Source organism: Malania oleifera, chromosome 11 (assembly GCF_029873635.1).
Source record: "Malania oleifera isolate guangnan ecotype guangnan chromosome 11, ASM2987363v1, whole genome shotgun sequence".
Taxonomy (NCBI): domain Eukaryota; kingdom Viridiplantae; phylum Streptophyta; class Magnoliopsida; order Santalales; family Ximeniaceae; genus Malania; species Malania oleifera.
Genome location: NC_080427.1, coordinates 9,550,939 through 9,623,027, shown reverse-complemented (window position 1 = coordinate 9,623,027; position 72,089 = coordinate 9,550,939). Strand labels below are relative to the sequence as shown.

Here is a 72,089-nt window from a genome sequence, read left to right as displayed (position 1 = left end):
GATTTCGGTCTAACTGTTATTTTTTTCGCTTCTGGTTGTTGCGTGTAGGATCCACAAATGGGACAAAATCTTGGGATAGGCCGTAAGGTTGGACGACTCTTTGAGCTCGTTAATCTTCACATTCCACCTAGTTTCTCCTCATCAGTTCAAACGGCAGCTCCAATATCATCCACACCATCCATCAATCTTTGGCATTCTCACCTTGGTCATGCGTCTGTTGGTCACCTCCAAACTTTAGTGTCTAGTGAAAATATAGGACTTGTTAACAAAGAACAATTTCATTGTCTTCTTTGTCAACTTTCAAAACAATCGGCATTGCCATTTTACAAAAGTGACTCTTTTTCTTCATTCAACTTAATTCACTCTAATATTTGGGGCCCATCTCCTACTACTACTACTGTGGGAGGCTCTCGATATTTTGTCATTTATTGATGATTACTCCCGTTACACCTGGATATTTCTTATGCATAACTGATCTGAATTACCCCAGTTATACATTGATTTTGCAACCATGATCAAAACACAATTTTCTTGCAATATCAAAGTATTTCGTGCAGACAATGCGATTGAATACACAGATTCTCAAGTCCTTAATTTTCTTCGCCAACATGGCTCTCTTTCTCAGTGTTCATGTCCCAGCACCTCTCAACAAAATGGGTGTGTTAAGCGCAAACACTGAGACATTCTCAATACCATTCATGCTCTTCCCATATCTAGTCCGTAACCTGAACATTTTTTGGGTGAAGCTGCTCTTATAGCAGTTTACACCAAGAACCATGTGCCTTCTCTTATCATTGGGAATCAATCACCCTTTGAATGTCTTTATGGTCACCCTCTAGACTATAACCCTCTTAAGGTATTTGGTTGTGCATGTTTTGTTCTCCTCCAACCTCATGAGCGTACCAAATTGGAACCTAGATCCCGCTTATGTTGTTTCTTAGGATACGATGTTGAACACAAAGGCTACATATGTTGGGATCCTCACTCCAAACGTCTTAGAGTGTCACGTTATGTTGTTTTCTGGGAACACCAGATGTTTGCCTCCATATCCAAATTTTAATTGTCACACGATAACAACTCTTCACCGATCTCTCCACAGATCTTTTTCTCAATACTCCTGAGACAAGCTCTTCATCCGAGTCAACTTCCCCAGCAATAGATCCACCTAACATGTCTTCAGATACTCCACCTGAGTCATCCACCTTGCCTACTTCTGAGCAACATGTCTCTACATATGGATCCACCCTAATAGCTCCTGATCTCCCTCCTCGACGATGTAACCGAGTAAAAACTCCTTATGTTCATCTTTGTGGCTTTGTTTTGTCCACTACTTTTACTAAGCATGAACCTCAGTCTTATCGTGAAGCTAGTTCTAACCCTCTTTGGCATAAAGCAAAGGATGAGGAACTACAGGCACTCGAAAGCACTTACACTTGGGATCTCGTGGACCTGCCAATTAGCAAACATGCTTTGGGATGCAAGTGGGTTTACAAAATCAAAATTCACTCTTATGGGTCCATTGAGTGGTACAAAGCTCGCTTGGTGGCAAAAGGGTTTACCTAGAATCATGGGATTAACTATGAGGAGATCTTTGCTCCAATTTCTCGTCTCACTTCAGTTTGCAGCTTAATTGCAGTTTCCGCCATTCATCATTGGGATTTATTTCAGATGGATGTGAATAATGCCTTTCTTCATCGTGAACTCAATGAAGAAGTGTATATGTTTCCACCTCCTGGTTTTCATCATCTTCTGCATCAAGTCTGCAAACTTTGTCGAGCTCTATATGGTCTCAAGCAAGCTTCTCAAGCTTGGTTTGCCAAGTTTAGTACCATTGTTGGGGATTTTGGATTCACTTCCAGCCCGCATGACTCTGCCCTTTTCATCAGCAAATTAGACCAGGGGTGTAAGAACTCGAACCGTGACATATGGGTTTAAATAAATAAGAGAGGGAAAATTTTGGGAATTTAGAAGGATTCGTCGATGAAGCCAAAGTTCATCGACGAAGTCCATGTAAGTCTCGTCGACGAAGTTCAGAGGCTCGTCGACGAGGAGAAGCTGAGAGATTTCAGGAAACCAGTGATACCAGGATTCGTCGATGAATCCACCATCTCATCGACGAGCTATCTATATGACCTCGTCGATGAGGACACCATTTCATCGACGAGGATGCCCAAGTCAAAGGGCTATAAATAGAAGTTCTCTTTACTCCCAGGCTAAGAAATCTAAAAAAATCTTCTCTCTCTCTCTCTAGAACTCTCCCTACACTTCCTCTCTCTAGATTTCTTTGTCGTTCATCATTTTAATCGTTAATCTGAAGTTACCATGAGGATCGTGGAAGGATTCTCTACAAAACCTACGAATTGGAATCTTGTTTCGGAGATTTTTGGGTTTTGGCGTAAAATCAAGGTAAGGCTCAGTTTTTAATTCTAATTTGGTTGTTTTGTAGAGAACAGTATTGTGAGTATCTTTTGTACTGTGATTTGTAGGTTTTGAAACTTGGTTCACTGTTTAGGAGCCTTAGATTTTGGGATTTACCATTTGGGGAAAAGGTAAGGGGAATTGTGTTTATATCGGTTATTTTTGAAATCGGACTTGGTGGAACAGTGGTCCATGGTCTTGTGTGTGTTTTGACTATTCATTTGGGGAGATCTAATGGGAAAACTATGGGATTTTTCATGATTACAGTTTTGGGAAGAGGGGCGATGGGCTGCATCCTTGGTTTTGTTGAAAACCGTGTGTATATGATGATTTATACTGTGATATAAGGATGGTCGTGCCTTGACTTGTTTTAAACTGTATTTGTTTGAAAAACCATGATTTTAGATTACCAAATGAGTGTGGTTTGTTTGGTTATATGAGCATGCATGTGTGTGTGATTGGTTGAAATGCTAGTAGGAACGCGATTCCCAATTGTTCCAGGTACTAAGAGTGTCCGGCTCTATATCCGAGGGTGTATGAAATCGCTAGCCATAGATTGACAGAGTGTCCGGCTCTATATCCGAGGGCATGAGCCTATTTTGGCAGATCAGGCCGAAGGGTGTGGATCCACCATTTTAGCGCCGATATGATGCCATAGGAGTCGAGGACTAGCAATGTTCTGGTGGCGCCATGTTATACGGGTTATCTACAGGCCAACGCCATATGTCACGAGCTGGCTTCGGGCCAATGGGTGTGATGACATCGAGATTGCTGATCATGTGTGTGTGTATGTGTATACACTATGGTGAAATTAGTACTAGAACTGCATTTAACTGTGTGTATGTTGCATCATGATAACACTCAAATGCCACACACCAATATAACTTGTATTCTTCCTTATTGAGAGGTGTCTCACCCCTACTGTACGTACATTTTTATAGGTCCTTTGAGTAATCGAAACTAGCGTCATTGGGTCCAAAGTGTAGTGGCCGGTGTATTGCGGATAGCGCTTGGGTAAGTGCTAGGACTTATATTTTTATGGGTTGCCATTTTGAGACGTGTTGGGCACCTGGTTGTACGTATTTGTTGGAACCTTGATTCTGTTCTTGTATAGACTCTGGTATGATACTGTATGTATATAGTATGACCTTTTTCTGCTGCGTATATTATGTTATGTTGGATGTGTATAGCATGCCTGGGAACCCCACGGGGTCGGACCCTCATCCTTTACTCTGTATCTTGGATGTTTTGTATGATACAGGGACTAGTTGGTTTAGTTTTTCACCCTTGGGTCCCATTTCAAGGTTTGGGGCGTTATAGCTTGCTGTCAGAGCTAACCAGGTTGTTAGGTCTTACAGACTTGGTTAGGCTTAGCAATGAGTACATACCAGAGTATAGGATGTTGGATGTGGGTAGTGTTGGTTGAGGGTCGTTCTGTTGCTAGACGGGGATTTGTCGGCGGTATTTCGTGTTTTTCCTGGGATGACGATTCCAGTAAAGGTAGGGCAGACCATTGATGACTTTCGTGTTAGTGTGGTAGGATGGGCCTAGACCTGGCAGGGAGTAGTTAACACGATTAGTTATAGGTCATTGTGTTAACTATATGTGTTGTAGGGATACTGATAGATTCCTATTGTGTTTCAAAATGGAGCCCAAGGATAATGACCTGGGAAGTGGCTCCGAGGAGACTGCAAGTAATGAATCTCCTTCTGTGCCTCAAGGTTTGACGAGGCAGGTGTTACGGGAGATCGGGCTGAGTGTAAGGATACGCGAGACTACTGCGGGGTGCACCATTGAGAGGTCCACACGCATGCATCCTCCGACGTTCTTTGGAGGACCTAACCTGATTATAGCAGAGGATTGGGTAGAGAAGACTGAGACAATCTTGGAGGGCCTGCACTGTACGGATAGGCAACGAGTCCTCTATGCTACTTCCAGCTATTTGGGGATGCGGGTCGATGGTGGACTGCAGTGAATCTGCTGGAGAAGCAGAGGGGCGGTCCTGAGGAAATGTCATGGAGCCGTTTCAAGGAGGTGTTCTTCAACAGATACTTCCCGGCTTCTGTACGTGATGCGAAGGCAGATGAGTTTTCTACCCTGACTCAAGGGAGTATGACGGTGCAGGGGTATGTGGCTCGGTATATAGAGATGTCCCGATTTACACTGTGTTTGATCTTGAACGAGTAGGAGAAGACTCGAAGGTTTGAGAAGGGCCTGTTGAAGGATATCCATAGATTGGTGGGTATGCTCCAGATCCGCGAGTTTTCAGTGTTGGTGGATAAAGCCACGGTGATTGAGATCGGTATCCGAGAGGACGAGGTGGATCAGGAATCAAGGAAGAGGACAGTACCTCCTTGCTCTCAAATAGGATCTTGTCAAGAATCATGGAAGAAGAGGAACAAGGGCTCGGGTTACCGTTAGAATAACGAGCGCCAGGATTCTCAGATGAGCCAGACTAGTGGACGTTGTACTAGATACCACAGATGGCACAAGGGTGAGTGCTAGTCATTTGGGGGTAACTGTTACAACTATGGCTAGTCAAGTCACATATTTCGTGATTGTCATGCACCGAAGCGAGACGTGCCTACATCCAGTATGAATCGAGAGAGCAACCAGATACCTCGGGGAATCGTTCATATGAATACAGCTCCAGCCAGAGTATACTCTCTTACTCCGGCAGACGCTGAGCATATAGGGAATGTAGTGACAGGTACCTTATTATTTCTTTCAAATAAGGCTTCTGTTTTTCTTGATTCGGGTGCAACTCATTCTTTTGTATCTGTGAATTTTTTGGGACGGTGTGGGGTTGAGACCCGAGACATGAACAAGGTGTTATCGGTTACTACGCCATCTGGGAGTGTATCTTTCTATGGGAAGATGTTGGTAGATTGCCCAGTAGTAATTTGGGGGAAGCTGCTATTGGCGAATCTTATTGTATACGACATGTCGAGGTTCAATGTTATTCTGGGGATGGATTGGTTATTCTCCAGTTATGCTATGATCGACTGTCGTAGGAAGGTAGTAGTTTTCAGACCTCTTGGGGAGCAGGAGTACGAATTCCTGGGATCGTGTGTGCGTCCAACCCCACAGATTCTGTCGGCACTATAGGCGAGGTGGTTACTCTTGGATGGGTGTCAAGGGTACCTAGCTTTTGTGAAAGAACCACCGTGAGATGAGTTGAGGCTCAAGGACATTCGAGTAGTCAGCGAGTTCCCAGATGTGTTTCGAGATGATTTACCCAGTTTACCTCCAGATCGTGAGGTGGAGTTTGTGATAGAGTTGCTGCCTGGCAAGGCACCGATCTCTAAAGCTTCATACCAGATGGCTCCAGTGGAACTTCGAGAGTTGAAGGAGCAATTGCAGGAATTACTGGACAAGGGATTCATTTGACCTAGTGTTTCGCCCTGGGGTGCTCCAGTATTGTTTGTGAAGAAGAAGGACGGGTCGATGCAGATGTGCATTGATTACCGCGAGATTAATAAGGTAACTGTGAAGAATCGCTATCCTTTACCTCATATAGATGATCTCTTTGACCAATTGCAAGGGACGCAGGTCTTTTCAAAGTTTGACTTGCGGTCAAGATATTATCAGGTGAGGGTCAGATCGGAGGATGTAGCGAAGACGGCTTTTCGAACCAGATATGACCACTACAAGTTTTTGGTCATGCCTTTTGGGTTAACGAATGCTCCGGCGGTGTTCATGGATCTGATGAATAGGGTTTTCCATGAGTACCTGGATCGGTTCATGGTGGTATTTATTGACGATATTCTCGTATACTCGAGGAGTTCAGAAAAGCACGATAACCATCTGAGGTTAGTATTACAAATTCTACGGGAGAAAAAGTTGTATGCTAAACTGAAGAAGTGTGAATTCTAGTTGAGTCAGATTGCATTCTTAGGCCATGTGGTGACTGGTGATGGTATATCAGTTGATCCTAGCAAGATTGAAGTTGTGGTCAACTGGGTGAGGCCGAAGAATGTGCAGGAGGTTCAGAGTTTTCTGGGACTGGTGGGTTATTATCGTCGGTTCGTGGAAGGGTTCTCTAAACTATCTGGACCTCTTACACGATTGACTAAGAAGAGGGTGAAGTTTGACTGGACTAATGATTGCGAGCTGTGCTTTCTCGAGTTGAAGCACCGACTGGTTACTGCTCCAGTATTGACCATTCCTTCGGGGTATGGGGCTTTTGTGATCTATAACGATACGTCCCTAAAGGGTTTGGGATGTATGCTTATGCAACAGGGTAAGGTGGTAGCTTATGCTTCTCGACATCTTGAGAAGTATGAAAAGAATTACCCTACGCATGATATGGAATTGGCCACTGTAGTTTATTCATTGAAGATCTGGAGACACTATCTATATGGTGTGCAGTGTGAGATCTTCACCAACCATAAGAGTCTCAGATACTTTTTCACACAGAAGGAGTTGAATATGAGGCAGAGACGGTGGCTTGAATTGATTAAAGACTACGATTGCACCGTTAGTTATCATCCGGGGAAAGCTAATATGGTGGCTAATGCGTTAAGTCGAAAATCAGAACCTGCAGCTGTATCTGCAGTTGTAGCTCAGTATCACATCAAACAGGATCTGGAGAGCTCAAGTGTGGAGTTGGTGCGTGGTGATCATCAGGCTTTCGTTACTAGCTTGGTAATCTAGCCGACCCTGTTTGAACGTATTAAAGCCGCACACGCTAGTGATACAGAGTTGGCAAATGTTGTGGAAAAGGTGCGGCAGGGACTAGCTACAAAATTTAACATCTCTGAGGGAGGTGTGCTGAGGTTTGGGACCAGGTTATATGTTCCGAACGATGATGAGATCAGAAAGACGATTCTGGAGGAAGTGCATCGTTCTTTGTATATTGTACATCCTAGTAGTACGAAGATGTATCGGGACTTGCGCGAGACCTTCTGGTGGTCTGGTATGAAGAAGCGGATTGCTTAGTTCGTGGAGCAGTCTAACGTGTCAGCAGGTGAAAGTTGAACATCAGAGGCCGGCAAGGCCGTTGCAGCCTTTGCCTATTCCGGTGTGGAAATAAGAGCATATTTCCATGGATTTTATGACCAGATTGCGGCCAGAACTTCACGAGAAAAATGCTATTTGGGTGATCGTGAATAAATTGATGAAATCTGCTCATTTCATAGCGTTGAAGGTTGGTTATCCTTTAAGTAAGCTAGCTGATATGTACGTGCATGAGGTTGTGAGAATGCACGGAATACCGGTGTCCATTGTATCAGATCAAGACCCTAGATTTACTTCTTGATTCTGGAGGAGCTTGCAGGAGGCATTGGGGACGAAACTTACATTCAGTACAGCATTCCACCCCCAGACGGATGGATAGTCGGAGAGGACGATACAGATCTTGTGTGTTAAATTTCGGTGGTAACTAGATACAGTTTATGCCACTAGTAGAGTTCGCTTGTAATAATAGCTTCCAGACTAGTATCGGAATGGCACCGTTCGAGGCTTTGTACGGTCAGAGTTGTCAATCTCCTTTGTGTTGTGATGAGGTTGGTGAATGTCAGGTGTTAGGACTTGAACTCGTGCAGCAGGCGTCTGAGAAGGTGGGTGAGATCTGGGAGAGGATTAGATCGGCTCAGAGTCGGCAGAAGCGTTACACAGATGTTCGCCACCGTGATTTAGAGTTCAAGGTGGGAGGTAAAGTATTTCTACATATTACTTTGATGAAAGAGGTAATGAGATTTGGGAGGAATGGCAAGCTGAGCCCGAGATATATCGGACCATTCGAGGTACTTGAGCGAGTGGGTCCGATAGCCTATAGGATTGCACTACCCCCAGCACTCTCGAGGGTCCACGATGTATTTTACGTATCCATGTTGAGAATGTACGTGCTTGACCCATCACATGTTATTAGCTATGATGAGTTAGAAATTGGGATACTTTAGCGTATGAGGAGATACATGTTCAGATTCTGGACCGTAAAGTTCAGAAGCTTCGTACTAAAGAAATACACCATTGGTAAAGGTATTGTGGAGAAACCACGAGGTTGAGGAAGCTTCTTGGGAACTGGAAATGGAAATACGCCGGAAGTATCCATAGTTGTTTTAAGTATTTGTACGTTATCCTACTTTAGGTTGGGATAGGTGGTTAGTCGTCGGGAGTGTGTATATTGTGAACTCCTGAGATGTTGTATATGTAACTACGGTATTCCTTCGCCATAAGTGAGGGTGTGTATGTATGTGTATGAAGAGGCTACACTGAAGTAGTCACCAGTTTCTCTAGAGTTGCATGTATGTGTTCAGTAGTATATACGAGTTTATGAATGAGAGATGGCAAATTTCGAGGATGAAATTCTTGTAAGGGGGGGAGACTGTAAGAACCTGAACTGTGATATATGAGTTTAAATAAATAAGAGAGGGGCAAATTTGGGAATTTAGTAGGATTCGTCGACGAAGTCCATATAAGTCTCGTTAACGAAGTTCAGAGGCTCGTCGACGAGGAGAAGCTGAGAGATTTTGGGAACCCGGTGATATCAGGATTCATCGACGAATCCACCATCTCGTTGACGAGCTGTCTATATGACCTCGCTGACGAGGACACCATTTTGTCGACGAGGATGCCCGAGTCCAAGGGCTATAAATAGAAGTTCTCTTTACTTCCAAGCTAAGAAATCTAAAAAAATCTTCTCTCCCTCACTCTATAGAACTCTCCCTACACTTCCTCTCTCTAGATTTCTTCGTCGTTCGTCACGTTAATCGTTAATCTGAAGTTACCACAAGGATCGTGGAAGGATTCTCTACAAAACCTACAGATTGGAATCCTGTTTCGGAGATTTTCGGGTTTTGGCGTAAAATCGAGGTAAGGCTTGATTTTTAGTTTTGATTTGGTAGTTTTGTAGAGAACAGTCTTGTGAGTATCTTTTGTACTATGATTTGTAGGTTTTGGAACTCAGTTCACTATTTAGGAGCCTTAGAGTTCGGGATTTACCATTTGGGGAAAAGGTAAGGGGAATTGTGTTTATATCGGTTATTTTGAAATCGGACTCAATGGAATTGTGGTCCATGGTCCTGTGTGTGTTTTGACTACTCATTTGGGGGGATCTAATGGGAAAACTATGGGTTTTTTCATGATTATAGTTTTGGGAAAAGGGGGCGACGGGTTGTATCCTTGGTTTTGTTGAAAACTATGTGTATATGATGATTTATACTGTGATATAAGGATGGTCGTGCCTTGACTTGTTTTAAACTATATATGTTTGAAAAACCATGATTTTAAATTACCAAATGGGTGTGGTTTGTTTGGTTATATGAGCATGCATGTGTGTGTGATTGGTTGAAATGCTAGTAGGAATGCGGTTCCGAGTTTTTCCAGGTACTGAGAGTGTCCAGCTCTATAACCGAGAGCATATGAAATCGCTGGCCATAGATTGGCAGAGTGTCCGGCTCTATAATCGAGGGCGTGAGCCTATTCCGACAGATCAGGTCGAAGGGTGTGGATCCACCAATTTAGTGCCAGTATGATGCCATGGGAGTCGGGGACTAGCCATATGTCAGTGGCGCCGTGTTACGCGGGTTGGCTACAGGCCAACGTCGTATGTCACGGGCCGGCTTCGGACCAATGGGCGTGACAACATCGAGATTGCTGATCATGTGTGTGTGTGTGTGCATGTATGCACTGTGATGAAATTAGTATTGGAACTGCATTTAACTGCGTGTATGTTGCATCATGATAACACTTAAATGTCACACACTGATATAACATGTATTCTTCCTTACTGAGAGGTGTCTCACCCCTACTGTACGTACATTTTTAGAGGTCCTTCGAGTAACCAGAACTAGCGTCCTTGGGTCGGGAGCATAATGGCCAGTGTATTGTGGGTAGGGCTTGGGTAAGTGCTAGGACTTGTGTTTTTGTGGGTTGTCGTTTTGAGATGTGTTGGGCACCCGGTTGTACGTATTTGTTGGAACCGTGATTATGTTCTTGTATAGACTCGGGTATGGTACCATATGTATATAGTATGACCTTTTTTTGCTACATATATTCTATTATGTTGGATGTGTATAGGATGCCTGGGAACCCCACGGGGTCGGACCCTCATCCTTTGCTCTGTATCTTGGATGTTTTGTATGATACAGGGACTAGTTGGTTTACTTTTTCACCCCTGGGTCCCATTTCCGGGTTCAGGGCATGACAAGGGACTATACTTCTTCTCCTTTATGTCGATGATATGATCATCACTCGAGATGACGCATCCAAAATTTTGGCTCTCAATACCCATCTCAACCAACATGTCGAGATGAAAGATCTTGGGAAGCTCAGTTACTTTTTGGGACTAGAGATCACTTCTAACTCTAAAGGATATTATCTTTCTCAAGCCAAGTATGCTTCAGATCTTCTTACTCTCGCAGGACTCACAAATAGTAAGACATGCACCACTCCTCTCGAGTTCAACTCAAAACTCACTCCTATGGATGGTACACCTTTAGATGACCCCACCCTCGCCAATTGGTTCGGAGTCTTGTTTATCTTACAATGAATCGCCTGGACATCTCTCATGTCACCCACATTGTCAATCAATTTCTCTCTACTCCTCGCACACCCCACCATGCTCCAGTACTTCACATTCTCTGGTACATCAAGGGGACCCTATTTCATAGTCTCCATTTCTCTACCCACTCTTCACTTAAGCTTCATGCCTACTCAAATGCAGATTGGGCAGGTGACCCCACTAATCGTAGGTCAATCACTGCCTATTACATCTTCTTTGGTGACTCTCTTATTTCTTGGCGCAGCAAGAAGCAAACAATCGTCGCCCGTTCAATCACAAAAGCTGAGTATCGTGCTCTTGCTGATACAATTCAGGAACTTCTTTGACTTTGTTGGTTACTTGAAGACATGGGCGTGTCATTCTACGGCTACTATCATCAGCTAGGATAATCAAAGTGCTATCCAGATTGCTCACAACGATGTATTCCATGAATGCACAAAACACATTGAGATTAATTGTCATTCTGTTCGTCATCATCTCACCCGTGGCACCATTGGACTATTATCAGTTTCTTCTACCAGTCAAACTGCAGATATCTTCACTAAGACGCATCCTCCTGGATGCCTTCAGAATTTAGTTTCCAAACTCAAATTGGTCTTCATTTTGCCACCTTGAGTCTAAGGGGGGTTGTTAATGTATATAACATATCGCACTTGTCCCGCATCGAAATGATTAACAAACTTTTCCCTTAGAATAGATTATAAATAGGATACCCCTCTTGTATACAAATCACACCATTCAATACAATTCTCTTCTCTTGTATTGTCTCACACTCTCTCTCTCTCTGGATAGATTTTATTTTAGAAACATATTTTTAAAATTTTTTCAAATTGTGTTTTAATAAGTTATCATTCTTAAAAATTTTTAGTAATTTTTAATCTTTCTTGGACAACCCCACCGCGGGATGATGTTGACAATTAGAACCTCTCAGTAACCTCCCAAGAGAGTCTAGAAAAGGAACCCCCAGGGTGTGGTTCAAGTGGTAGTGCGAGTTGCGAGAGTGCCTCTCACGAGGTCAGGTGTTCAAACCCTCCTAAGTTCGTTTCCGCCTCTGGATTCCTGACATTTACCTCCATTTGGAGTTGTGGGGTCGGCTTCAAAGGGCGTGGGATTAGTCACATGGACCGTAAAACGGACACGTGGAAACCTGGTGCATAATCCAAAAAAAAAAAAAAAAGTCTAGAAAAGGAGATTTAGTGGAGTAGGGAGCGGAGGGAAAGAGAAAGAAGGTGATTGGGTGGATATGAGCAATCACAACTCCCTATAATAATAATAATAATAATAATAATAATAATAATAATTTTTTTTTATTATTATTATTATTATTCCGTGAAGGCCTCCTATGTTGCTGTGGACACGGCGCGTGAAATTAGTCTGACGCATAAGCCCAGAAAACTTGGCATATCTAATAATAATAATAATAATAACCCGAAGGCATCAACTCACTCACAAACATCACAAAATTTTCCAAACTCCGGTATTTCCAACTGTTCTACAATAGTTGACTGGAAGGTTAAGCAATGGGCATCTTGCAGGAGGCGACAGCAGAGACTGTTTTAGCACTAACAAAACAAAATTTCTAATCCAAATACAACCTTACCAAATTATGGAAATGAAATTATAATACAAAATTTAAAGAGCCATCTCAAAAATCTATAAACATTTAAAAAAAAGAAAAAACAGAAATTATAATTAATTACAGGGCGAAAGACACTCAGAAGTTTGTCAAAAATATAAAGATCAGATTCAAAAATGTCACAAACCTTCCTCCAGATTTCAAAAATATCAAAGGGCTCCTATGAGATTTGTCAAAAAGACATTACCTAACATAAAAATATATATATATATATATGTTTTACAAAATACAATGAAAGGTATATATTTTTTGATAAACTTCGGACAAGTTTCTTGAAATTCTTGAAATCTCAAATTAAGTCTTTAAAAGTCTTTAAATCTCAAGGAGATTGTTGCCTTTTTATCAAACCTCAATGAAGATTAGTTTCTTCCCTAAATTATAATTACATATTAACACAAAAATGGAATAAAATCAAACAAAATAAAATCAAATTATCACTTATTTTTGTTAATTCTTTTCAATTAAACCTTCTTATCCCAATTTCTTTTGCAAGTCAAATGTAACGGACAGTTGGAACAATATATTTTATCCAGCAGAACCATCTAGATTGAGTTCAGCTGGCAAATCTTAATCGTCCAAGGCTCCAAGCCCTGGGCCGAGATATAAATTGAAATGTTTATATCTGCTTTATAGACGAATAATGTGCATCTGCTTTGTAGATCCATTAAAGCAATGGATCAATATCTGCTGATTCGCCTATCAATGAACATAGCCCATGCAAAATACAAAATGTTATTTTGCTCTACTTTTTTAAATGTCAAAAATAAGATCATAGGGCTTTCAACAATCCAAATTCCAAAATATGTTCCTACCCATGTCTTTAGAATACTAAAAAGCTAATTTATTTTCTAAAAGCCAAATAGAAACAAGGAGAAAAATAAAAAACCTGCGCTCCGCAATTCATTAGAATAAAACAAATTTAGTTTAGATCTAACAAATTCAACTCTCCCGCATCAAGAAAATGTCTGAAGATAAAAATTTACAAGTACACATCCCGCTTCGATGAGTATCAACACTAAACCACTATGCTTTACTACAATAATTATTAATTGATACGACGACCTCAAGACTTCCAGGAGGAAAAGCATGAAAATTGGACAGGAGGTAAAGAATTGTTACGACAAGCCAGAAAATATGCTATCAAACAGATTATACAGTGTAAAAACAAAAATGAAATCCGGAGGGGTAGTTCTCTAGGAAGAAACTGCTTTGTGTTTGTCCTATTCCTTGAAATTGTCACGAAGATCTAAAGCAGACCAGCTTCTTTCAAGGCGGCCTCAAAATCCTCATCACTTCTGAAGGAAGGGACCTACATCCATGCCGACGGCCACACATCAAGAGAACAATTAGATTCAAGTTATTTCATGTTCCATATGATTTCCAAGTCCCAACTGAGAATGAAACCTGGAAACTTAAAAACTAACAGCCTATTCTGCTACTTTCTTTCCGAATCTTAGGCTATCAAAAGCAGCACAAACGAAAAATAATAAATAAATAAATATGCCCATAACGGATGTAGCATTAAGACTACCTCTGCTATATGGCTCCCAAAATGCTTCTCAATCTTTGACATAAGCATATGGTCCCTATCATCACATAGTAAATTGAACACAGCCCCTGTAGAATAAAGTTGTGGAAAAGCATTAGAAAACAATAGTAAACATCACAATATAAGTTAATATAACCACCATTATCTAGAAAATTTAGCAGTCACTCGCTTGATAATCTTGTCAACTCCCTAAACATACCCCTAGAGATATGGACAGTGGATAGAACAAGACTGACCAAATATCGTAAAAGTTTTTTTCCTAAAGTCTCTTAAATTGTATAGAGTACACAGACGCCAGAGAAGTTATGAATAGAATCAATGAAGGGCATACACAAAGACAGCATAGAAAAGATACAAACAGAAATCAATGGCAGCAGCCAAGTTAATGAGACCTCAAAAGCACTTTGAAAGACAATAGTATTTCAAAGCCAAGAAAACTTGCACCAGTCCCTCTCCCCTTTCCTTCTTCTTTCTCCTCTTTTTCAAAGGGGGGCAGGATCACTCTTCCATGAAATTTGTGAAAACCACGCAGGCTCATAAATCAAATGCTTATCACATAGATCCACTCTCCCAGTTGAGCAGATTAGATATCCCTAGCCTCTTACTAGTACATTGCATGCTGTAGCCAATTCTTATCACTGCAAAAGGATACAGTCCAAATTCCAAATAATATGATAGCACATTCATTTGGCTATTATTTTGTCTCTTAAAGGAAGCAACTAGGGAAATTCTTAATTTTTCTCAAGTCAATGCAGAGATTTTTGCAAACAATACATTGTTTGCCTTGTTTCTTTCTGTGCCTTGTGTACGAAAGTATTCAAGGGTATCCATAAATAGCCTAGACAGCTGTTTGTTTGAGCCTCTAAACATTGGTTTTCTCTTCTACATGATTATCTGTATTTGTATGGACTTTAATCCACAATTTAGCTTCCTCGATGGAGAGAAAAATAAAATCACAATCCACCTTATCTCTCACAGGAGTTCACACCAGTAAAAATAATAAAATAAAATAGGGTAGTAGCAGCACTATGACAGCATAGACATAGCACAAGCACTCCAGTAACGGCTTTAGAAAGACCAACTCTACTAAACAATCATTGTAATGAAAAAAATTCAAAAATTTATTTCATACTAATACTAAAATTTCCATGCACCCTTCTCTCAAACTATCCATAAGCCACAATTGGATCTCACAAAAGATACTCTTAGGTATTGAACTATTAAAGAAGTCAATTAACAGAGGGCATCCTTCCACAGTTCTTTGCTTTGAGTATTCCATAGTCAATTGCATTCAAAACCAAGGACAATTAAGCAAATAAAATTTACATATATATATTTATGCAAAACAAATATTTATGGATATTAACGAGTAATGTTACTTGATAACTGATAGTAAAAAAAAAAAAAAAGGCCATACCCAGTGCACAAGGGCTCCCACTTTGAGTGGGGTCTGGGAGAAGTGGATGTCGGCAAGCCTTACCCCCATTTTTGGAGAGGCCACTCCCAAGTCTAGAACCCGAGACCACCCGTATCGAGGCGGAGGCACTTGCCATCGCACCAAGGCACGGCCTCTGATAGTAATATACTAAAAATGTATTTTTAAAAATTTTAGATAACATTTAATTTTTCATTGCGTAACACCTTACTCTGTGAGAATGTACAGGTTATCTAACACCAGAATGTTTTTTTTCCTTTTAAAGAAAGAACATGCATTAGAATGAGAAAAAGAAGATACAGGCAAAGGGGACAAGAAATTTGCCCCTTAAAAAAAATCACATTACTAAAAACCATAAAATTAATCAAAAACAATATTGTTTCTCAGGCTTTAATATTATTTCATCTCATATAAATAAATAAACGAGTATATATATAAGCCTTCTTCAAGTGACTCATCAATCACAACGCATTGAAGGTAAATAACAAAATATGTAACTTAAAAAAATTTATGTACTACGAAAAACTGTATTTCATTTGAAGAAAAAAACCATTAAATTATATAACATAAGTTAGTAGCAATAGAATCATGAAATCAGAAAGTTACCCTTCCGGCCAAAACGTCCTGCCCTACCAATCCTATGCAGGTAAACCTCATAGTCAGGCTCTGATTGAAAATCATGCTTCACTGGAAGATCATAATTGATAACCAAATTAACCTTCAGAAAGAAAGGAGAAGGGGGAAAAAAAAACATGTCAGTATGTACACATTTTGACAAATGATTTCTTAAGGGGTGTTTGGGCCGGCTTTCGGGAGGTGCAGAGGAGAAATTAAGAGCTCAATACCTGTGATTGATCAAAACCTCGGGCAAGAAGATCAGTTGATATAAGAACTTTCGTTAATCCATCCTTGAATTCCTTGACTATCTTGTCCCTGTCGTCTTGCCTAAGAGCACCTTGAATAGTAGTGACTTGATAACCATATTCTGTTAGTGCTTTGTGCAACATGCTTGCACTATTTCTTGTGCGAACAAATATAATTGTCTGCCCCAACTTCTCTCCTAGTTCAAAAATCCTGTCCTTGATCACTAAAATCTTGGAAAGTTCATCAGGACAATTCACCTTGTACTGCTTCACTGCTTCCAAAGATAGCTCTTCTTTCTTAACAAACATTTGATTGTAATCCTTGACTATCTTAGAAACAAAATTCTTGACGATTTCATTGAATGTAGCAGAAAATAGAAGCACCTGACAGCAATTACAACAGAGAGGAAGAAGTGAGCCGCATTGTCCAACTTTGGACATTAAACCAAGTTCTTGGTCACCAAAATTAAGATCCAAGTAATCATTTAAGATGTATGAACCTGCATTGGTAATTTGGTGTGCAACTATAAAACATAACTACAATATATTTTGTACATATGCAAACATTCATGACCTAACAGTTCATATTTTCTAAAATGATCTTTAAAGTTATTGCAAATGTTACTTTAAAGAACATGAGTCACACATATATATACAAACCTAAAATCCATTGGAACTAAAACTTTTCTCAAACTAATGGCAACTAAAGAATGTCGAAACCCATGGTTTTAGGAAGCCAGTGAAATGCATGTCCATGGCAATGAAAATTCCTAGGTGACCATCATTCTGCTCTCAAACAGCCTGTGAAATATTATTCTCATTAACAGCATGTCCCTCATCATTTTTCATTTCATTTGACAAGACTATCAAATGTCAAGGAAGATGTCACAACACACACACAAGATAGTATTCAGTTGCTTCGCATCACTTGCCACACAATTAAACAAAGACAACAGGGGACATTTTTAACCAAAAATTAGAACATTGAAAAAAAGATCGTACATTACTTTCTGCTGCTGCAATGAATAATTTTTTGGATCCACCACCACATTGTATCAAATATAAGTATGACAAGAAGCACAACAAACCTGGCAGTGACTGCTACTTCGTTCAATATCCCTCATTATCCTCAAGGAATCATCCTTAAAGCCATCCTGCACTAATATAATGTTAGAAACCTGCATACAATTATATAATAGAATGTGTTTAAGACAACAATCCAACTGTAACAAGATATTGCATAGATAATTACTTAAATTTTAAACTAAATTGTTGCATTTCATCGACATAATACATAACAAATTCGGAAAAAAAATTGCTAGTAGCAGGACTATTGTGTTATCTCAAATTTTCACCCCAAAAAAAAATTGACCAAGAAAATTCAACCAGTTGCCATGTGCGCACACATATTCTGTTACTGGTCCCTTGCCTAGATTGTTCCAGGATTCTATAAAGTGGATGATAATGAACGTAAACCCAAAGAGCATCCCCAACAGAAAAAAGGTAAAACAAAAATGGATTAATGATTGTATCTCACCGGCAAGGAAGAAATGAAAAGGGTTGGATGGAGTGGTATACCAACTAAGAACTACAACTGGAACTTGATTGCAGAATAATCCTAAAGTGACTCAAAATTTCACTAAAAAATGGAACTCTCCACCACTCTTTTTCTGTTTGAATCTAAGCGTATCTTACACACCAGCAATCCCGAGATTCCTGACTTTCTGAACCCATGCCTGCAGGAACTTTCTTCCCCGACTTTGGCGATCTAAAAATTCCATTTTCCAAATGTCACATAGAAACCAAAAGAAAAGAGGAAATCCTAATGTCTTCTTCACTTTGAAGCATTAGAAGCAATGGCCAAATTCCATGGCCTAGGAATTCTAAACTTGACCATACTTCCAGATCACGCATAGCATATCAGGCCCAATCCTTCAGCTCTTGTAAAAACAGAAAAATGTGAAAAAACTGATTTAAGACAGAAAGCTGAAAATTGATTTGAAATTTTGGGGGGTTGATTCCCAAAAAAGAAGGCCAAGGGTTTGCTCACTTAGATTTAACTGATCAATTGATTACGTAATATTCATGTAAAGTTATCGCATGGTTTTTATTTTAATTAGTAATGGTTTGGTCTGTAATAACTTGCCTGTTAATCAGGCAGGTTATTTGTAATTGAGTTAATCAGGCAGGTTACTCATAATTGAGTTGAAGATGTATTCACGACAGGTTTCCTATGGTTTTTATTTTAATTAGTAATGAATAACTTGCCTGTTAACTTAGTTATTTAAGACCTCTCTCTCTCTCACACACACACACATTTTAGCCTTGGACAAATTCACTTCCATAAGGAAAAGCAAAGAAAAAACAGTAGCATGTCATCCAACAGAGAGTTGACAAATTAGTAGAGGAACAGTCAATGTCAGAATGAATAGACTCCTGCCTGAAAACGAAAAAAGAAGAAAAGAAAAAAGAAACCATCTACAAATAAACTCCCACCCTGGATCAGTGTTTTAAACACCCCAACCATAATGTAAATGCATTGCACAATGGCATTAACAGAATTTTGGGGTCACAATATCCCTACACAGCTGTAATAGAGAATCAAATTCAGCTGCATCCCAACAGCTACAAACTGCGGATGTTGCTGCTGTATAGCTGCTATAAGGCCTCTACAGCTGCTACAAGACTGATATAACACCAAAAAAGTTCTTTTTTTTATTTTCATGCTTTTTCTTCTCATTTTTTTCTCATTTCCTTTTCGAACATCTATCTGAATCACTGTTCTAAAACAAGGAACCCAGACTGGCCCATCAAACCAAGTCAAACGACTCCAACCAAATCCAGTAACTAGGGTGGAGTTCAGATTTGCATGAAAACATGGTACCTTGTTCAAGCAACCAACAATTTGTCTTCCAAAAGGTTTTAACCCTCCTTGCCTGGGGAAACTTGAACCACCTTACTTTTCTACCACCATGTAATTTAAATGTAGAAAAAAAAAATCTGTGCACGCTATTTACGTGTTTATGGAAAAATATATATTTTAAATATGTTTATCCAAACATAACCAAAAAATTCTACATATAATATAATTATAATATAATATTATACAAGCTAGTCTATCACGTAATAATAAAATATATACTATACCATATTATATAGTATGATATGATATAATGAATAAATGCAGTAAACTTTTAAATTATTATCTTGCAGTAAAAGTTTTTGTTAGTGCTTGACATACAGTATCAGCCACAACTTAACAACTTAGGCTTTCATGTAAAATGATTGAACATGGTGTGAGAGCCATGATTTTCAGGAAATGGTCTTGAGTCTATTCTCATTGACTGCATTGATCATGTGATTGCTAAAATTTATCTCATTTCCTGCAATGACATTATCCATCGTATTTTTCTATCTGCATGTGGGCTGCTCATGTAAATATAAAGAAAGAAGCGAGAAGAAATTAAAAAAAGACTATTAATGAAACTAAACATAGAGCTTATAATACGTCATATAATAAACTAGATACAAAAAAAGGAGAAAAAGACATTTAAAAACTTGCTAGGGCAAGCGAAAGAAAATGTAAAGATTTAGGTGATGTAAAATTTATAAAGAACGAGAATAATAATGTCTTAATTAGAGAAGAAGACATAAACGAGGGGTGGCAAAGATAATTTGATAAGTTGTTTAATGAAAACCAAAACGAAAGATTGTTCTTGGAAGTGTCAAATGAGGAGAAGACTAAAATTATTCACAAAATTAGAGTCCTTGGAGTTAAGATGGCATTAAAAAAATGAAAAGTGGGAAATCTATTGGACCAAATAAAATACCAATTGAAGTTTGGAAATGTTTTGAGGATAAAGGAAATAAGTGGTTAACTAATCTATTCAATATTATTATTATTTGGTTGACTAATTTATTCATACTATTATTAAAACCAAGAAAATGCAAGAAGAATGGAGGAAAAGTATGTTAGTAAAAACAAAGACGATATTCAAAATTGTAATAACTATCGTGGAAGTAAGATTGAGTCATACGATGAAATTATGGGAAAGGATAATTGAAGATAGAATAACACTAGAAACGAAGATTTTAAAAAATCAATTTGGTCTTTTGCCTAGGAGATCAACAGCAAAAGCTATTTATCTTTTAAGAAGCTTAATGAAAAAGTTTTGGAAAAAGAAGAGGGACTTGCATATGGTTTTTATTGACCTAGAGAAAGCATATAATGATTACCTAAGGAAATTCTTTGGTGGGTCTTAGAGGAGAAAGGGGTTTGCAGTAGATATACTGAGCTCATTAAGGATATGTATGATAGAGCAGCAACTAGCATAAAGATTATAGAAGGGAAATCTAGAGATTTTCCTACCACAATATGAGTACATCAAGGTTCTACTTTGAGTCCTTATCTTTTTACTTCAGTAATTGATAAACTTACTAGGAATATCCAAAATGAAATCTCTTGGTGTAGTTTGTAGATGATATTGTGTTGATTGATGATAGTAGAAGCGGAGCTAGAACTTTGAAGAGTCACATTAAAGTCTAAAAGGTTTAGGATAAGTAGGAAAACGACAGAATATACAAAATGTAATTTCGATAATGTAAGAAGTAGCAATGGAGAGAAGATTAAACTTGATAATCAAGATATGAATAGCACTAATTTAAATATCTTGGATCTATTAAACAAAATTGAAGAAGATGCAGTACATAGAATTAAAACAGGCTGGATAAAATGAGGGAGTGCATTAGGTGTGTTGTGTGATCATAGAATACTCTTAAAATTAAAAGGAAAGTTCTATAAGATGGCTATAAGGTCGGTTATGCTTTATGGTTCAGAATGTTGGACAACTAAGAAACATGTACAAAAAGTAAAAGTTGCTTCAATGCGAATGTTAAAGTAGATGAGTGGTTTTACAGAAAAGATAACGTAAGAAACAAGCATATACGCAATTATTTAGGCATAGCACCAATTGAAAACAAGATAAGAGAGGGGCAGCTTAGATGGTTTGGGCATTTGAAACGCAGGCCTAACAGATAAACTATAAGGAGTGAGTGAATTGTTGTCCCTGGCATGAAAAGTGGTAGGGGTACGCCTAAAATAACTTGGAATGAGATAGTGAGGAAGGATTTAATAGCCCTTAATCTAATAGAGGAAAATGCTCTTGATTGGGTGCATTGGCGAAAAAAGGATTCATGCAACTGACCCCACCTAGTGGGACTTAAGGCTTGTTGTTATTGTTTTGTTGTATGTGGGCTGCTCATACAGACAACTATTCCGGCTTGTTAGTGCAAAATATAACAGCTCAAGAGCATTTTGTTGACATGATTATCTAACAGTATTCATTAAGAACCAAAAATAATAACAATTTAATCTTCATAATATCTTCAAACAAAACTAAAACTTTGTAATAATATAGATAAAACAATAAAAATACTGATTAAAGTACCCCAAAAAAATTTCAAATTAAAATTTCTCAATAAAGATATATTTTATAAATTATATTTATTTTATATTTTAAATATTTATATACTATATATAACATCATACGAATATCATGTTGATATGAAGGGAATCAGCATAATGTTAAATACTGAATCAATCGCTTATTTTACATTAAATATAGATTAAAGGTTAAAAAAATTATAATAAATCATAAGATATCATATATTAATTTTTTTTCTATAAAGAATATAAAATATAAATGAATATCTTCATAATCTAAAAAAATATTTAAATGTATAAATATATAAATATTAACTGAGCAGTTGGACCAACCAGTACCCTCCTGAAATCAAAATGATAAACAATGATCCCATTTGGCAATATAAAAAGGAGGGGAGGACAATATCAAAATATAACAAGGATGACAACAACATATATTATTTACTTATCTTGATGCTTATTAGATACATCAATTTTTTTTTTTATTTCACTACCATAAACAAATTTATTCTGTTTTTTTTAAATATTAGTAATCTGGTATTTGTGATCTATTTTATTCAACTTCAACTTCTTTTACCTTTTCCAGTTTTTCCAGTTATTAGTAATTTATTTGGGGTTTGGTCATCATTTTTCCTATTTTCTTTTGGGGGCTGATAAATTCCATAATAAGTTTTTATAATCAAAATACCCTAACTACAGGATTGGATTATATCATGTACTTATGCAAATTAATGACAAGTTTGATGCACATTTATAAACTTTTAAGGCCATAATGGATACAATAATAGAATTTGTATGATTCACCGTATGTACATAATAGATTAACAGTACACATCACATTACAAGCCTAATCTATTTTTGTTTCATTAGTTCTTTTTTATCTCATCCTGCTCATCTCATCATTTTATGTGAATGGTGATCTACTCATCAACTTACCTTAAATGCTTAATCAACAATCTGTTTATTTTTATTTTTTTAGTTGATAAAACAACTTTATTAAAACAAAGGAGATAATAACAGAAATATATATATATATATATATATATATATATATATATATATAAAATTTCCCCTGCCAAGAGCATTTTAAAACCAATATATAACTTACTACCTTTCTAAACAGTGTCATAGTAGGCTAAACTAAGGAATCCAAAATACTTCAAATATCTTTTTAAAAGCTACAGCATTAAAACAATATAGACAATCACTCAAGAAAATTCACTTATCGCACCACTTTCCGCTGCATATCATCCTCTCCCGCTTTTTGCTACATTCATTACTACTATGCTTCCCATTCTATAAAACCATGCTCAGGATAACCATCTCCTAACAAGAACCCTACTCTTATACCTTTAATTGCAGTAAGCAGGCAAGAAGCATGAAAGGAGACTAGACAGATGTGAGTAAGAGTCATCTACTAGGCTGGAAGAAGAATGTACATCTCGTTGATGCTGATGGGATGAAAAGGAGTAAGTTTCAGATTATCAAGAGAGGCCAAGGCTATCACCACCAGATATCATTGATTGAGAAACCCTTCCATGAATCTTCATTGCGCACAAATAATTGCAAAGCAGAAATTCAATGTTGGGGTAAAGAATCTTCATATTGTTGTAAACATATACAAAGAAAATATGCAACACCAAAGAACAGCTGGAGAACTCTAGAGAAGGTGTTTTAAGGATAGTGATAGAAGGGAATGATATTCTCCTCTTAGATAAGCGTAATCCCTTCATAGAAGTAGCACCGAGAGTAGTATGGCCCAAAAGAATCTTTGAGAATCAGAAAATCCTTTGAAACAATTCTAATAAGTGCTTCATAGGGCTCAGTTTATTATAGGAAGTGTGTTGTTGCACACATTTGTTGGAGGAAATAGAGTTTCGATGAGGGGGGAAGCGGAGGGGTATGCAAACGGATCCTTGGAGGTGCCATCAGGAGTGAGGGTGCTAGAGTTGACCAACAATCATTTCCTTTTCAAAATGCCATCAAATGAAGCTACTGAGGTGGTCTTTGGGAAAGGAATAGACAAAGAAAGATGGGAAGAGCTTTTTCTAGACTGATAGCACCCAGCAGAAGCAAGTTGCAATTATGAGGAGCAGGGGCCCGAGGCAGTTTGGGTCGGAGCAATAGGATTCTGGAACATTTATGGGATCAGGAAACTCACAGAGCAGTTGGAGATGCTTGCCGGAGTTGACTGAAGATAGATGAAGATACCAGATAATGAGTGAACTTGCAGATGATGAGTACTTAAAGAGGGCAAGAATATTAGTCAAAGCCAATGAGAGGACAAACCAGTAATTGTGAGGATGGAAGTGAGGATGTGTTTATTTGAACCTATGTGAAGATGAAATCCGTATGGGGAGCCATGGTGGAGGAGATAAGGAAAGAGCATGGGATTTACACACTTGATATAGGAGTAAGGGAGGAGGATGTACATTGTTGGCTCACAACCTAACTGCTTAAGCTCTTAGGTAAAGTGGTATTCTAACAAGGTATCTAAGCCAGGTTGCCAAGAGGTCCTGGGTTCTAGTCTTGCTACCCACATTTAATGTTTGTTTGTTAAGAATTATCTCATTCCCAATAATTGGTGTTGTTCACCGTTTATTTCTCTCTCCACATACTGTCGGGCTGCACATGCAGGGGAGTGTTAAGGCTTGATATACATTGTTGGCCCACAACTTAACAGCTTAAGCTTTTAAGGAAGTGGCATTATAATAGAGGAAAATGTGGAAGGTTGGCAAGTGGCTCAATTCAAATATCAAATACAAACAGATAAGATCTCATGTGAAGGAGGCAAATGCTAGCAAGCTCAAAAAGATGACATTTTAGCAAAGAGTTGGTCCTCCACCCAATGCTGAGAACCAAAAAATATTTAAACATTTTAGGTGCACTGGGAAAGAAGTTAAAAAAATATTTAATCATTTTGGACATGGGCGGGAAGGCAGGCTCAAAAAGACAGCATTTTAGGAAAGAGTTGGTCCTCCGCCCAATGCTAAGAACCAAAAATTATTTAAACATTTTAGGCGCACTGAGAAAGAAGTTCAAAAATTATTTAATCATTCTGGACGTGGGCAGGTAAAGAAGTTAGTTCAGAAAACTAGGATTAGATTAGCAACTTGGAATATAAGGACACTTATGGGTAAAAGCATGGAAATTGTGGACACAATGATTAGAAGAAGAATTAATATAATTTGTTTTCAAGAAACTAAGTGGGTGGGGGAGAAAGCCAGAGAAATTGATAATTCAGGATTTATGCTTTGGTATACTGGAAAAGAAAAACATAAGAGTGGAGTAAGAATTATTGTAGACAAAAACTTAAAAGATAGCGTTGTTGATGTAAACAGAGTAGGGGATAGAATTATAAAAATCAAGATGGTATTAGGCCAAGAGATAATAAATATCATTAGTGTTTATGCTCCTCAAGTACGCTTAGCATAAAATCTCAAGAGATAATTATGGGAAGATATGAGTAGTATTATACAAGCCATGTCGGGGACTGAGAAAATATTTATAGGAGGAGATCTAAATGGACACACTGGAAGGGATAATAAAAGCTATGAGAAAATACATAGAGGATATGGATATGGAGACAAAAATGAGCGTAGGGAGATGATCTTAGACTTCGTAATATCATATGATTTTAGTATAATGAATACTTACTTTAAGAAGAGAGAAGAATACTTAATAACCTTTAAAAGTAGACAAAATAGAAGTCAAATAGATTTTTTTTTTTAACTAGAAGGGTAGATCGTTTACCATGCAAGGATTGTAAAGTTATTTCATGTGAAAGTCTAACCACACAACATAGAGTCTTAGTGTTAGATATATGAATTAAAAAATGGAAAAAAATGGATAAAATAAACCAGTGTATGAGAACTAGGTAATGGAACCTAAAGGGAGAAAATATAATAAAATTTAAAGACAAAATGATCAAAGATGGGGATTGGACTATAGAAGATGGAATAGATACAAATACTCTTTGGAGTAGATTAACTAGCTCTATTAAAAAATATCAAGAGAGATTTTAGGTGAATCAAGGAGATGATTCTCGAATAACAAAGAAAGTTTGTGGTAGGATAAAGATGTCCATAAAGCCATAAAGACAAAAAAATAATTAGGTATAAAACGTGGCAAAAATGTAGAAACATGGATAACTTTGAAAAGTATAAGAAGGCGAGAAAAGATGCAAAAAAGGTAGTAAGTGAAGCTAAAAACAGATCATTTAATAATTTGTATGATAGATTAGACACAAAATAACGGGAAAGAGATATATTTAAACTTGCTAAAGTTAGAGAAAGGAAGAGTAAGGACTTAGAAAATGTGAAATGTATAAAAGGTGAGGATGATATTGTCTTGGTTAAGGACAAAGACATTAAAAAAAGATGGCGAAGTTACTTTAATAAATTGTTTAATGAAAACCAAATAGAAGGCTTAAACTTAGATTTGACAAATGAGGAAAAGACTAAAAATATAAAATTTATTTCCAAAAATAGTGTTAACGAAGTTAAGTTTGCACTAAAAAATATGAAAAATAGGAAATCTATAGGACCAGATAACATCCCAATTGTAGTTTGGAAATGCATAAGCGATAACGGAATTATATGGTTAACAGAATTACGCGGGAACTTTGTGCACCGGGCTGCCCTTTTTTTTTTAATAAAAAGCTAAAAACTAAGAAAATGCTAGATGAACGGAAGAAAAGCATTTTAATACCTATAAACAAAAATAAAAGAGATATTCCAAATTGTAATAACTATCGTGGAATAAAACTTATGAGTCATACGATAAAACTATGAGAAATGATAGTTTAACAAAGATTAAAGTTAGAAACCAAGGTCTCATAAAATCAATTTGCTTTTATGCTTGGAAGGTCTACCACAGAAGCAATATATCTTTTAAAAAAATTAATGGAAAAGTTTAGAATTTTAAAAAGATTAATGGAAAAGTTTAGGGAAAAGAAGAGGAACTTGCATATGATATTTATTGACCTAGAGAAAGCATATGATGATAGAATACCTCGGGAAGTTTTATGGTAGGTTTTAGAAAAAAAGGGTGTATGTAGTAGGTATACTAATGTCATTAAGGATATGTACGATGGAGTAATGACTAGTGTAAGGACTATAGAAGGAGAAACTAGAGAATTTTCAATCATCATAGGTGTACATCAAGGATCTGCTTTGAACACTTGTCTTTTTGCTTTAGTGATGGACCAACTGACTAGGAGTATTCAAAATGAGGTTTCATGGTGTATGTTGTTTGCAGATGATATTGTAAATGAAATTAGGGGCAGAGTAGAGGTTAAATTAGAATTATGAAGAGAAACTTTGGAATCTAGAGGCCTTAGGATAAGTAAAAATAAGACAGAATATATGAAATGTAATTTCAGTAATAATAGGAGGAATATTGGAGACAAAATTAAACTTGATGATGAAGAAATAAATAACACTTGGAGATTTCGACACCTTGGATCTATTATGCAAGCTAAAGGAGAAATTGAAGATGATGTAATGAATAGAGTTAAAGTAAGTTGGATAAAATAGAGAAGTTCTTCAAGTGTGCTTTGTAATCATAGAATACCCTTAAAATTAACAGGGAAGTTTTATAGGACAGCTATAAGACCAGTTATACTATATGGACCAGAATGTTGAGCAACGAAGAAACACAACATCCAAAAAGTAAAAGTTGTCGAGATGAGAATGCTTAAATGGATGAGTGGTATAACACTGAAAGATAAATAAGAAATGAACATATTCGCGGTAAGCTAGGTGTAGCTCCTATAGAAGATAAGATAAGAGAGGGACAACTCAGATGATATGGACACTTGCAACGTAGGCCATATAGTGCGCCAGTGAGGAAGAGTTAGTAACTGTGGGGGACAGTAGAAGAGGTAGGGGTAGACCTAAAATAACTTGGAATGAGACACTGAGTAAGGAATTAATAGCCCAAAATCTGTCAAAAGAAATGGTCCATGATCGCATAAATTGGCGAAAAAAATTCATATAGCCGACCCCACCTAGTGGGACGTAAGGCTTGGTTTTTTTGTTGTTGTTGTTGTTGTTGTTGTTGTTGTTTAGGTGCACTGGCAAAAGCTGAAGAGGTCCAGATCAAAGGTTGTGAAGCATAAAGAATAGACAATGGCACCAACAAATGGAGGGTTTCTGGAAGGAGAATATAGCTTGAGAAAAGAGGATCAAACCGCAGAGGGGGTGATCCAGATGACAAGGGATGGGGAAGTGAATCAGTAGCGAGGGATCACTATGAAGACTTCAGATAATTGCTAGATTCTGAACCTCTAAATGGTCCATGATCGCATAAATTGGCGAAAAAAAGATTCATATAGCCGACCCCACCTAGTGGGACGTAAGGCTTGGTTTTTTTTGTTGTTGTTTAGGCGCATAGGCAGAAGCTGAAGAGGTCCAGATCAACGGTTGTGAAGCCGAAAGAACAGACAATGGTACCAACAAATGGAGGGTTCTGGCAAGAAGAATATAGCTTGAGAAAAGAGGATCATAGAGCAGCGGGGGTGATCCAGATAACGAGGGATGGGGAAGTGGATCAATAGCGAGGGATCACTATGAAGACTTCAGATAATTGCCAGATTCTAAACCTCTAAAGAAACTAGAGGGCAGATTTCTCTAAATAAGTAATAAACAGCATAAAAGGAGAATCGAGTTCATTGGGAGGTGTTGACCTTGAGCCCCATCAGCAATGGGGGCATAGCTAAGGATTCATTTTTGTACCAACTTGACCAATATCGTGGGAGAGAGAGGACTTAGGTGATGTTCAAGGTGACTTCAGATGAAGATCCTCACATCTGCAGGGCAGCAATAGTTGGCCTTTTTAGGAATTTGAATGAAGAGGAAAAGATGAGGGCATTATGAAGAGACATGTAAATGGGTCAAAAATAAAATGAAGAGTTCGATAGATATTGGGAGACTCTACATCAGGTCAGGGCTTGCGAGAAGGAAACTATGGATATATTGATGTCAATTGAAAAAATAGGGTGGAAGAACACTTAAGAAAGAAGCAAGAGCTAAAGCCCACAACACAACAGAAAAGGGAAATCAAAAGGCTGCAGCAATCGGTTAACTATGAAGGTAAGGGAGGCCAAAGAGGAGCCAGTGTTGACAGCAGAGAAAGAGTAAACAAAATTAAGAATAACCACGTGCAAGATTATTGCTTTGGGAAATAGGAAGTCTCAACAACCCACACAAAGAAAAGAGATTAAAGGATGTTTTAAAAAGATGCAGACAGGGGTAGTTTGCCTTTGGGAAACAAAGCTGAAAGAGATCACCATGCTGCCAATCAGATCTATATGGATGACAGAAGAGATGAGGGGCACTGCAGGTCTGCAGGTTTTGTGCAAGTCAATAAACTCAACCAGTCAAGTAGGGGGTCACTCTGCATCCTGTTTATTGGAATTTGAAGATGACAAAACCGAATGGATGTTTATAGGGGTTTAAGGGTCCACAGATGATGATGTTATCAGGTAGAGTTTGTCAACTGACTTGAAAGAGATAAGAACCAAACAAGGTTAACCCTGAGGCATTGGAAGCACTTCAATGTAGTGAGATATGACAAGTGGAAAGACGAATCAACTAGGATAAATAAATATATATATAATATATAAAAGAGATTATAATGTTTTCATTTATAATTTGAAGATGATTGATCCTCTATTGCAAGGGGAAAACCTTGCATGATCAAATAATTAAGAGGTCTTGGAAATATCCAGGAATGATAGATTCTTAGCGTCTGCAGATTGGTAAGAACCAGACATCCTGCAAACCTGTCCGCCAAGGCCCAAGACATACCATGTCCCATTTCAATCACAGGGTGGTGGCTAAAAGGAAGTTCCCTTTCATGTTTGAGAACATGGCCAAAGGAGGAAATTTTTATGGAGCAGGTAAGGCAGTGGTGGAACAGTTCTCTCATTTCTTTTGGATTGGGAGGGGGCTGTTGTCCATTGTCCCACTTTCTGATTGGCAAATAAGTTAAAATTGTTTAATGGAAACCCGAGAATATGGAATCAGAAAAACATTTCTGACAGCGGATTTAGAAATTGAAAAACTTGTAGGAGAAACTAAGGAGCTAGACAGGAAGGAACAAGGAAGACAACTAATTGAACAGGTTAGCATAAATAGCATAATCTATGGTGAATAGGAATGGATTATTGAGGAGATAGTGAATTTTTACAAGAAGTTTTATACAGAAACAGCAACGTAGAGACCTCATATGGATGGTTTTGGCTTTGATTTTATTCTATTCAAGAAGAGGAGAGAAGATTGGACGGCACTTTTACAGAAGAGGTGGTGATAACTTCTGCATACAAGACCTCTTGGCTGATGGAATGTCCATGTGTTTCTTAAACATTGGTAGTGCATGCTTAAAGCTAAGGATGATACTATGTCTACATCGGTTAATTTTATGAGAGTGGCAGGTTTGAAAGAAGTTTAGTGTTGTTTATCATTTAAGAGTTTCCCAAATAACTGATTCCTATAGGAGAAGGAAGGTATTTCTCCTTTAATCACTGTCTCGCGACCTCCCATTGAAAAATAGGGAGTCTCCCTTGGTGCTCGATGTTCTCTTGTAAGCATTTCGCTAATATTTCTTGTTGTGATATGGATCGAATAATTAAGAACAACAATAAGATTTACGTGATTTGGCAAAGCCTACATCCACAAAAGCAATGGCACAAGAATTTCATTAAGGAAATCACAAAGTACACAATACACTTCTCAAATGATCACACACCCTCAATACATGCCCAGAATGACATATATAACAATGTTTCGGAGGTTTCCCTCCAATTACCCAACTTGGGGTTCAAATTCAAAATTCAAAAAACTGCTCGTAGCCCAGAATTTCTCGTCGACGAGAACAAGGGATTCTTCAATGAGATCAAGATGAACACTCGTCAACGAATCATTCCACTTGTCGACAATCTCATTTCTCTGCTCTCGGTATCTCAAAAACTCTGAACTTTTGGGCCTCTCGGGATCTTCTCGTCGACGAGTGCGTCGACGAGCACAAGACACTCGTCGACGAGTCCTTGCTGTCTCCTCGTCAACGATCACAGGGCACTCGTCGACAAACCCCAACTGTGCTACCCCTTCATGTTTTTCTTTCTTCTTTGTTTATAAAATCCAAAGTATAAGAGTCACACGACAAACAACAACAATCTCCACCTTGGCGATTATACGCCCCTTAGGAGAATCTTGAAAAACATGTCTAACTGCTCTACCTTGAACTTGAAACACTTGGATGGGTATGTCTCACTTCTGTGATTCTATCACTTGGAGACATGGAGTAAGTCAAAGTAATGCTTGAACTTCTCATAAGTAATTGATTTCGTCAGAATATCCGCTGCATTTTCAGACGTGTGAACTTTCTCCAACACAAGCTCACCTGAAGCAATCAATTTCCAAACTCTATGGAAATCTCAAATCAATGTGTTTGGTTCTCGCATGGTATATCTAATTCTTCGTCAAGTAAATGACACTTTGACTATCACAATGGAACACCACTCCATCTTGCTGTAACCCTAACTCTCAGACACCGGTAAGCCATAAGGCTTCCTTTGCAGCTTCGGCAACTGCCTTATATTCCGCCTCAGTCGTGGATAATGCTACCAGAGACTGTATCATTCTCTAACATACCGGTCCTCCTACAAGAGTAAACACATATCCCGTTGTAGACCTTGTGTCATCCATATCTCCAGCATAATCAACATCAACAAACCCCATAACTAAAAGACAACCCTGTTGCTTGCCGAACATGATGTCATATCCTGACGTACCCCGTAAGTATCGGAATATCCATTTGACGGCTTCCCAATGCTATCTTCCTGGATTAGAGAGAAACTTTCTTACCACGCTCACCGCATGAGCTAAATCTGGCCTCGTACACACCATGGCATACATTAAACTTCCCACAGCACTAGCATAGGGGACCTTTGACATGTCCCAAATTTCCTCATCCGTATTTGGGCAACCTACAGTAGACAACTTAAAATGATTCGCTAAAGGTGTACATACCGGTCTTGCATCAGCCATGCTAAACCTCTTTAACACCTTCTGTACATAACCAACTTGAGATAGTCATGATCTCTCTGCAATTCTGTCACGGCGAATCTCCATCCCAAGTATTTTCTTGGCCGAGTCAAGATCCTTCATGACAAATTCCTTATAGAATAGGTCCATTAACTACTTCACCTCAATTAAATCTTTTGCAGCTATCAACATATCACCAACGTACAATAACAAGAAAATAAAAGAACCATCTTCAAGCTTGTTCACATATATGCAACAGTTATACTCACACCTCTTGTAACCAATCTTAATCATGTAAGAATCAAACCATTTATATCATTGCCTTGGAGACTGTTTCAGCCCATAAAGCGATTTCTTCAACCTGCAAACAAAATTTTCTTTTCCCGGTTCAATGAATCCCTCTGGCTATACCATGTAGATTTGTTCCTCCAAGTCACCATGAAAAAACGCTGTTTTCACGACCATTTGTTCCAAATGAAGATAATAATGGGCTACCAACCCCAACACAATTCTGATAGAAGTATGTCGGACCACTGGAAAAAAATCTCATCATAATCTATCCCCTTTTCTGTAAGTATCCTTTTGCCACCAACCGTGCCTTGAATTTCTCTCCTTTTTTTTTCTAAAATTGTCTCCTTCTTCTTATATACCCATTTGCAACCTATCAGTCTCTTCCCATCTGGAAGCTCCACCAAATCTCAAGTTTGATTCTTATGTAGTGATTCCATCTCCTGAATCATCACGTCCATCCATCTATCTTTCTCCTGGCCATGCATTGCCTCTTGACATGTAGTTGGATCGTTGTAACTAGTAAGGAAAGCATAAGATACTAACTCTTCAAATCCATACCTTGGTGGAGGTCTGATAGTGCGTCTAGATCTCCGTATAGGAATATCGTCGACTTGCTGGTTTCTTGAGCTAGAGCTCCCTACAACCATAGGACCATGATCATTGTTGTTGCCCTGAGCTTCCAACTCCACCTACACAATATGTTCATCACTGCCCCAGCTTTCTGGCTCCTGTTTTTGTTCATCACATTCTTGAGTATGCTTCACCATAGCCTTCTCATCAAAGACTACATCCCTACTGATCACCACCTTGTTTGTCATTGGGTCCCATAGCTTATACCCCTTTACACCCTCTGGATATCCCAAAAAAATGCACCAACGAGACTTTGGGTCAAGCTTAGACCTCTCCTCACAAGATATGTGAACATAGGATGGACATCCGAATACCTTCAATCCAGAGTAGTCTACTACATTTCCCATCCAAACCTTCTTCTGCCACTCTACCCTCTAGTGACGCCCTTGGTGATTGACTTATTAGAAAACAAGTCATACTCACTACCTCGGCCCAGAAGTTCTTCGGTAGCCCTGCATTTAATCTGAGACACCAAGCTCTTTCAGAACGAGTTCGGTTTATACGTTCTGCCACACCATTTTGCTAAGGTGTCCGGCGAACTGTAAAATGTCTCTTAACGCCCCTGCTCCGCACAAAACTCCATAAACTGAGAATCAACGTACTCAGTCCCACTATCCGACCTTAAGTATTTAATTTTCTTCCCTATCAGGTTTTCCACTTCAACCTTCCAAATCTTAACCTTGGCAAACATATTTGATTTGTGACGCATGAAGTAAACTCATACCTTTCGTGAGTAATCATTAATGAAACTCACATAATACACATGTCCACCCTTTGATGCAACTCTAACTGGGCCCCAAACATCTGAATGCACATAATCAAGAATATCCTTTGTCTTGTGTATAGTTGATCTAAACCTTACCCTGTTTTGTTTTCCAAGAACACAAATCCTGCAAAATTCCAACTAGCATGATTTCAAGCCCTTCAACAATTTTCTCTTGTGTAGTTCTTTCATGTCGTGTTCCCCCATATGCCCAAGGCGCATATGCCACAAGACAGTCTCATTTGATTCAGCATCTATGGTTACAACTCCACCTACAACGGTAGTTCCTTGCAATGTGTAGATATTCTCATCCAGTTTCTGCCCTTTCATTACAGTCAGATTACCTTTCCATACTGTCAGAATTCCACCTTTGGACTAGTAATTTAAACCATTACAATCCAAAGTACCGAGTGATATCAAACTCGTCCTCAACTTTGGTATATGTCTTACATTACACAACGTTCTTACAACACCATCAAATATTTTTATCTTTACATTTCCTATGCCAATGATCTTGCAAGTAGCATCATTACCCATAAGAATTGATCCAGAATTCACTAACCTATAAGTGCTGAACCACTCCTTGTTCAGAGTCATGTGATAAGAACATGCCGAGTCACGTATCCAAGAGTCCGTTAGAATATCCGACCCCACTGAAACTGATAGAACTTCACCATCACTACACGTTGAACCTCCTTCTTGAACAACATTCACAGATTTTGAAGTACCCTCATGTTTTTTAGAATTTCCCCTTTTCCAATCCGGACACTCCGGTTTCACATACCCTTTTTTACCACATTTATAACACCAGATTTCTTTCTTCTTCTTGGATTGATTTCGAGATTTCTGACTCGATCCATGTTTGGATTTTCCCTTGCCTCACTCGTTATTACCCTTTACCACAAGTCCTTCTCTTTCGTCACATATTTCAATCTTTGATGAAAATTTAGCAAAGCACTTGCTACCTCTTCTAGATCAAGAATTTATTTTCCTCACATAAGAGTGGTCACAAGATTTTCATAAGTATGAGTCGAGGGCAAAGAGTTTAACAACATCAAAGATTTGTCATCCTCATCAAACTTAACATCAACTCTCATCAAATCACTAATAATTTGATTGAAAGCATTAATATGTTGATCTAAGTTTGATCTTTCAATCATCTTAAGCCAATACAAATGTTACTTAAAAAAAAGTTTATTATTGAGAGATTTGGACATATACCGGCTCTCTAACTTTCATCATATAGCCGCTGGAGAATTCTCCTCCATCACCCGATAGAGTACTTCGTCGGCCAAACATAAGTGTATTGTAGAAGCGGCCTTTGCTCGCAAATCTCCCCATGTTGCCTCATCCATTCCATCTAGTTGAACACCAAGTAATGCCATTCCCATTCCTTGTTGTACAACAATGTATTTCCCTCTCCTCTGCCATAAACCGAAGTTTCCAGTTCCATTAAATTTGACGATGTCAAATCTTACAGAAGACGATCCCGATGCCATAACAACAATCGCTCTGATACCAATTTGTTTTGATATGGATCAAATAATTAAGATGCACAGCAGAATAAATACAACAAGTAAATGAAACACAACTAGAAAGTGATAAACAAAAAAAACAACAAGATTTACGTGGTTTGGCAAAGCCTACATCCACGAAAGCAATGGCACAAGAATTTCACTAAGGAAATCAAAAGGTACACAATACACTTCTCAAATGATCACACACACTCAATACATGCCCAGAATGACATACATAACAGTGTTTCAGAGGTTTCCCTCCAATTACCCAACCACCCCAACATTCAAATTCAAAATTCAAAAAACTGTTCGCAGCCCAGAACTTCTCGTCGACGAGAACGAGGGGATTCGTCGATGAGACCAAGAAGAACACTCATCGACGATCCCATTTTTCTGCTCTCGATATCTCAGAAACTCTAAACTTTTGGGCCTCTCGAGATCTTCTCGTCGACGAGCACAGAAAACTTGTCGACGAGTCCTTGCTGTCTCCTAGTCGACGATCACAAGGCACTCGTCGACGAACCCCTACTGTGTTGTCCCTTCATGTTTTTCTTTCTTCTTTGTTTATGAAATCCAAAGTATAAGAGCCACACCACAAACAACATTTCTTGGAGGGTCAAAGTGTTTAACTAGCTTTATTATGGCAATTCTTTCTTCTCACCTCTCATTCAGTCACACTCAATCCACCATCTCCTTTACCCAATCAAAGAAGGTACTAGGATCTAATTTCCATCACATGTGCAACATCAGCCTTTAACCTCTCAGTGGTATCTCCCAAATCCTTCTAGTCATGTCAATGTGAGTGTGGAAGATGCCTAGGATTATGTTCGTAGTCCACTTGATCAAGCTCATCAAAACTACTCTTTTCAAAGCTATTCTCTTGATTCACTTCAGGTGGGCTAGGCTAAACATTTGTTGGATGGTACGCCATTCATTCTTTTAGGAGGTACAAGAACTCTGGGAGTCAAACCTCGGTCTCACCCAAAAAAGCATGTATAGGTTGCCTAATCGACTGAACTCAGTTTTCCACTGTAGGATGCTTACCAATAACTTTAGGCCTTCTGGAGTGTGTCTAAACAGAAACAAAGTTTGAGCATCAAATTGTTCAGGTTCCATGGGGATGAATTCATTGGCCTTGTTAGCCATTGTTTGGTACATCATAAAAAATAATTACTTTTACAAAAAAGTACTTCTGTCAATAAGTAGTGTTTGGTTTATACTTAAATAAGCACTAATTTTGAAAAGTACTTTTCCAAATTATCTTTTTTTTTTTTTAAAGGAAAATCGGTATTTTCTAAAAAAGTGCATTTTTTTAAGTAGTTATTTGAAAAAGTGCTAATAATTGATAATCTCAGACTACTTTTAGATAAGTACTTTTTCAAATAAGTACTTTTACAGAAAAGAACTTTTCTGTGAGTGGTTCCAAATGATCCCTTAGTGACCATGGAAAAGTGCAACAAGGTGTAGTTGAATGAGGGATGCTAGTAATTCACACCCAACAGCTAATGAACTTAATGTACATGATTTGGCATACCGTCCAACATCATGCAAAAAACAAGTGAATAATGGCATGAAAAAGATGCAGCCAATCAAACAAAGGTACTCTTATAAAAAAGGGGCAGCAGCTTTTTCATGTTATCCGTTCTCTTTCCTAACCAAAGCTAGAAATTTTGAACTAAGAAATTTTACTGGCATTTCCTAATCATGTAGACATTAATTAATTTCAATGGGAGAGTTGGTTAGCTTAACAACTAGCCTAAACACGATCTAGCAACCAATCTCAGTTGTTCCTGTAACTACTCAGGCTTTGCTCCCAAATTCTTGCAGAAAATTTAAATTACTGCAAACATTCTCAATTTCTCACAGTATTTTCTGATATCTCAGAAATTCCACCAATTTCTCCCAAATAACCCTCAAAATACTGGAATTAAATCTGAACCTTAGCACTGACAGAATTATTTCTGTGCTCCAAAATGTACACCAAATTTTAACCGCCATATTTCTCTTGGGCAGATCAAAATCGAAGAAAAGCTAAAATAATGTGACTGGCATGAATTTCTTCAGGTATTAAATATTTTTCAAGTTCTAGGGTCTACCACATGCCATCACTGGGGCATGCGAGCCACTGGCAATGACATATTGAAGAACAGCAAGAAGAAATTTGGATGGCACTTGAGGACATATTGGCCCTTGCACGGTGACCAAACTTTTGATAGTTGGGGTGTTCCAATTATAATGGAAGTGGTGATATCACAAAATAATGGTATATTCGAGTGGAGTCAAGTCAAATCAACATAGTAAAATACTCAAACTCGACTCAACTCAAAAATGTTAAGTTCAAAACTTGACTCGAACTCCATCAATTTGAAAATGGTTAAACTCAAACTTGACTTAGATACAAGTTCTTAAAACCCAAGGTCAGCTCAATTATAAATTAATATTAATTACATGTCTGCTCCCCACACTCTTCTCCACTCAAAGATTCACCTTCTCTTACAACCCCTTTCCTTTCCCAGGTAAGTCCTCAGTAAAATCCCATTTATTTCCTACATAAGCCTACCTCAAGTCAATGACTTGCTTGACGTTTTCACCATTTGAAATAGTTGGTAGCAACCACGTCAAAATAAGCAACCATTCTACCCCAACCGAAGCAACCAACATAACAAAGCAATGTTTTAAAAGGTGAAGCAGCCAGCCTTTTTAACCATTATTATGTGAGGTGTAAGCCTTAAGGTGTTGGTCTGTAAGCCATTTTAGAATTTTACCTTTCATATAAAAAAAAATTACCCGATCTTTAAAAAAATATACATAAATAAATTACATGTATCTTTAAAAAATCTATACTATATACAGCAGCAGCAGCAGCAACAACAGGCCTTAAGTCCCACTAGGTGGGGTCGGCTACATGAATCCTTTTCCGCCAATTCACCCGATCCAGAGCATTTTCCTCTATTAGATTAAAGGCTATTAAATCCTTCCTCATTACCTCATTCCAAGTAATTTTAGGCCTACCCCTACACCTTTTCATGTCAGAAACCATAACTAACTCACTCCTCCTCACAGGTGCTCTACTAGGCCTGCGTTTTAAATAGTATAAAAAAATATATACTATATATGGAAGTACAAATAGTGTAAATCATTTTGTGCACAAAATATCCTTATTTTTAGAAAGTAAGTCCCAAAACAAGTAAATTTGTATACCTTACAAAGAAGTATAAATAGTTTTTACCTATATAAGTAGAAATAGTGTTGATTAATTTATGGTTATTTTTAAAAGTAAGACCAAATGTTCCTAAACAAGTAAACTTCTATACTATGTAGAGAAGTATAAATAGTAAACTTCTATAATATGTAGAGAAGTATAAATAGTTTGAATTATTTTGTGGACAACAATATCCTTATCTTTTAAAAATAAGACCAGGTATTCCTAAAATAAGTAAATTTATGTATATCAAAGATAAATTCAACTAAAATTAGATAAAATTACATTTAGAATATCTTATAAGTAAATGTTTCAACCTAAAAGAAAAACTTCTGGTTAAAGAACTAAAAAACTGACAGCATATACATATCTATATCCATTTAAACTATAGCTAAAAGTACGAATAGGATAATTATTTTGTGGCAAAAATATCCATATATTTTAAAAGCAAAAACATTCCTAAAAGAAAGTAAATATAAAAAAAATAAGATAAAATTACATTTATAAATTACATTTTAAATAAATATTTGAACCTAACGAAAGAAACTTTATTTGGCTAATAAAATGAAATAAACTAGTATGTGTCTCTCATATATTAATGTATGAATAGTGTAAATTATTTTATAGAAAAAATATTATTATTTTTTAAAAGCAAGACAAAGCATTCAAAAAAAAACTAAATTCAATAAAGATTAAATAAATTTACATTTAAAATTTTATTTTAAATAGGCTAAATTTTGAACATAAAAAATTCTATTTCAATAGAAAATAAAATAAATTTCATAGTATTATAAATGCTAAATAAAAAGTATATCCCAAAATAAAAAATTTCTCTGACGCCTTCTAAAGTTATTGTGAAATGTCTAACATGATTTAGAAAAATAATAATATAACTTCTAAAAGATAAATTATAGATAGAAAATTATAGACCTAGAAGTACCTCCAAATCATAATTTTTAAATTATTTTAAATTTAAATAACTCATTAATTGATCATTAAGTAAACCAAAAAAAACAATTATAAATATTTTGAGGTAGCGAATCATAATTTAGAAATTGTAATACATTTATTAATATTTTCATTGGAAGAAGTCCTATGTTGAGACTTTTTTACAAAATAAAAATAAATTAAAATGTACATGCATTTATCAAATTTTATATCAACAATGATATATAAATAGTAAAACTTAATATTTAGCATAATTTTAGTTAAAGTATCCACGTCATATCATATCCTATATTTTTTAGATTTTTCATTTCCTTGTATCTACATGGCATTATAATAATATCTCATAACTATATTTGTATTTTATAGTATGTTATAGTTTTACACAAATTATAAAATGTTAATAGTACTACTTTACCAAAAAGCTTAAGTTGTTAGGCCATGAGCCAACATTGCATATCAAGGTTTAACACTCCGCTGCACGTGCAATCCAATAGCACATAGAGAGATAAACACATGATAGATAACACCCATTACAAGGAATGCAATATTTATTTATTTTTTTAAACACCACACAACTAACATAGGCAACGAGACTAGAACCCAGGACCTCCTACTAACCAGCTCGGATATCATGTTGGATTACCACTTTACCTAAAAGCTTAAGTTGTTAGGTTGTAAGCCAACAATGTGTATCAAGCTTTAACTTAAATTTTTATGCATTTAACCTCACCAAAGCAGGAAAAACAAGTTGTTCAACAAAAACCACACCAGCCCACAATAAAAGAATAGATGACAATTAGTCTCTTTTTCCTCACGACACATCACGCACGCATTTGCCCTAAGAGCCTTAAGAGGCCTCCTAGTTTAAAGCAAATAATTCGTACCCTATTGAGAACCAAAGTCAAAATGAAAGCTCGAATCACAAAAGAGGCTTTTGCCTTCCACACAGCCTTTTCCAAATGGAAAGGGCTAGGATTTAGGGATTTCGTAAAATAGAATGAAAAAATACTATAAGAGAAGGATGCTAAAGAATCCCTAATCCAAAGCCTAGCATCCCCTCTCATATTAGGATTAAAAGAATTCAACACACTCAATAAGCAAGTGAGCTCATCAACCAACTCCTAAAAAAATTGAAAATTCCACGAAACAAAGCCCCCTCTCACAAGAATAGAAAATTGGAATTGGTGTGTTACGAATGGAAGAGCATCTACAAAAACATGGCACCAATAATTCCAATGAAATTTCACCCACCCAAACATCCTCCCAAAATAGAACCCGTGCACCACCACCCACTGTGAAACAATGAAGAGAAATAAATAACAGGATACCTGAGTCCAAGGACACGCACGGGTAACAATGCCACTCCCCTTGTATCCCACCCATTCCTAAGAATACCATGCTCTTAGTTACCATATGCCATAAAAAGTTAGACTCTAAGGGGAACCTTCATAACAATACGCCTATTAATGAGATGTTCTTAAAAACCACATTTCCAAGCCCTACCCCCCCCCCCCCCTCCTCATATTTAGGTCTCCTAGCCACCTCCCTGCAAACAAGGTGATTTCTCTTATCTTCCCCAAAACTAGACCATAAAAAATCTCCCATTAACTTCTCCAAATTCAAAGCCACTTTCATAGAGATTTAATAAATAAAAAAAGAGAGAAAATAAATATATGAGAATATTAGAGAGAGAAGCACTAATGAAAGTAATCCTACCCCCAAAAAAGGAGAGAGAAACCTTCTTCCACCACTCATCTTTTCCCTACCCTTTCAATCATTTAGTCCCAGAAAGTAGCTGACAAAAACCAAGCCAAAGCATTTGACCCCAGTAGAGATCTAAGGCCCCCTAACTCCTATCACCCAAATTAATTGCTTCTAAACCACTCATTATGTACTTATCTTTAATTCCAAAATCTTCCGAAAAACTAAGCAAAGTAAGAACCTTAAGAAATTTCTCAACACTAATCTCAACAAGAAAGCGGATAACCTAAACCAAGACCTAGAAACCAATCCCTTTATCTTAGCCCCAGGAAAACTAAACTAAACCCTAATCCAGCCATTAACAACTACCAACATATTATAGCTGATCTTAACCTCTAATCCACCTACACCACAAAGGCCCAAAAACCTTCTTAACCAACACCTTTATTAAGGAGACCCCAATTGACCACGTCATAGGCTTTTTCAAAATCACACCCTTTTTACTTTGAATATTCATACCTCAATACTTGTAAACTAAATTAGGACAAAATTTATTAATTTGTTTCTAAAAATATATATATAACTCATTAAGAATTATTAAAACATTTTACATAATATATTATTCACATGCAACACGTGTGACATATTTATTAGTAAAATATAAATATTGCAGGAATTTAAAAATAAAATTAAAAAGAAAAAAATATAATTTATGAATATTTTCAAATATAATTCACAAAGTACCTCTTGACCATTCTAAGAAGACACGCTTAAATTCATTAAGTGAATCATGCCAAGAGATAACTATAACAATACAAAGTTCAAACTGCTTTCGTAATCTAACAAGCAACTTCCACTTGCGTTGAAACGGTTTATGTTCATGCTTTGTAGAGAAGAGATTGAAACAAATTAGCTATTAAATGATGACTTTAGTTGGTGGAAACATCAAGATACTGTTTTAGTTCCATAGAAACAAAATGTTTTCCTCAAATTAGAGGCTTCCTTTCATATAAACAGCTAGTTAATTTTTTCTAGCTAGATCTAACTTACAATTAACCCATACTTGGAACAAGCAAGGCTCAACCAAAAAGGTGTAAACGGAAGCCCTACTGTATAAATGGGTAAACATCACTGTATAATGTGTTTGTCCTTCCAGAGTTTAGGTATTTTAGAATATGCCTCAATACATTTTGGACATACCTTGTCCTCAGGCAACCCTTGGTTGATCTTTTTAAACATTGTTAAATAAAGTCCAACGGAACTTTGGCTGGAGACTTGGAGTAATCTTGACTGGCAGGAGGATTCAGTGAAGCTACACATTGAAGGGTTCTCAGTTTACTCACCATCATATTTGAGCAATTGAAACAATGAACATGTAAAAATTAATGGCCTAGATTCAAGAAGAAACTCACAAAGTAGCAATATGTTCCAAATGTTACCAAAATGTATATATTATCTCAGCATAATAAGTAGGATAAGGGGAGTTAAATTGTTTCAACATAACCACTACAGCAGGCTAGCAGCAAAATGCGCCCCCCCCCCCCCCCCCCTCCCACAACCAAAAAAATAAATCAAAAGGACAACTGTAAAGATAACCCTAATTCTCAATTTTAACATAAGAATATCATAAATGCACCAAGATTACCTCAGCTAACATGTGATCAGCCTCATCAAAAACAAGAATCTTCACATAACTTGTACCCAGTTTCCTGGCTGACATCCATTTCTTTATAGTACCAGGGGTGCCGATCACAACTTGGGCCGTCACTGGTGGCCGCTTTGCAAAGGGTATATAATTAGTACTGTCCATTGGCACAGCACATTCCGAACTTATACCTGTATACTTTCCCATCTTTCGAAGAACTTCCAAATTCTGCAGCATTGAACTAGCATGATCAGACTAGAAAACTGAAAACAATAACTTTGTGTTTCTTTGTACACTTTGTATTTCTTTGTACACGAATCAGGAATGCTGAAAACATGGATCAAATGAAACTTCAGATCCAAAACATAAATATGCAGTTCAAAAAAGCCAAATAGTTATATTGAGGGTTATTACAAAGAAGATTTTTAGCTTTTTCTAGATTAAAATAATAAAAATTCCTAAGGTGGGTTGGAAAAGGCTTCAAATATGCATTTTCAGCATGTCCATGTCAAACCCTTCAGACCCCATTTGGAGCTTAGAAAATATTGGAGAAAGGAAAGAAAAATATGGAGAAATTCAACAAAATTTTTATTTTACACATCATTAACATTTAAAGGGGCATCCCCGGGCCATAAGGCTCCCCACTTTGCCAGGGCAAGGAGAGGGTCATCACAGTGTATGCAGCCTTACCCCTACTTTTAGTTAAAGAGGCTGTTTCCTTGGACTTGAACCCATGACCAACCAGTGACAAAGGAGCAACTTTACCATTGATCCAAGGCCCGCTCTCGCATCATTAACATTTGATATTTCTTTTCTTTTTTTAAATAACAAAAGAGGATTTCATTAATAGATAAAGAATTTGCAAGGGGGAGAATGAGATATCTCCCGAGACAAACTGGAACAACCCAGAAATAGACAATAAAAATAACCAAGAGATAAGAAATTATCAAGTCAGTGTGTCCCTCCAATCTCTTTTGAAACTCCTGGAAGCTTGCCTCTCTGAAAAATCCATAACCAACACACCACAGTGAGGCCAAGAACAACATCCGAGTATTGCATTTCATCCATATTCCCTATAAGACCGCGAAAAAACCACACTTCCATTCAGCTGCCCTATCTTTCCTTCTACCAAAGCCCGAAAGATATGAATTTTAATCATATTAAAATAAATTTTCATTTTTAATAGTGTTTTATATAAATAGAAAATGCAATGGAAAATGAACTTCCTTCTTATTATCCTTGATTTTCCTTTCCAAAAACAAAATCCATGATCCAAATGACTATCAAGAACTCACATGGATGGAAGTGGTGAAATTTTGAGGGAAAAATTTACATAATATAAATTTTATGCTAGCTCATCGTTCTCACAGAAGATTTGGGCATCAAACTGCAAAGAATAAATTTCTACGTGTCAGGCTGTTCCAGAAGATGATATTGACAAACATCTTAACAAAATGCACTCAAAATCATAGCCAAAAATCCAAAAAACCTAAAACTCAAATAGCCTCAGCAACCAAATAAATATTAAATTTTCTTTTGCAACTCCTCCAAATGCTTTTTAAAAGAAAAAGAAAAAAAAGAATTAAAAATATATAAAGAAAACCCTCAGAGACTACGCACTCATCCTCTTGGGATTCAATATCTAAATTTCTCTCATTCTCCTACAACTAAGCAGAACAAAAAAATATCCTGTGCAACCAAGCAAGAACTTAGACAAAACTAAAATTGAAATTTGACTGGAAAATAAAAAGGCAGACCTGAATAGCCAACTCTCTTGTAGGGCAAATGCAGAGCGCCTGAGGAGCATTGAGTTTCGGATCCACACGACTCAACATGCCAAGGACAAAGCAAGTTGTCTTCCCAGAACCATTATGTGCTTGTGCAATCAAATTTTTGTACGGAGGAGTCAGAATCATAGGCAAACTAACAGCCTGAATCTTACTAGGCCTTTCAAATCTCATTTCCACGTACAAACCCTTCAACAACTCCTCAGACAAGTTCAAGTCTTCAAATTTTTTTGCCGAGGTATATGGTGTATCATCCGATGTAACCTACATCAAACCAAGAACCCAAATTCATTAAAACAAACGGAAGCAGCCATTTGATAATCAAGAAAATGACGGGAGAAGAGTATTATCGAGTAAAAGAAAATTTCTCCGTTCAAACAATAATGAAAAGATGCTCATCTCCTCTGACGCTAAACAACCAAAACCATAACATACAACTCTTTTCTTTCACTACTTCTCGCTTTTATCAGCAATTGAATGATAAAATCATCCGAAAGAGATCGTATTGGCCATTACAACAAAGAGATCGTATTGGCCATTACAACTAACATCGCACAAAACCACAAAACTACCAAAAACAAAACCCTACCCCTCTATTTGCTTGCCCAGAAAACGAAGGTAAACCGAAACAAATATTTACTCAAGTCATGATTCTTCTTGTCCTGCTTCCTTAAGCCCAACTTAATGAAACTTTTACAAATGAAAATTTTAATTTGGTTTAGTTCACATATGTCTTCCGTTGTCCACCCCAAAAAAAAAAAAAAATTTGAACTTCGATTATGGAAATTTTTCACTTCTCCCACAATTTCCCAGAAGACAATCAAATACTAAAATCACACCAAGAGGATTCAAAGGAAAGATCCCATACAGCTGTGATGTTCGACTCCTCGGGCTCATCAAGAAACTCGCTACTTTTCTTGGTCTTATCAATCGACAAAGCATCGACGTTGAGCTCCGAAACAGCCTTGTCGGCCGACGAAGTTGAAGGAGCATCGGGTTCCCCCGGAAGATCGTCCACTTCGTCGCCCCAGGACCGTTTAACTTCGGACGGCAGGTTCTGAGGAGCGGTGGCCGTCGGGACGGCGGTGGTCGTGGTCGATGCGGGGTCAGCCATTGGAATTGTATCGAGCTGCAGGAACAGTGAACGCCGAAGAAGCGACGGAGGACTAACCAGCGGCGGAGCTAATATATAAAGGCCAAGCTAAGCTCTCCGTTTGACACCGCGACTTCAGTTACGGCGACTTGGATTCCCCGCTGCGTTGGAATCAACCGTTCAGCGGCCAGCTCTTTTAGCTTAGGGCCGACGCAACGTCTATGCTTCTATGCTCCCACGAGGTAATTTTCAAAAACCTACTGCGAACTATGCTGTTAGTGACACTGTCAAGCATATTTTTAAAAATATTAAATAGTAATTTTATTCTTTAATATTTATTTTCTAAGATTTCATTTTTATTTTTTACCATATTTGCCTGTGAAAAATAATTTTAGTTTTTATTCTTTATTTTTTAAATAATAACAAAATTTGCACCTTATTTTTTACTTCTTTAAATTTGTATAGAAAAAGTGGAAAGATAATTTTCATTATTTTCCAATTTTTTTATTTTTATATAATTTTTGAAAATTAAAAAAAAAGTGTTACTTGGAAAATCTACAAATGAAAAGTGAAAAAAAAAAAATTAACTAAATAAACCTTTTTATTTCCTACCTTATTAATACAAATCTTAACAAACTAAAAAGATAAGTTTATATTTCTATACATTTTGAGAAAAAAATTAAATAAAAAATAAAAAATATTGTCCACCAATAACTATTTTTTATTGTATTTTCTCTTTCAATCAAATCCTATTAGAAATGAAATTTTATTTAAATATAATTAAAAATTAAAAATTACAGGTGTTAATTATGTATAAAATCGATTTTTTCATTAATTTAATATTTATTATGTTTTCTTTCTCAATCTACTTATAAGTAAACATGAAAAAGTAGATGCCTTTGAATTTTTCTTCTTTTTTTCTAATAATTTTTGAGTTCCAAACAAAGTTTAAGTGAAAAGACAAAAAACGAGGACAAATATTTATTGAGAGAATTGAAGACTAAATTTATCATTTATAAGATGAAAAATAAATGTAGAGTGTTGATTATATGTTTTGAGTGTCTATAGCGTCACTCATTATTTATATATATATATATATGGTTATATACAAACATAGATTTTATATAACAAATTATATAAATTCAATTATGGTTTTTAAATTGAATTATAAATTTTGATGCCTAAATGTTTTAAAAAAAATTTATTTTAACTTCATCTCTCAAATTGTGATATATGATATTATTTGTTGGTGTCGAGTGTACAGTGAAATCCTCACACAAACTCGAAACAAGCAATATAAGCACTCAATGACGAATAATACGGAACAAGCAATCACTCACAAAGAGAATCAACGAAAGCAATAATCAAATACACAATATTTACGTGATTCAACAATGTAACTACGTCTATGCGAGCAGCAACTGAATTTTTTCACTATCACTATGTCAAGTTTACAAATAGGGTTACAAAATATGATTATATATGAACCATAAGCGTACAAGAACCTTAGAACCTCTAAATCATCCCTGTACCAATCCCCGTAGGAAAATCCTTCAATCCCCCCAATCTACTAATCTCCAAAATAAAAAGTTGTAACCTGCGCTAAATGAAATCGTTGACGATTTTAACCAAACCATCGACGGTTTGAAGCCGAGAGCAATTTCCTATAGTCTATCTAAAATCGATGACAGTTATCCCTCAATGCTGAAATCGTCACCCAAACTGGTGATGGTTTCTTCCTACAAACTTCTCCCTTTGTTCTTTGCTTTACAATGCTTTCCTGGTGCTTGTGTTCCACTCAAAATATGAGCCACAAACCCAACAATCTCCACCTTGGCGAATATTCACCACTTGCGAGAAAAATGAAAGCATAACCGCTGCCCCACCTAGGATAGTAGATCGGGATCGTCTCCCATCTAGCACCTAGAGACATTGATCAAGTCCAAGCCATGCTTGAACTTGTCCGTTGTAACCAACTTTGTCAGCATATCAGCTGCGTTTTTAGACATGTGAACATTCTTATGTAGAAGTTCACCTAAAGCTATCAATTCCCTGATCCTGTGAAACCACACATCAATGTGTTTTGTCCTTGCATGATACACCTAATTTTTTGTCAAATAGATGGCACTCTAACTATCACGTTGCAGTGGAACTCTACCTTACTAGACACCCTGCTCCCTGACCAATCCCGTGAGCCACAACGCTTCCTTGGCAACCTTAGTCACTGCCATATACTCCAACTCAATAGTAGATAAAGCAATGAGCGACTGCACCATAGACCTCAAATAGATAGGTCCCTCCATAAGGGTACATACGTACCTTGTGGTAGACCTCATATCATCTAAGTCTCCTGCGTAGTCAGCATTCACGTACCCTACCACTGATGGATCACTCTATTGTGTATTAAACATGATGTAATATCCGGTTGTACCCCTAAAGTACCTGAGAATCCACTTGACGACATCCCAATGTTGTCGACCCGGATTCAAAAAGAACTTGCTCACCATGCTGACACCATGTGCTAGGTACGACCTAGTACACACCATGGCATACATCATACACCCCACTACATTGGCATAAGGGACCTTTGATATGTCACAGAGCTCATCGTCCGTCTTTGGGTACTGGGCGGTAGACAGCCTCAAATGACCCACCAACAGTGTGCTCACCGATTTAGCATTAGTCATGCTAAACCTTTCCACCACATTCTCCACATAGCCGCCCTGAGATAACCATAGTCTCCCTGCAGCTCTGCCCTGCAAATCACCACGCCAAGTATCCTCTTGGCTACACCCAAGTCTTTCATGTCGAACTCCTAACAGAGTCTTCAACTAATTTACCTCAGTCATGTCTTTAACAGCAATCAGCATGTTGTCAACATACAATAACGGAAATATGAGAGACCCATCTTCAAGGCTCCTCACATAGACGCAGCAATCGTACTCACACCTCCCGTAGCCAATACAGATCATATAGGCATCAAACTTTTTGTACCACTGCCTCAAAGATTACTTCAGTTCGTAAAGTGACTTCTTCAGTTTGCAGACTAAGTACTCCTGTCTAGGTTGGCTAAACCCTTCCAATTGTGTCATGTAAATTAGCTCATCCATATCAACATGGAGGAACGTCATCTTTATGTCCATCTGCTCTAGATGTATGTCATGTTGTGCTACTAGTCCTAACACTACCTTGATGGAAGTGTGCCTAACCACGGGGGAGAAGATTTCATCATAATCAACCCCCTTCCTCTACGAGAAATTCTTTACTACCAAGCGAGCCTTGTACTTTTATTTTCCCCTTTCTAGAACTGCTTCGTTCTTCTTGTATACCCACTTGCATCCAATTGCCTGCTGCCCAACTGGAAGCTTCACCAAGTCCCACGTATGGTTTTTATGCAACGACTCCATCTCCTCTACCATAGCACCTATCTAGCTACTTTTCTCCTAGTTGTTCACGACCTTTTGAAAGGTAGTAGGATCCCCGCTGCTAGTGATAAGGGCATAAGACACCTAATCGTCAAACCGTACCTGGGGGGTGGCCTAATGATATGACTGGGTTTATCTACAGCTATGTTATGATGCATCTGTTGGTCATCTGAGCTAGAACTCCCTGTGTTCTAAACACTATTATCTCCACCCTGAGATTCTGATTCCATCTGCACCATCGGTTGATCTCTTGAGCTAAAACTCCCTACATTTGTACCCTAAGTCTCAAACTCCACCTGAATCGCATGCTCGTTGCTGCTGTGATTTTCTGGCACCTGTTTCTCTACTTCTTCCTAAGTACGCTGCAATGTGGCTTTATCATTGAAAATCACGTCTTTGTTGATCACCACCTTATTTGCCACTAAATCCCACAACTTGAACCCTTTCACGCCTTTCTGATATCCCAAAAAGATGTACCGTCTATACTTCGCCTCAAGCTTTGATATCTCCTCACTAGGAATGTACGCATAGGCTAGACACCCAAATACTCTCAATCCAGAGTAGTCTACCTTGTTACCTATCTGCACCTCCTCAGCAACTTTCTCATCTTGTGATGCCCTTGGTGATCTGTTTACCAAGAAATAAGTCATACTAACCGCCTAGACCCAGAAATTCATAGCAAGCTCAGCATTCAACCTAAGCCACCAAGCCCTTTCAGTTAGGGTTCGGTTAATCCTTTCTACCACACCATTTTGTTGTGGTGTCCGACGTACTATAAAATGCCTCCTTATGTCGTGCTGCTCGCGGAACTTTTCAAGCACTCAACAAAATTCTTAGGAAAATTCAATATCATATATTAGAGCTTCTAAACTGCCACATAATTCAATGTCCCTTACCTTTAAGAGGAAAATTTGTCCGCTACAGCGGCAATAATGGAAGCTTCTGATTGACAAGTGATGAACTGACTAGATCTTATCCTTAACTCACTTGAATCAGGTCAAGCATATCTTTGAGAATAAAAACTACATATATATCCAAGTCAACAGGATGAAAAGAAATTTTTTGAATAAACTGGGAATTCATATTATCATTACCTCAAAGCAATAATGGATTCTCAAAATGAACATTCATTCTTATCTAAGAAACTCACACCCAATCATGAGCATCAATGTGTTTGATATATGCAATTTAGTTTCAAGCATTCATAAATTTTTTGGTTGACTGAAAAAGAAGAAAGTTTCTTCTTATACTCTTATTCATCCATTGTTAAATTATCCCTTAATATAAGAGTATTCTACCATACTTTAGTATCAGCTCTCGATTTTTAACAAATGGTAATGAACCTGAGAGATCATCATTCGTGAGTGAGTGAGTAAGCCAATCTAGGCACTTCAACTATTATAATTTAGCACCAATAAATTGGTCTTTATATATTTAGCACATGCTCACCTCACCACCATGGAAACTAGTTTTAATAGGCTCTTAGAGTATTTTTAAAATAAATGATTAGCACCTCTTTTTTTGATGATGGTCAAAGGGGGAGAAGATATTTGGAGTTATCCATGGGGATAAGATTTATAATGTTATATATGTGAGGGAAAACATGATGTATGCGTGGGGGAAAATATGCATGTAATGTTATGAAAGCATGGTAAGTATGTCATTTGGTCCTAGAGTATTTTTCTATGGTAACATTTTGTCGAGGAAGGGAATGCTCATGCATTAACAAAGGTTAAGAAGTTTCCCTTAAATCAACCATAGAGGGAATACTCTATCTTCAAGTCAATATAACTAAGAATCCCTAATTATATATTTCTAAATGATCATGATATAATCGGACAGAGTGGACATCAAATAGGAAAGATCAAAAAGAACAAGTACTCGGAAGGACCCAAGCATGACCAAAGGAAGCTTAATGTAGTATTATATGTTTTTGGGGAGTGTTTGAGGTAGTCAATGTTGTAACTCTTGCGGGTATGTTTCTTGCATGATTTCTAAACAAGAGTTGAGTAAATGCATGCATACTAGGACACATTAGTTTATAGGATTGCACTAAAATCACAAACTCAACTTTCATGGTTTTCAAAGTTAAACTTAAGAGTTTGTCAAATGAATCCTAAACTCAAATATGTTTTCAAAGGGACAAAGTTTTCAAACATCTCGGTTTTATTAACATTTTCATACTTGGTCCCATTTGTGTCAAAATGAGCTTTTGTCCTAAAGTGTTAAGAAAGTCAAGAATATTTTATAAAGGACATATTAAGCATATAAGATATCAAAACAAGTTTTCAAATGTGTTTTTATTATCAAGATATCTTATATTCAAGGGAAAACTCATTTGGACAAGTATTAAACTTTATTAGACTTAATATATTTCATATACTTTTGTCTAAGAATGTTTTAAGTCATCAAAAGGCTTTTTGACAAGGAAAGCAATCGTCGTTTAACGTAGTGCGGCCTAGAGTCCTAAACACCTTTCAGTATTTGGGGCATAACTTTTGCTAGAAGAGTCCAAATAGAACGATCTTGATGTCTATGAAAAGTTAATAAAAAAAATCCCACAACTTTTGTGTTGATGACTTTTTCTAATTTAGGGTTACAATTAACCAAATAGGGGAATGGTCGACCACTACAGGGGAATGATTGACTAGCAATTCCAGTAGCCATTTTTCCTCACAGACCAGGTGAATGGTCGACCGGTGTAGGGAAATGGTCAACCATTGGGGGAATGGTCGACAATAAAAAGTGAACGGTCGACTAAAGGCCTCGAGCCCAACGTCCCAATGGGTAGAAAACGGCCATTTCTGTTTGGGGATTGCTCCCAATAGCTTGTTAATGGCTAGTTGGGTCGTTAGGCTATTTATACAAGTTCCAAAACTTGTTTTGCATGATTTTTGTGATTTATACAAGCATTTAGTGAAAAATATCTTTGATTACAAAACTTAGGCACTTTACATTTAGTTCATTTATTCAAAAGTGCTTAAACTCTCTTGTTCTCCAATCTTATTTGATACAATCCTTGAGAGAGTGTGTAAGGTTTGGTTTGTAATTTATATTAACTCATTTGTGGAGCATCCTTTGTATTTCCATCATCTTGTAAGGTTCCTTGTGAACCATTTGTTGGAAGGTTCTTTGTGAACCGTTTTGGTGAGGGTTCTTTGTGAGCCGAAAGCTCTTTGTAAGCATGTAGGGATTTGTTCCTGTGTGTAGGGTTGTGTACCCAAGTTGTAAGGCTTGCTTCGCCAGGGAAGGAGCGTTGATAATTGATTGTGGAATTCTTGGTTTGGTGCTAAGGCATGGACGTTGGCTGGATACCGAACCACGTTAAAACCTAGTGTTCAACTTTCATCTCCCTACTTTTTATTTTAAGTCTTGTGCATGATTTGATTTTGCTTATATTGTGATATAATTAATTACTTGAAATCTTGCCAAGAGTTTTATTTTGTAGAGAATTTTTAAATAAGTGAAAATAGCCATTCACCCCCCCCCCTCTGACTTTATGTTGCATATCCACTGCAAGGCACACGTATATACTCCCAAGCTACGACGTTTAACACATATTCTTAGGGGAAGCCTTTTAAGGCTATACCCATTTTTACTCGTGTATTTGTCATCATCTAAAATGGGGAGATTATTGACTCTATGAGTCCAATCCCGATTTGATAATAACAAATCACTTTGTATCTTACCTGTGCACTGAGCATTTGAATAAGATTAACTTTTAGAACGCACAGATGGTAAGGACATAATGGAAGCCATAAGGAACTCAAAGCTCTCACCACAGGATGACATTTGAAGAACAAAGGGATTGAAGACCAAAACTTTTCAATTGTAATAATATTCAATTTTTAGGTCTATAATAATTATATAGTCTATAATAATGAATTGTGTGCATGATAGGATTTAATGCTCAAAGACCATAGACAGACCATTGGATCCAAAACCCTTCAAATTAAAATGCCATAACTTATTCACATAGGGTTGAAAACGTTTAAGAACAAAACAAGGGAAAATATTAAATTTTAAAGAGCCTTGGTCGACCGACCCATGCATGTTCAAAATGCCTCGGCTGACTGACTTTATTATTTGGCATTTCTTTTTTAAGAGCCTTGGCCGACCGACCAAAAATGAACCTATCTTCCTCGGTCGCCCGTGTAACGACCCGAAAATTCATATCATTTTTTTTATAAACATTATCAAGCCATATAACATAACTCTGATATTCTGTAAATATAATCATATCATCATCACGAGCCCAAAGTGGGTGTTGTGATAACCTATGCATTCTATGCATACTACCTACGTAATGGAAAACATAAATATCCAAACCATAAATCAAATTACACAATACCAGAGTACTAACAGATACACTCATATATATACATATACAACCATCCCAAAAATCCCAAAATGTTGAGGGCTAGTTAACCCTACTACTCAACCCAAAACTCACCCCAGATCTATGTTAACTCAGCCACCTCCTCTATCACTGAGCCGGCCCTGCTCGTCTCTCTGGGTTACCTGAAATGTTTATAATACTGGAGTAAGACACCTCTCAGTAAGGAGAAATATGTTATTACCAGTGAGTGGAAGATGAGATTATATGCATAACATAATCTTTAATTAAACTATAAATGAGAAATCATTTAAAGTATATGTACAATAACCCACACCTACGTCATTTAAAATACGGAATTTTTGAATTATCTATTCAATCATACTTCTATCTATAATATGTAATCTCTGTTTTCTATAGAAACTATATATGTACATAACTATGAAAACTTCCTTACATGGATAACTGTATGTCATGATTTAACCCCTCATGACAAGGTTGTGAGACCCGTAGGCTGGACTAAACATCGGCTAGCCTACCAGCACTAGTCAAACTACGTATATCTGCAGCACGAAAGGCCTGCTCCACCTGGTTCGGATGTTAGGGAGCCCTCTACTCTCCTCGGGCACAATCGACATCCAACACTGTTTACTTTTTAGGTCTGTCTCCTATTTTGATTATGACAAACCACAGTATCTCATCTGTGTGCTTTGAGTATTTAAACAGGTTTATTTTTCTAAACACGGATAACACATGAGAAATGGAAGCCGAAAAGCACTTAAACAAGCATACCCCAACGTTTTCCATGGAATTGCAAAGGAGCAAAGCATGAACACCGATTTGTGTTTTAAGTTGTATTTTTATATTTTATTTTATTTATTTGGGTGTGTAATATTAATCCAAGTTCTATAATAATTAATGCATGTCATGCATAATAGTACTATAAGCTTAGTAAGGACTATAGAAAAAATCAAAGGTCATAGACAGACTTTATGGTTGACTTCGGTTGACCGACGGCAGGTTTTTAGGCTAAATTAAAAAGGCCTAGATCATAGATAGACCCTAGGTCCCTGCACGGAAATTATGCTCAAAATAAGGACCAAAAATTAAAAATATTAAGGATTTGAGTGACCGAACCTTGGCATTGAAAACGCCTCAGTCAACCGAACATAGGAAAGTCAAAATCTTGACTTGACTTCAGGCGACCGAACTAAAAAGAACGTAACGTTCTCAGTCAACGAAATATTTAAACCTGACTTTTCCAACAACTCGGGTGCCCAAACTTCACGTTTAAAATACCCTCGGGCGACCGAACATGCAAGTTCGGCAAACCGAAGTTAGGACCAGGCAACCGAACCTCGAGCAGTTTGCAAATCGCCTTGGTTCAGCCACCCGAAGTACTCATCGGGCACCCAAACTTCAAAATTGCCTTTTCCTGTTGTGAGTGTTCGGCCAACCGAACCTATGGCTCGGTCTATCAAAACTCTCGGTTTGGCCAAACTTTACTGCGGGTAATTAAAGGTAAATTAGGGTTATTTTGATTAAACATGTTAAAAATAATTTTAATTATTACCCTTATGTCCCAATGATGATATTTTTGAGTGAGGCTATATATATATGTTTTCATTTGCAAAAATTAAGACAAGATTAGAGCTTTGATTAGAGAAATTTCTCTCTAAAATTTCTTTGTGCTTCTCACTCCCATTCAAGCCCATATACCTCACTTTTACTCATTCCCTTGCAAAATCATATTGAGGGAGTGTATCTTGAGATTACTTACACTAGCTTATACTCTCACACTTGTGATTGTTTGTTGATTTTATTAAGAGTTAAGCTCAAAAGTTTTCCCTAGTGATTTAATTCATAAATTCATTTTTTTGGGAGGCCTTCCTAAGCTTGTGAGTCTTTGCATTCTCGTTACAAGACTCAAAATCTTGTCTTGTGTTGTGAAAAAAAATATTTTTGACAAGCTTATTTTTTGCAAAAATATCTCGTGTGCTTGACCTTTTGAAAATCTTGTTTGAGATATTTGATTGAGCTATTGAAATCTTTGAAACTATATTTGTGGTTGAAATATATATATATATATATATATATATATATATATATTTCAACCACAAATATAGTTTCAAAGATAGATTGCTAACACACTCTCATACTTCGATTGTGACGACCTAATTAATTTTCATAGATTTTTTTTTTCCATAATACAATAAAACCCATATAACAAATCCAGCAGATCATAATCCACCTGGACCCGTGGGTACCGGGGATACATAAAAAACACATAACGAAAGCCTAAGAAGCAGGAAACATACAATCATAACATCATAAATACAAAACCATCCATCATAATACCAAAGTTACTACATCCACTGTATTTAAGTATATACATCCTAAAAAGAAAGACCTAGGGACATTTCCCACAAAATCCAACCGTCCCCACCAAAACTTACCCTTCAAAGAGGGCGGATCAGTAGTACTATATCAGTGGAGCTTTACTCGCTCTCCTATCAGGGGCTCCTGAAATGTTTATAAAATTTGGGGTAAGACACCTCTTAGTAAGGGAAATAAACTAACACTAGCGTGTGGCAACATGAGCATTTCCGTGATATATATATATATATATATATATATATATATAATCATGAATATAACCAGTAAAACTGCATATATATATTTCTAGGAAAAACATGTATAATCATAACATGATAGAACATATTGTATTCTCATAGCATAACTCATCTTATATAGTAATAATATAAAAAACAATCCTGGTAGGTTAGCTGAATATTGTCATGTATTACCCCCACATGATTGGGTTGTGTGGCCCGTAGGCGGGACCTGACACCGACCATTGCCAAGTCAAAAGTACAGTCTGTAAGTTCGATGGGTCTACCAAACCTGGTCCATACACTAGGAGCGCTCACACTTCTTAAAACCACATCGACCATCCAACTATACGCCACTCCGTACAGCAGTGTTAAAACAAATATTATGATAAATCATGAACATATAGCATCGGTACCGTGCAAGTGCTAGCCTAAACCAAGCCAACCAGGTTCTAATAACATATAACATATAATCAAACTGTGATACATGGATATTTCATACTAACAATTGTCAAGTCAATATCATCGCATCATTTTGCATATTTATACATATATCATGAAAATCATTGGCCCGTACGCCGGTATTTCATCTTTCACCATAGCTCGGCCCGTATGCCGGCACATCATATCCATAGCTCGGTTCGTACAACGGCAAACATATTCATAGCTCGGCTCGTACGCTGGCAAATTATATCCATAGCTCAGCCCGTACGCCGGCAAATCATATCCATAACTCAGCTTATACGTTGGCAAACATATAAAAATCTCAGCCCGTACGCCGATTTTTCATTATAAAAATCCATATCATTTTCATATTCCCAGAAAACAATATTTCATTATAAATTGTACTCATGCCACACAAAATAGGTTTCATACCTATTTAAACATATCATCTTTTACAACAGTATTTCCCAAACATAACGCATATACAAATATATATTTATTTTCCTAAAATTAGATGTTGTAATAACATACATATATTTTCATAAAATAACTAACTTAGTTTATCCCCTTACTTGATTCCTGCCTCCTAAGAAACTTACGCCCGCAGGGTTCCCCGATCAACACCCTAAAAACGACATTCCCCCTAACTAAACCTCAGTATTTCTACACGTACTACACTTTCTACAACTGTCAAATAGCCAAATACTGAGTAGAAAGCCTTACCCTGAATCTAGGATGAATTCCAAACTCGTCCCACCAACGATCCGCTCCGGAAAACTTGTAGAGAACTTTTCCAAGAGCATCGTGGTGGCTTCAGATCATCAATTTGGCGAAGGATGAGCCCAGAAAGCTAGAGAGAAGTGAGGGGAACCGAAGGGAATGAGAGAGAGTGAATTCTGTGGCCAAAATAAGCTGAAAATCGCGTTTAACACTATTTATACTACGGCCTTTGTCGACGAGCCATGTCACCTTGTCGATGAGGTCATGAAGACAACTCATCGACAAACTCTCCCCTCATTGACGAAATTCAGAATCTCCCAAAACCTCTCTTGGTATTTTCTCGTCGATGAAATGTACCCTCATCAACGAGCCCAATTGTAACTTCGTCGACAAACGCCTGCTGCCTCTTTCTTTATCCCTTTCAAATTTCTATTTCCTCCCTCTCTAATATTATTTAAATATTATAATTATTTAGGTCACTATATTGATTGTATCTTGACATTATCTTGAGTGCTATGATATTATCTGCACTGAGTTTATAGATCTTAGCATATTGAAGTGCATTGGTTATTGCTTGTGCATATTGGTACAAATCTGCTTGTGTTAGAAGCATCTTTATTTATACGCATATTTTATATTCATTATTGTATTCCAGGTGTGACCTGAGGGGGTTTGATCTAACCCATAAGGATCAGTTGGTAGGGCCTTCTCCGCCCCGTAAGGAGAGTGTGTAAAGGTTGAGGACAGTCCTGGTAATTTGACCTGGTTGTAACCGGTGCCGCTCCACCCGTTAAGTGAGCATTAGTAGAATCCTCAGGCTTGCGAGCTGAGGTAGGGACGTAAGCAGTATTAGCCGAACCCCAATAACATATCGTGTGTGCAATTTACATTTTTGCAATTTATTTACTGCACATGTATGTTACTTTCAATAGTTTGTGAATGTTGCGCATAACTTAATTTTTGCACTTTATATTTATCTACGCATTTGGGATTGCATAGACAAACCCTAGGTTGGGAAATACTATTTGTGGAACTGAAATCAACCTAGGAATTTTTAAATACCCAATTCACCCCCCTCTTAGGAATACACTAATTCCAAAAAATTACATACTCCATCTGAGACGTATTATGACGCCCCGAAACTCGCCAAGTGGGGCCCGGGTGCCATGTGTTCCAATCACCTACATCTGATACCATAATTATCATGCATGCAATGGAACATAAATAAATAACCTCAAATAAATACCAAAGTTCTATATAGCAACCCAAAAATAAACACTACAACATCCAGATATATATCTCCACAACCAGTATTTAAAACATAATCTCGTACAAATATATCTATACATGTATCAGTATCTCACAATACCCCAAAAAGAAACCAGAAAAAACAGTCCCAGCCTAGGCCTTCAAACCCAGTCTCCAGAAGAACCTGAAAAATTGTTAATCCACTAGGGTGAGACACTTCTCAGTAAGGGTGGAATAAATTATAATAGTGTGTGACAACTGAATTTTAATATTTATATTTCAAAATAAACTTGTTGATTAAGGTGTAATCCCAAGAGGGGAGGTGAATTGGATATTAAAAAAAATAATCCACTTAATTTCCTTTTACACACTTCTTATAAGTTTACCAATTACTTCTAGTTGCTTAATTATGTGTTTGTGTGACAATCCTATCTATGCATGCAATATACTCACTTTAAATATAGCGCGGAAAAAAAAAAGTAAAAGGAAGAGAGAAGACAAACGCGATTTTATGAGGGTCAGCCGACTTGGCCTACGTCCTCGCCTTGAGCAACCACTCAAGGATTCACTAAAAACCTTGCTCCTTAAAGTGGGACGGAGCTTCCCTTACAAACCACTGCTTACAAGAGGTACAACTCCCTCCTTATCCGCTGCTCATAAGAGGTACAACTTCCTCCTCACACCCGGTTCACAACCGGAATCGCGTTTACAATGAAATCTGAAAATAACACTCAAAACAATGCTTCTCACAAAAGCTTGTGAGTACAATTCGATTTCCTAGTATATTAACATATGATATAACTTGAAGCTCAAGAATGTATGAAAAACGATACAATCGTTTGATGTATGATACGTGTCAACACACAAATTCATATTTAATCAAAACTCCCAAGTGAAAATATATTTGGAATACTTTGGAGTCCACTAGGATTCTTGATTCACTTTGTAAAGATGCACAAGTATATTTGAAGTGAGCTATTTAACAAAAAATTGACTTGAATACAACTCAATCAAAAATCACAAAGTTTTCCTCCAAGTTCCAATATTTTAATCAAAGTAGGTTTTTCAATAAGAAGCCCAATGAACAATATATATGAATATGTGTTTATGTACTTCTTGAATCGCAAATCAATCAACCAAGCTAACAAGTTTTTCTCAAAACATGATCTTTTCGAAAATCAGTTTTTATATGTGAATACACACTCAAGATCAAAACCTCTTTTTAATGATAAACACGTAAAGAGATGAGAGGTTCTTGAAAAGTAATAACTTGACAGATCAAACCTTAATACTGGATCAAAGTTTAGTCGGATGAATGAATGCCCTTTTAATTTAAGTAGAGATTTTCCCAACGAAGATGGAAGAAGATTGAAGTGCAGAAAATCGGCTCTAGGGTTCAAGTCTTGCAATGACAGGTATATCTTTCTTGTTGTGTCTCTTTGCTTGTGTTCTAGGGTTTAGATATTCATAATATATATTATATTACCCTTAGAATTAATCTTAGCCGTTGGATCAATAAGATATTTCGCGTGTCTTTTTAATAAAGAACCGATTTTTAGGCTTTCCCGCGAGTTCAGGCAACTAAACTTGACTTCAGGCTCCTGAAGTGTCAACTTCAGGCGCCTGAGGTTCTAAGGTCAGGCGACCGAAGAGCCTCGGCCAGGTTCTGTCTTTTCCATTTAATTCTTCAGGCGACTGAACTTAAGCTTCAGGCAACCGAAGAAATTCTTCAGGCTACTGCGGTTTGAGTTCAGGCGACCGAAATCCCCATTTTCTTAAATTTTCATTTCTAACTAAAAAATTTGCTTGGCTCCTTTTCTTGGGTCTTTCATAAAATATATTTTTCTTGATTTTGAAAACATTTCAAGGTCCATGAGAGTTTCCTAATGATGTACATGAAATGCATGAATCCTAAAACCATTTTAAGTTATAATGAGCCTCAAATTAAATCATATGAAAATGTTAATACATAAGTTCTAAATACCCTTTCCCAAGATATTCTTGAACTTTGCCGCTTGCATCTTGATTCCCGTACTCTTTGAGTTCCATGGATCTTGGCAAGATTTGTTAACTTTCTGTGTATGCTTAGTGTAAGTCCTGTTCACAAACTCAATGCACAGATCAAATGTTGCTCAATTATGTTGACTCTACAAGTCCAATCTTATTTTGATAATGACAAATCACTTGATATTTGATCTGTGCATTGAGTTTGTGAACAGGACTTACACTAAGCATGCACGAAAAGTTAACAAATCTTGGCAAGATCCATGGAACTCAAAGAGTATGGGAATCAAGATGTAGGCGGAAAAGTTCAAGAATATCTTGGGAAAGGGTATTTAGAACTCACGTATTAACATTTTTATATGATTTAATTTGAGGCTCATTATAACTTAGAATGGTTTTAGGGTTCATGCATTTCATTTACATCATTAGGAAACTCTCATGGGCCTTGAAATGTTTTCAAAATCATGAAAAATATATTTTATGAAAGACCCAAGAAAATGAGCCAAGCAGATTTTTTAGTTAGAAATGAAAATTTGAGAAAATGGGGACTTCGGTCGCCTGAACTCAAACCTCAGTAGCCTGAAGAATTTCTTCAGTTGATTAAAGATTAAGTTCAGTCGCCTAAAGAATTAAATGGAGAAGATAGAACCTGGCTAAGGCTCTTCGGTCGCCTGACCTTAGAACCTCAGGCACTTGAAGTTGACACTTCAGGAGCCTGAAGTCGAGTTCGATTGCCTAAACTCGCAGGAAAGCCTAAAAATCGGTTCTTTATTAAAAAGACACGCGAAGCATCTTATTGATCCAATGGCTGAGATTAATTCTAAGGGTAATATAATATATATTATGAATATTTAAACCCTAGAACACAAGCAAAGAGACACAACAAGAAAGATATACATCTCATTGCAAGACTTGAACCCTAGAGCCGATTTTCTGCACTTCAATCTTCTTCCATCTTCATTGGGAAAATCTCTACTTAAATCAAAAGGGCATTCATTCATCCGACTAAACTTTAATCCAGTATTAAGGTTTGATCTGTCAAGTTATTACTTTTCAAGAACCTCTCATCTCTTTACGTGTTTATCATTAGAAAGAGGTTTTGATCTTGAGTGTGTATTCACATATAAAAACTGATTTTCGAAAAGATCATGTTTTGAGAAAAACTTGTTAGCTTGGTTGATTGATTTGCGATTCAAGAAGTATATAAACACATATTCATATATATTGTTCATTGGGCTTCTTATTAAAAAACCTACTTTGATTAAAATATTGGAACTTGAAGGAAAACTTTGTGATTTTTGATTGAGTTGTATTCAAGTCAAAATTTTGTTAAATAGCTCACTTCAAATATACTTGTGCATTTTTACAAAGTGAATCAAGAACCCTAGTGGACTCCAAAGTATTCCAAATATATTTTCACTTGGGAGTTTTGATTAAATACGAATTTGTGTGTTGACATGTATCATACATCAAACGATTGTATCGTTTTTCATACATTCTTGAGCTTCAAGTTATATCATATGTTAATGTACTAGGAAATTGAATTGTACTCACAAGCTTTTGTTAGAAGCATTGTTTTGAGTGTTATTTTCAGATTTCATTGTAAACGCGGTTCGGGTTGTGAACCGGGTGTGAGAAGGAAGTTGTACCTCTTATGAGCAGCGGATAAGGAGAGAGTTGTACCTCTTGTAAGCAGTGGTTTGTAAGGGAAGCTCCTTCCCACTTTAAGGAGCAAGGTTTTTAGTGAATCCTTGAGTGGTTGCTCAAGGCGAGGACGTAGGCCAAGTCGGCTGAACCTTGTAAAATCGCGTTTGTCTTCTCTCTTCCTTTTACTTTTTATTTTCCGCGCTATATTTAAATTGAGTATATTGCATGCATAGATAGGATTGCCACACTCACACATAATTGAGCAACTAGAAGTAGTTAGTAAACTTATAAGAAGTGTGTAAAAGGAAATTAAGTGGATTATTTTTTTTAATATCCAATTCACCCCCCCTCTTGGGATTACACCTTAACCAACAAAACTGTTTCTCATATAACGTCAACAACAACTGAAAAAAATGTACCATTAATAACATCTCCAACATCTAATATCATACACACATCCAATATGCACAAGTACATAATTTTAATGTAGGCGAAAGTCCCCGAGGATAGGGAAGATTACCCGCCCATACAAGTAGCTTCCCTCTACTCTGGTACTAAAAACTACCTACTAGAGCACTCACCTTTCTCAGTAAGCCCTCAAGTGAAGTATTATCTCGCCACCAGTACACACATCTTTATTATTTTAAAGGCAAAGGTTTCCGAGGATCGGGATGTCTACCCGCCCATACAAGTAGCATCCCTTTGCATTGATACCAAGAAACTACCTAACAGAGCACTCGCCTTTCTCAACAAGCCCCTAGTGGTATGTTTACCTCGCCGCATACACACACATGCATTCACAATATGCTATACCATTACTTTTATGCTATAATTAAATTCACATGCGCACAACACATCCACACAGGAATCATGCATCTCATACTTCATCTTCTAATGTCCTCAGTACGTGGCCCACACAGAGCAACTATGTACATGTTAGTACGTGGCCCACATAGGCACCTACGTACTTCTTATCTACACGTGGCCCACACAGGCACCACTACCCACACAGGGTACATAACATGGCCCACACAGGTGCCATTATCCACATAGGATATAATATGGCCCACACAGACACCACTATCCACACAGGGTACATAACATGACCCAAACAGGCACCATTATCCACACAGGATATAACATGGCCCACATAGGCACCACTATTCACCAGTATCTAATCCCCATGACCTACCCGTCGTACACTAGTAGAACAAGCTCCTCCTCCTGTCATTGTCCTACCCCATATAAATGACAATATGACGAGCTCCTCGACCTGCCAACGTCATATCATGTTTTATATCTAGGCAATATAACAACCTCCTTATGCCAACGTTATATTGAGATGCATACGAATAACCACACCAATTAATTCACACAAACACATCAATGCATTCCCACATAGGAATTCAATAGATCAATTCATTTCCCACACAGTATCCCAACAGATCAATACATTTACACACAGGAGTCAAACATAACAATTCATTCATCATGTCATAATCATTCCAAACATCCCCACGTGCAAACCCAAATACCATAGTAATTCATATTCAATTTATTAGGAAAAATTGTTCCCATGTCACATGAATTTAATATCATATGCAATTATCGCAAATATAAATCTTAAAAAAAATCATCATTTTTTTCAAGTAATCAGGCTATTGTGAAAATCATATAGATAAATAATAAATTTCATATGCTCGAAAATAACTAGTTCGCCTTAATAAAGTACTGATATAATTTTATTCCCCCTTACTTGATTCCCTGAATCACACCTGCAGGGCTCCCAAACTTATACCCGCGGCGCTCACCCAAACCTTGATTCAATCATATCAACCCCAATAAAATATTATTTTAACATTTCCTAATTTACAATAAATAAATTCCAATTAATTTCTAAATAACCCATTTATCCTAGTTTTGGGGCTATTTCCACAATGACCCCACGAGAAATTCGCTCCGCTAGATTTGTAGAAAATCATCCATAGATTCTCGTGGTGGTGTCTAATCGCACATTTGGCTTAAAATTTAGGAAAAATTGAGACAATAATAAGAATTTGGCTTACCCCAGGAGATGTGTCCAATTTACTCCTACGAAAAATCCACTTCGGTAGATATATCGGTGACGGAGAATGTAGTTCGGTGGTATTTTCAGATTTTCAATTGGGCGAGAATCCGTGATGAAATCGTAGAAAGAAGAGGAGTGGAGAATGTGAGTTGAGAGATTTTTTTTTCTTTTTTTTTTCTCTTTCTGTCTGCGCCAGCGTGAGTTCTGCTTCTGTTTTGTTTAGGTGCTTCCATCAAGACTTAACCACTAAGTCTTTTTTTTCTCTCCTTTATCCATACTTTACTTTTATATATATATATATATACCCAAAATCCTTAAATTTCTTAATTTAATTAATTTTATTAATAATAATTAATTAATAATAATTTTTTAATTAATTAATTAATTAAAAAAAAAATTTTAGGTTGTTACACGTATGGTTGCACTAACTATATTGTGATAGTTACGGTACTGTACTCTATAAGCTGCTCTGGTCTATTAGGGTCTAATACTATGTAATACTATTTCTATATAATATCGATCTGCTTTACCATGATTCTATATCAACCGTAATAACCATGATTTATAAGTTGTAGTATTTTTCCTGAAATCACATAATTTCAAACCCACATTCTCATATTATGAATTATTCAAAAATCATAACCAATAACATATAATTATATATATAATATTTTACTGATAAAAATCTCCATGTTAACTGGCATAACATATTTCCCTTACCCGATTAACTAAGATCTTATTAGTATTTTTCTATCTCACGCCTATGGCGTTTACGATTTCAAAACCCTGAAATTACACATATATTCCCCAGTCAACCAACTGAATTCCTAGAATAATTATCATATTCACATTTTTAAGCCTATACATCCAATAAACCAGGTAAACCACCAATAAACACCCAAACTACATCCTTACCTCAGTTTGGGATGGTGTCTAAACTCCTCAAACCAAAATTCTGCTGCAGTAAACTTGTAGAGAATCGTTTCCTAATCGTCATGGTGGTTTCTGATCATCGATTCGGGCTTAATTTGGAGTAGAATTGTAGAGAGAAGGGGGGGATGTTCGTGGGTTTAGAGAGAAAGAGAGAGGGAGAGGAAATAATTTTTTTACAAACAATGAAGCTCGCAGGGTTTTATAATCTCAGCACTACCAGACAAAACCGTCGATGATTTCTTTTGCTCTTAGAAAATTGTCGCTAGTTTTCTCTTTAACCGGCCCAATTTATTATTTTACCTGTTTCTAGCCTGCGGTAAAACCCTATAACTTTCGACGATTTTCTTATTACTTTAGAAAACCATTGCCGATTTTCTCATCCCCTAGCCAAAAATCCTCATTTTCCCAATTCCTTTTGTTATTATATTTTTAAGGTCTCTACATTCACCCCTCCTTTTAAAAATTTCATCATTGAAATTTTCTGATTATACATGTACCAAACTCTAAAGGAAAAAATCGTTGTACCTTTATTAATTACCCTCACTTATGGCGGAGGAATATTGTGGTTACACATATGGTTCTGGGAGATTACAATAATTAACCAAAATTCTCCCAAAACCCATTATATCCTATAATCCAAAACACAATTTATACACATATTACACTACACTACATTAAATTAAATTGAAATAATACTTACCTTACCTGAACTATTACTTTTTCTTTTTCGGACTAATGCTGATCCCCACTAAACAGATGTGGGTACTACTGTTGTATCTCCTCCTCTAGCTCCCATAAAGCTTCCTCCACTGCATGATTCCTCCACAATACCTTCACTAGTGGAATTTTCTTGGTGTGCAACTCCTATTCATTCCTATTCAGAATCTACACTTGTATTTCTTCATATGTTAAAGTATCTTTAAGCTCTAACTCCTCATAGATGATCATGTGGGAGGGATCTAAGATGTATTTTCTTAGCATAGATACATGGAATACGTCATGAATCCTAGATAGTGCTGGTGGTAAAGCTAAGCTATAGGCAACTGGACCCACTCTCTCAAGTATTTCAAATAGGCCAATGTACCTTGGGTTCAGCTTACCCTTCCTCCCTAACCTCATAACTCCTCTCATCGGTGCTACTTTCAAGAACACATGGTCTCCTACATCAAACTCAAATTTTGGGCGTCAAGTATCTATGTAGCTTTTCTGCCAACTCTGGGCTATGCTAATTTTGTAGTGACCTGAATAATTATAATAATTAAATAATATTAGAGGGGGAGGAAATAGAAATTGGAAGAGATAAAGAAAGAGGCAGTAGGCCTCGTCGTTGAACGTGAAGTTACAAATGGGCTCGTCGACGAGTGTACGTTTTGTCAACGAGAAATTCCGAAGAGCAAACCTCTCATTCATGAATTTTGTCAACGAGAAACAGAGTTCGTCGACGAACTTTCTTCATGACCTCGTTGACGAAGGCCGCAGTATAAATAGTTCTAAACGCGATTTTTTGATAGAATTTCGAAGCAAAAACCTCCCTTCTCTCTCTGTTCGATTCCCCAACCTTCTCTCTAGCTTTCTGGGCTCATTCTTCGCCCGATTAAAGATCCGAAGCCACCACGACACTCCTGAGAAAGTTCTTTGCATATCTGCTGGAGTGGATCGTCGATGGGTCGAGTTCAGAATTCATCCCAGATCCAGGGTAAGGTTTTCTACTCAATATTTGACTTCTTGTTAGTTGTAGAAAGCGTAGTACGCGTAGAAATACTGAAGTTTAGTTATGGGGAATATCATTTTCAGGGTGTTGAGCGGGGAACCCTGCGGGTGCAGGAGTATTTCTCTTAGGGGCTTTTCAGGAATGAGTAAGGGGATAAACTAAACTAGTTATTTTATGAAAATGTATGTATGTTATTACATCATTTGATTTCAGGAAAATAAATATATATTTATATATGGTTTATGTTTGGGAAATTCTTCTGAAAATAATGGTATGTTAAATATATGAAAAACCTAGTTCGTGTGGCATGAGTAGAAATTATAATGAAATACTGTTTTCTGGGAATATGATAAAGATATGAATTTTTATAATGAAAAATCGGTGTATGGGTCGAGATTTTTATATGTTTGTCGGCGTACAGACCGAGCTATGGATATGTTTGCCGGCGTACGGGCCGAGCTATGGATATGTTTTGCTGGCGTGCAGGCCGTGTTATGTATATGATTTGCCAACGTACGGGCTGAGTTATGGATATGATTTTTCAGCGTACGGGCTGAGCTATGGATATGATTTGCCGACGTATGGGCCGAGCTATGGTAAAATGTGAAATACTGACGTATGAGCCGATGATTTTCATGATATACGTATATATGCAAAATGACATGATGATATTGATTTGACAATTAGTAGTATGAAATATCCATGTATCATAGTTTCTGTATATGTTATATGTTATCAGAACCTAGTTGGCTTGGTCTAGGTTAGCACTTGTATGGTACAGCTGCTATGTGTTCATGATTCATCATGATATTTGTGTTAACGCTACTGTAGAATTTAGAATGCAACGGAAACGATACTAGAGTATAGGAAAATGATTTCAGGTGTTGTTCTACATCTAGAGGCAGGCCTTCCGTGGTTTCTGTGTTTTTCTTAGGGTGACAATTTCAGGAAAACCATAGTAAATTATTGTCGGGTTATGTTCCTAGAATGTAGGATTGGGGTTAGGAATAAGTTGGGAATGTTAAGATAAGTGGTGAGGTTAAGTGGGTAAATTATAAGGATAGGATTTCTAAGTTATGTTTGTTATTTTTCAGGATGGATCCACGAGGAGGTAGTGCCCATGCGATTGGCAGTGATGGAGCAGGGCCATCAGTGTAGGTGGGACTGACTCTAATGCGGTATTATGTAGCGTGGGTCAGTAGGTTATGGCTAAGATCGCTAGGAGCTCGAGGGAGCAGGGTGGTCCATCTACAGGCCATAGGTGCACCATAAAGAAGTTTATGAAGATGAATCCTCCGGCATTCTCAGGAGGAGTCGATCCTGCAGCCGCTGAGAATTGGATGCAGGAGATCGAGAAGGTCCTGGGCGTATTGTAGTGTATTGAAGAACAAAGGGTCCTCTTCGCCACCTATAGACTAACAGGAGAGACCGAGAGATGGTGAACTGTTGTTAGGCTTTTGGAGCAGCAGAGGACTACGCCGATAGCCAACTACGGTCAGAGAGGCTAAAGTGGAGGAGTTTTTGAGTCTGAAGTAGGGATAGTTATTAGTCTAGCAGTATGCAGCATTTTATCGAGCTCTTTCGCTTCACTCCGTATATTATCCCTAATGAAGTGAAGAAAGTGAGGCAGTTTGAAAGAGGCTTGAGGCGGAGTATTTTCATGTAGGTGGTGGTGCTATGGATCCTGGATTTTGCTGAATTAGTCGATAGAGCAGCCTTGAAAGAGGTTGGTGAGCATTTGGATGTAGAGGAGCAGGCTTAGAGGAAGAGATCTGCATCTTCGGGCAACCAGCAGGGTCCTAGACAAAATCAGTGGAGGAGAGGAAATCATGGTAGAGGACTGAGGCAAGGGACTGGAGGGTGTGAGGTTCAGGCAGTACAGGGTCCTCTAGTCTGTCAGACTTGTGGTAGGAGACACTGGGGAGGGTGTCGAGCAGGTGGTGCAGTCTGCTATTGTTGCGATAGACCGAGACTTATGGTGTGAGATTGCCTTACACCACCAGATGCAGCTCCAGCTCTCAGACCATACCGGGGAGGTTATCAGGCGCCACGTGGGGGGCCAGTAGAGGAATATGGCTCTAGCCAGAGTGTTCGCGCTAACGCCGGGTGATGCTGAGACGGCAGGCGATGTGGTGACAGGTATAGTTAGTATGCTTTCTTTTAAAGTTATTGCATTGTTTGATTCAAGAGCTACACACTCGCTTGTGTCCTTGAGGTGCGCTAGACTTTATGGGGCAGAAATACAGTTGTTAGATACTGAGTTATTGGTATCTACACCAATGGGGTCGACAGTGAGATGTAGTAGGATGCTCCGAGGTTGTTTAGTTGATATTCAAGGGAAAATCTTATCTGTCAATTTAATAGTGCTAGATATGCATGGGTTCAATGTAATCTTCGGCATTGATTGGCTAGCAGCTAATTTTGCTCGTATAGACTGCCATGCAAGGAAAGTGATATTCAGACCCCCAAGAAGAGCGGAATTCAGGTTCATAGGGTCACGAGTACAATCCCCGCCTCAGTTGGTTTTAGCTATCTAGGCTTGGAGACTTCTGCTGAGTGGTTGTCAGGGATTTGTGGCAGTTGTAAAGGAAATGTCAGAGAATGAATTGAAACTTGCTAGCATGCCTATAGTAAAAGAATTTGCAGATGTTTTCCTAGATGAGTTACCAGGCTTGCCACCCGATCATGCGGTAGATTTCCCTATTGATCTACTTCCAGGTACAGTGCTAATTTCCAAAGTACCTTATCGAATGATGCCAGCATAATTGGCAGAATTGAAAAATCAGTTGCAAGGTTTGTTTGATAAGGGCTTCATACGACCTAGTGTATCTCCATGGGGAGCTCCAGTTTTATTTTTAAAGAAGAAAGACGGGTTGATGAGGATGTGTATAGATTATAGAGAGATTAATAAAGTGACGATCAAGGACAAATATCCTCTACCTCGTATAGATGATTTATTTGACCAGCTCCAGGGTACATGGGTGTATTCGAAGATTGATCTTAGATCCGGCTATCATCAAGTGAAAGTGAGAGCAGAAGACGTATCGAAGACGGCCTTCAGGACTACATACGGGCGTTATGAGTTTCTTGTTATGCTGTTTGGTTTGACGAATGCTCCTACGGTATTTATGGACTTGATGAACAGAGTCTTCCACCAATACCTAGACCAGTTCATTGTTGTTTTTATTGATGATGTACTGGTCTATTTGAGGAGCTATGAGGAGTATAAGACACACTTAAGGCAGGTTCTGCAAACGTTTCGGGAAAAGAAGTTGTACGCTAAGTTCAGTAAATGTGACTTCTAGCTTGAGAAGGTTGTGTTTTTGGGGCATGTTATATCTCGAGATAGTTTTTCTGTGGATCCTAGTAAGATCGAGGCGGTTGTGAATTGGGTTAGATCGAGGAATGTCCAGGAGATCAGGAATTTTTTAGGGCTAGCTGGGTATTATCGTCGTTTCGTTAAAGGATTTTCAGCATTATCAAAACCTCTGACATGACTGACGAGGAAGAATGTCAGATTTGAGTGGGACAACAGCTGTGAGCATAGCTTTTAGGAATTGAAGCAGAGGCTAGTCACAGCACCAGTATTGATCATCCCGTCAGGGGGTGAGGGTTATGTCATTTACAGTGATGCGTCCTTGAAAGGATTGGGCTGCGTATTTGTGCAGCATGGCAGGATGGTGGCGTATGCTTCTAGATAGTTGAAAGAATATGAAAAGAACTACCTTACCTATGATCTTGAACTGGCTGCAGTAGTGCACGCATTAAATATTTGGAGGCATTACCTGTATAGTGAGCGGTGTGAGATCTTTTCTGACCACAAGAGTTTGAAGTACTTTTTCACGCAGAAGGAATTAAATATGAGGCAGAGAAGGTGGTTGGCGCTAATTAAGGATTTCGATTGTACCATAAGTTATCATCTGGGGAAAGTAAACGTGGTAGCTGATGCGTTGAGCGCGAAATCTAGGAAATCAGTGTTGGTGGCTATGGAGATCTAGTATCTAATTATGATGGATCTGGAGAGACTTGGCATCGAATTAATTGAAAATGATCCTCAGGTATGTATTGCCCATTTAGTAATGCAACCTACTTTGCAAGAAAGGATTAAAGCTGCTCAGAGAGAAGATCTAGAATTAGCAGAGGTGTTGGACAGAGTGCAAAGTGGTCAGGGGGAGGAATTCAGTGTTGCAAACGATGGAGCTTTGCGGTTCTGTTCCAAATTATGTGTACCTGCTGGTATGGATATTAGGAAGACTATTCTAGAGGAGGCTCACAAATCTTTGTATACAGTTCATCCCAGTAGTACAAAGATGTATAAGGATCTGCGAGAGTTGTACTGGTGGAGTGGTATGAAGAAAGTGATTGCTGAGTATGTACCCTAGTGTTTGACGTGCCATCAGCTAAAAGCTAAGCACCATAGGTCGGCAGGTCAGTTGCAGCCGTTATTCATCCCAGAGTGGAAGTGAGATCATATATCTATGCATTTTGTGTCAAGACTGCCGACGGCGTTGCACGACCAGAATGCCATCTGGGTGATTGTTGACTGATTGACTAAGACCGCCCACTTTTTGCCTATCAAGATCAGCTACTCCCTCAACCATTTAGCGGAGATCTACATTTAGGAGATATTTCGTTCTCATGGGGTGCCAGTATCGATTGTGTCAGATAGAGGCCCACGTTTTACATCACATTTCTGGAGGAGCTTGCAGGAAGCTGTAGGGTCTCAGTTATCGCTTAGCACGACATTCCATCCTCCGTTAGATGGGCAGACTGGGAGGACGATACAGATATTGGAAGATATGCTTTGGGCATGTGTATTAGATTTCGGGGGTAGTTGGACTCAGTTCATGTCACTGGTAGAATTTACGTATAATAACAGTTATCAGACTAGCATTGTCATGGCACCGTTTGAGGTTTTATACGGTAGGAGATGTCGTTCTCCTTTATTTTGGGATGAAGTGGGAGAGCGGCAAGTAGTGGGACTACAGCTTATTCCGCAAGCGCGTGACAAGGTTTGACTTATGAGAGACAGAATCAGTGCAGCTTAGAGCTGACAGAAAAGTTACACAGATAACCGCTGCATGGAATTGGAGTTTGATGTTGGTAATCATGTATTTCTGAAAGTAGCTCCGTTAAAAGGAGTTATGCGATTTGGGAAGAAAGGTAAACTTGACCCTAGGTTTATCGGTCCATTTGAGTTTCTAGATAAAGTGGGGCCGGTGGCCTATAGGCTAACTTTGCCACCTACATTATCCAGGATGCACAACGTATTCCACATTTCTATGTTGAAGAAATACGTCCCACATCCTTTTCATACCATCAGTTATGGTGAATTAGAGCTTAGTGATTCATAGGTGTATGAGGAGGTACCAGTACAAATTCTGGATAGGAAAGTACATGAGTTACGTAACAAGGAGATTCCTCATGTAAAAGTTTTGTGGAGGAATCATACAATTGAATAGGCT

General features: G+C 37.6%; 1 protein-coding gene across 1 annotated transcript; it reads right to left on the bottom strand.

The window, feature by feature from the left end:
- Window positions 1–13,440: 13,440 nt before the first annotated feature.
- Window positions 13,441–45,749, bottom strand: LOC131168285 (DEAD-box ATP-dependent RNA helicase 38). Its single transcript, XM_058127605.1, has 8 exons — window positions 45,252–45,749; window positions 44,354–44,647; window positions 42,597–42,824; window positions 17,496–17,561; window positions 16,390–16,791; window positions 16,151–16,262; window positions 14,092–14,177; window positions 13,441–13,869 (listed from the first exon to the last, which is right to left on the bottom strand). Exons 1-8 carry the CDS (start codon window positions 45,495–45,497, stop codon window positions 13,807–13,809), a joined length of 1,497 nt encoding a protein of 498 aa, XP_057983588.1. The 5' UTR covers window positions 45,498–45,749; the 3' UTR covers window positions 13,441–13,806.
- Window positions 45,750–72,089: the final 26,340 nt, after the last annotated feature.

Bases quoted from the DNA above. Each gene is read 5' to 3' on its own strand.
- LOC131168285 (XM_058127605.1), bottom strand. From the start codon at position 45,497: ATGGCTGACCCCGCATCGACCACGACCACCGCCGTCCCGACGGCCACC. The intron at 44,648-45,251 runs GTATGGGATCTT...GGTTTGATGTAG, and splicing joins AGGAGTCGAACATCACAGCT to GTTACATCGGATGATACACC. The intron at 14,178-16,150 runs GTAACTTTCTGA...TTTATTCTACAG, and splicing joins AGGACGTTTTGGCCGGAAGG to GGGCTGTGTTCAATTTACTA.